General features: G+C 35.7%; 1 pseudogene across 1 annotated transcript; it reads left to right on the top strand.

The window, feature by feature from the left end:
• The first annotated feature begins 12989 nt into the window (after positions 1-12989).
• On the top strand, positions 12990-62668 carry LOC309837350 (eukaryotic translation initiation factor 4 gamma 2-like; annotated as a pseudogene). Its single transcript has 2 exons — positions 12990-13028; positions 59880-62668. The product of its transcript is annotated as a eukaryotic translation initiation factor 4 gamma 2-like (transcript).
• Positions 62669-72089: the final 9421 nt, after the last annotated feature.

Raw genomic sequence — 72089 nt, 5'->3', positions numbered from 1 at the left:
AGGATAAGGTCATGGGAACCTTGCAGTAGTCCAGGCATAAGCAATGATAGGGGCCTACCTCTTGTTTCTTCTATGCACTAGTTCTAGTGCACCCAATTAAGTTATACACTGTCCCTTCTGTAGTTTTTAGATATTAGAAAATCACCTGCTTCCTAGGTTTTTTCTAGGGTACCAATCCTCAGTTCTACCAACTGTTTCTCATATGATGTCTGTGTGTGCACATTCACTGTTCTGATCACTGTTATTTTGAAATGGTCCAGATTGTCAATATCACCCCTCCTGTTTGATACCTAGAGTGTTTCCCAGTGTTCTAAATTATGTTGCTTCCATGCATAATGTGAGTCTCCTCTAGTTGTAATATAGAACATGGGTTCTACATTTAGTCTTCCTTGGGTAATTTGTAAAGCATGAGTAAGTGTGAAATGGCCTGCAGTTCTCTCTTGAATATCACTCAAGGGACTTCCAAGAGAGGTATTCCTCTCAGAAGGGGATTGTCCTGTCCTGTCCAGTTTTAATCTCACAGAGAATGCTTTTGGTCTCATGGAAACATGTGGCAGATGTTCAAGAGATGCATATTATATCAATCTTGTTGCACTTATACAATAGATTTGACACTGTATGTACTAGTCAGGGTTTTCTATCTGTTTCAAGTGTCAGAGGTGTAACTCACATTAGCATAACAATGTATATTGGAAATTTCTAGAAGAGCTCACATTTCCACTCTGAATATACTTTTTTTCCTATCAACTTGCCTCAGAGTTTCTTGCATTATGAAGTGTAGTTCCACATTTTATACCACAGTGTCACCAAGCCTCCTTGGTGTTCTGTAAGCTAAAAATGTTATTTAAAGACTGCTTTCAACTTTCTGGATACAAAGTAAAACCTGGACATAATAGGATATCAAGGACTGGAGCTGAGGATTCTGACCCATCTCCATCCATTTCTTTTTCTCCCTTTGTTTATGCTTCTGTTGAGATCATTTTCTTCTGCTGCATAAAGGACCCCTCCATGTGGTTGAGAGGAGGTCTGCCACATCCGTATGTCTATAAGCTTTGGGCTTGCAATCCAAAAGACAACAGTTCTACCTCACTGGAGAAAAAAATAATTTAACTGACCTATGCTGTGTTCTGTACTCTATCCAGTTGTTGGGTGGAGATTACTAAGAGGACCCTGTGAAGAAGAAGAGCTCCTCAAATAATAGGTGGTGCAGTTATAAAACATGGTAATGGGAAATTGTATTCTGTGGAGAAAGAATAAAGGGAGGAAGAAAGAAGGGAAGAAGGCAGAGAAGGAGGAAGGAAGAACAGTTGCCATCACTCACAACCATGTTGGAAGAATTTGGCATGATCTAGTAATACTGAAGAAGTTACGATGATGAGTCATAGGTGACCTGTCACTCCTAAGCATGTCCCTTTGAGAAACCTTTGCACATGTACAACAGGATACATGTACAGGAATACTTTACTGTAAAAGCCAAAATCCAGGACAAAGGTTCATCAGCTGTAGAATGTATGGATAAATTTTTGTATATTCATATAAAATTTTCTATGTTCATATAACACTGGAAGTGACTAAATCTAGCTACCTCTAACAAAAGAATAATCTCATTTACTTTAGATTGGCAAGAGGAAAGAAAGTATATAAAATAAATGTATTAAGATTCCACTTACATTAAGTTCAAAATAGGAAAAGATATACTATATTGTTTAGATCAATATATATTATATTGTTTATAGATAATATAGATCCAAATTATGTTGTTTACTGGTTAAAGAAAAAAATTAAATGGTTATCACGAAAGTCATTACAGGGTTTACTTTTTCAGGAAAGTGATGAGGCTCCTATCAGTTAAGAGTATATAAGGGGTTCCTGTTATGGTAACAATAACTGATTTCTTAACTTAAATGATAGTTACATGGAATTTCTTACTATAATTATTTGTTAAAATGCAGGTATTTTAATTAATTTTTGGTACTTTTTTATTGAAGTATAATTGACATACATTATATTAGTTTCAGGTATATCCATTATGAAATGGTCACCACAATAAGTGTAGTTAACCATTATAATATAGAGTTACAAGGTTATTTTTGTGATGAGAAATTTTAAGAATTAATTCTTAGCAACTTTCAAATTTATATTACAATAGTATTGATTATTATCACCGTGTTTTACAATGCATCACTATGACTGACCTATTTTATAACCGCGGGTTTTTACTTCTTGATCCCGTTCACTCATTTTGTCCACCCCCAACCTCCCTTCCCTCTGGCAACCAGTAATCTGTTTTCTGTATCTATGAGTTTTGTTTTTTTTGTTTTCTTTTGCTTTTTAGATTTCACATATAAGTTAAATCTTATGGTATTTGTCTTTCTCTGTCTGACTTATTTTACTTAGCGTAATACCCTCAAAGTCCATCCATGTTGTCACAAATGGCAAGATTTCATTCTTTTTTAAGGATGAGTAGTCTTCTATTGTATATCTTCCTTATCCACTTATCCATTGTTGGTATCTTTTACATTAAAAATGAAAAAAATAGTTTTTACTCTACCCCCTTCTGACTATGTGTTTGTAAGTGAGAAATGTTCATAATTCTTGTTCCGTGGCATGCTAACTAGGTGACATCGGGCAAATTCTTTCACCTCTTTGCCTGTCATTTTCTTCAGCACATAGTTGAAATACTAAAATAATGATGATTAAAATAGCAATAACAACAATGTTAACATTCACAAAGTTGTGAGATCAAATATGACTGTGCATGTAGAGCCACCTTATAATTTGGTTGGCGTATACTAAATATTAAATGAATATAATTTTTGTACTTTATTTCTGGTAATGATAATAGAAAACTATTCAGTGAGAAGTATATTGTTTCTCTCTGGCTCTCTGCTAGCAATAGGCCCTTATCTTTGAGCTCTTTTAATTAAAATATAAAATTAACCAAACTAATTGTTTATCTGGGCCTGCATAATATTTTAGAAACTGTTTTCATTGCTCGGAGTCAAAAGTAAAAATAAAAAATTCTAGTCTTTAATAAGTCTCCATAGAGACTAGATTGCTCCTTCACTGCCCACATACTTCCAGTGCTAGGATTCATAGGCTATGTATATAATATGATATGATATCTGTGTCAGTATCTTTGTGCAAGATTATCACATGGTCATAGAATTTAGCAAAATTTTCAAAAATGAAAATATTTTGGCCACAACTGATTAAAACCACTTTTCTTTCTATTCTGACTTGCCCTTAACCACACTTTATCTCATGTCAGGTGGCATTAGAGTAGCTGTGGGCTGTGTTGTCATCCAGCTAAGGGGAAATTGAATTGAGAATGTACTTAATTTGTATTTAAATAAAATATAGTTATATGATTTACCTTCATGTCTGAATATCAGTTAGTTAGTTCTGGCCTTCCATTATAGGATGAGTTTCTAAGAATACTACTAAACCAAACTTTGCTGACTCACCTGACATCACAGTGCAAATGTGCAAGGATAGATGTCATATACTAATTTGAATGTATGTTATGAATCCCAGAATGCAAAGTATGTGGACACTGGGGGAGAAAGAAGGTTTGAAATGTGTGGATCCTGAACCTGGTCTGTGAAATATTAAATTATTCAAAACATTATAATACAAAATCGTAAGTTCTGGTCAATACCTGCTTAAATGGAAATTCTCTTTTACGAGAAATATACTAATTATTCTCATATAAAGTAAATATATTGAATGATAGATCGATAGAGAGTAACTGATAGATTGAGTGATTGATTGGTTGATTGAAAATTTGATATAAATTACATGTGGTTCAATTTTTTATTACCCTGAATTTGTAGAGTAAAAACCTCTAGCAGTATTACATACAGCAGAAGCTTTGTGTTTGAAATTTCATGTTTTATGCATCTCAAATATCAATAAATTTTAAAATAGATGAAAACACTAGAGGAGAGAATTGGTGAAGTCTCTAATACTTTAATAAAATAATATTAAAAATATGTTACCTGAATAGATATATACCCAAATAAGATATACAAGTGGCCAATAAGCATATGAAAATATACTCAACATCATTAGTCATCAGGAAATGTAAATCAAAACCACAATGAGGTACAACTACAATGGTTATAATAAAAAAGATGGATACTCACATGTTTCAAGGATGTGAAGAAATCAGAACATTCATACACTGTGGGAATGTAAAATGATACAGCAACTTCGGGAAATAGTGTGGAAGTTTCTTTAAAAAGTTACACACAGAATTATCATATGTCCCTGCAATTCCATTCCAAGAGAAATTAAAACACATATCTACACATAAACTTGTATATGAATATTAATAGCAGTAGCTCAATAAAAAAGTGATACCAGGAAAAAAATCCCAAATATTTGGAAATTTAACAAATAGAGATTTCACTTGGGACATTAGACAAGAAGTCAAATCAAATGAAAATAAATATACATGTTATAAAAATGTAGGAGATAGAGCTTAAGCAGTGTTTATTGGGAAATTTATATCTTAAAAAATTTAAAGATTATAGTAGATAAAAAGAATGATAGGAAGTCAAGGACTTGAGTTCTACATACTTACCATATGTTCCAACATTTCTAGGTATTTGCCCAAGAAAAATGAAAATACATGTCCACACAAGCACATACACATGATTGTTCATAATAGCATTAGTTATAATAGCCCAAACTAGAAACAACCCAAATGTCCATAAGCTGGTTCATGGACAAATGCATACAGACAATGGCTTCTCAGCAATAAAAATAAACCAAACACTGATACATGCAACAACATGGACAAATCTCTTTAAACATTGTTCTGAGCAAAAGAATCTATAAAAGACTACTTCTCTATAGTTCCATTCATATGACAGTCTAAAATGCATACATTCAGGGGCAGAAAACAGATCACAATTACTGAGAGCCAAGACTTCAGGGGGTGGGGGGACTGCCTGCAAAGAGACTAAGAAAACTTTTTGAGTAACTGGAAATGTTGTAAATATTGATTATGGTGTTGTTACATTATGCTTGTATTTGCCAAACTCATTGGACTATGCACTTGGAATGTATGAATTTTATTGCATGAAAATTATACCTCAGTAAAGTTGTTTGAAACCTGTCCTTTGAAAAAAGTAGGGTTTTTGGAGTTCAAATCCTTGAATTCATTTTTATGCAAATACCAGCTATGTGATGTAAGGAGTGTAGCTTACAGTCTATGAAATCAGTACCCTGTTTATAAATTGCAAGTCATCATATTTACCTCCCCATTTTGAGGAAGAAACAATTAAAATCATGTATATGAAAGTGCTCCATGTAAACTGTTCCATCAGTAGTACCATAGCACATTTTCTGCTCTTGAGTTATATGCCTTTTGTAATGTTTGTACCTTTAAAGCCTTTGAAGTAATAATACAGCTACATACCCCATACTGTATTTCCACTCCCCAGTATTTATTTCACATAGACCCAGGACTTGCCTGACATTCCCTCTGTTTTGCCGGCTTTGATATGAATGCCTTCATGAAAGAACTAGTGCAGTTAATTTCAGTTCCCAGAAGTTCACATGCAGGACTGTTTGAACAGTCTTGAATCCACAGTCTCCATTAGCAATGACAGGTGCCACCTCAAGGTGTCTTGGGCAGTTCTTCCGAAAGGTCAGCTATAAACACATTTGTTCTTGTACTTTCTCCTTCCCCCTCCTCCTAGCACCAAGCCCAATTACTTCTGTTTTGTAAGTCAGTATCTTCATCAGTACCACACAGCGGAAGGAACAATATACTTAGGTGACAGTTTTTAGCTGGCGGCAGATCCGATTAATGAGGCAAGGCTGAAATTAACTTTTCCTCATGTCACATACATTTTCCAAGTCATGTAAAATCCCCCATGTTACGCTACCTATTAACATCTTCACTACCAATAACCACATTGAAATATAATCTACTTTTTACTGAAATAAGCATCCATCCATGTCCTATTAACTGTAAATAAAATGTGACATGACTTGATATTAACACAGATAAATTTGTCCACTTAGAGAGCTCTTTAGTCAATACAGTATTTCCTGATTTTATGTCTCATATACATATATACATATAGGCATATTATGTTAAAAATAGTAATAGATACATCTGGATGGCAAAAATGAAATATAGAATAAGGCAGAAATCTTTGACAGGTAATTATTGTGAATGGCAGTCATGCCATATACATTAAAAATAATCAACCATGTAACCAAAGGCAGAATGCCATTCCCATTCAAAATTAATTTTCCAACGGAATGCTGTTCAGCATTCTGAAATTGTTTTCAGAGTTCAATAATAAAAATGGCGAATGCTCCAACTCTTCTCCTTTGTCTGTCTATACTTAAAATCCATTTGGCTCAGACCCACAGAGCTTAACAGCAAATGTTGCATATTATCATTGTAATTAGAAATAAATAAATTAGAAATCTGCTAATAGAAGATGTGTTTATAAATAGTTAGTTGGCCAAAAAATAATTAGAACTTTTTAAAAAGGTTAAAACCATAATTACTAATTTTCTTATTACCAAATGAAACCAATATTATTTTTTAGATAACTAGCTAAAAATTGTCAACATGGATTCAATTTACAACCTGGAATCAATTAGATAAATTTAATGTGGAGGAATCTCTAGATTATTTGATCTGTAGTAATATAGGGACAAAACAGTATCTATTTTATGAGGTTTTATAAATATTGAATGAGCTTTTACACATAAATCACTTAAGATAGTATCTAGTATATTGTTAGTGCTCAATAAGTATTAGCTATTAATTATCACTGTGGTTATTTATGTTCTAGTTCTGTCTTGTGAGGTAATGGTGTCATGCTTTCTAGTCTGTATAACGGAGTGTACAGTTATACAATCTGTTTTTGGTTTTGTCACTGAGTAATGTCTGGCCTTGAGCAAGTTAGCAGGCCTCACTGGATGTATTTTACTTTCCTTTTTTAATAGATAATTTTGGTGTAGATAAAGATCCTTTTCTCTCTTAGAGACTATAATTAAGTCAATGCCTGATGTACATTAAAATGTTCCTGGAACCAAAAACATATTTGTGCTTCCAATAATATCTTTGATGATCTCATACAAAAGGTGAATGATTATTACTTTTATTTCAAATGTTATAAATGGACAATGGCTTTAATATTGGGGGTTCAAGGTGCATTCCCATATCCTCCAAGTCACATCTTGGTGCATCCCTAGTCCAGCAAAGGGACATCTTTCATTATTTGTTCTCTCTGTGTGAAACTACGCCCAATAGATGGTTAGTGAGTGCCAACTGCATGCCAGGCAAATGCTAAGTATTCTATTTGGAAGATGTGTAAACTGAGGCTTATAAAGATTAAGTGAGTTGCCTGAGGACTAACAGTCTAGGAGTACCAGTATCAATAGCCTTTCTCTTTGTAAATGTAATGTTAACTCTCATTAAAAAAAATAAGTGTAAACAAAGTTAAAACCTTCACACCCCTACCTTCTCTCTTTAAATGCTACTCTTCCAGTTTTCCATTTTGTTTAAAAACAATAACAAATGTAGATAGGTGAATAGATAAATTTAGATCTAGATCTATATAGGTTATCTCTATCTACCTATCTGTCTTTGTTGTTATTGTTTTCAAATAAGCATAAAGAGAGAAAGAGGGATACAGCAGGCAAAAGACATCTAAAGAGAAAGAAGGAAAGAAAAGGGAAGCGAAGCAAAGTAGTTTTCTCTTAATTTGTTTGATTTTAGGGTCAGTGCAAAGCGGAGAGACAGAAGGCAGGAAAAGCAAATCAAGATGATGAGTTCTGAAGCAAACTCTAAAGTCTAAAAACGCAGTCCCATCTTTATTCTCTGGCATGGTCTCCAGTCTCTGGGCCCTTCCCTTGCCCTGTCCACAGTGGCTCACACATCAGCTGACCTGGTGACCAACTCAGCCCAATATGACCATTCTCTCCTCTGAGCCCAGCAACACTTCAGAAGAGGATCTGACTCACAGGAAGGGGATCTTAGGGCCCTGCCATGACCATTGGCTCACAGGGTCTGCACAACTAAGGCCTCTACTTTTTATGGGCTGCAGATGCTCTCGTGAAATTCAATCGGTTGAACTTCATGATGGACACAATCTCTTTTAGCCCTGACATACAAAGATTTCAAAAATTGCCAAGTGTCCTACTGGCCTCCCATTTATAGAGCGTATCTCCAAGTATAAATAATGCTATTTTTTATAATCTTGGTCTCGTTTGTGTTCACAACAGTACTCAATAGTGTCTATAAGCTCCATAGGGCAGGTGTAGCCTCATGACTAGCACAGTGCCAACAACAAAGCAAGTCATCAAAGAAGGCTTGTGAAATTATAAGGAGATAGTCCTAATAAAGACTCCCTGTTTGACTCATTTACTGCAGTGGACTAACCCTGAGTAACAAAGTGTTAGACATTATCGAGTTTATCAAAATTTAATTTAATTTATAAAAATGCATCAATTTTAATTTATGATTATATAAGCTATTTAATTTATAATTAAACTTGATTTAATTATAAAATCCACAGTTTTGGTCAAACCAAATTATTAAAGTTCTTTCTTTGACTCCGTTAGCTATAACCCTTGTCTTGACATTGAGACAAAGGCAGACAAAGGCCCTAACTGTAGTCTTTGCCTTGTTATCAGCAAACAGTGTAGCTGGATTCCAATTGGGATCCCAATCCACTGGGATTGACACCCCAATCCATTAAGTGATCAGTTGATTAACCAGTTTTTAAAACAATTGTGGACACTCCCAATAGTATTTTAATTCAACCACTATTTTACCACCCTTTTCTTAAGTCTGTAATGAGAGACACTGCTCAGAGGAAGGTCTATGTCGTATCAATTATGTAAATACAATTTGGCATAATTCAGGTTGACTCCTAGTGATCAAGGGTGTTGCCAGATGGGATGGAACGAAAGGCACAGGCATCGTATCATACAGATCCGAATTTGGCCCCCATAACTTTGACTTTTCAGTCTAGTTCACTTATTCTCTCAGTCTTTCTTACTTTAAGCATAAAAAGGGACAATAGGATTTACCTTTCCTGCTTTCCTTAAGAATTACAGGTATTTGTCAGCCATAAAAAGGAATGAAATTGGGTCATTTATAGAGATGTGGATGGACCTAGAGAGTGTCATACAGAGTGAAGTAAGTCAGACAGAGGAAAGCAAATATTGTATAATAACACATATATGTGGAATCTAGAAAAATGGTGTAGATGATCTTAGTTGCAAAGCAGATGTAGACACACAGATGTAGAGAACAGATGTACGGATACCAAGAGGGAAAGGGGTGGGGTGGGAGGAATTGGGAAGCTGGGATTGACACATATACATTATTGATACTATGTATGAAGTGGACAACTGATGGGAACATGCTGTATAGTACAGGGAACCTCACCTAGTACACTGTGGTAACCTAAATGGGAGGGAAGTCCAAAAGGGAGGGGATATCTGTATGTGTATGGCTGATTCATTTTGTTGTGCAGTGGAGGCTAACACAACATTGTAAAGCAACCATATTCCAATAAAAATTAATTAAAAAAGAAAAAGAATTACAGATATTTGTATTAAAGCACTTGCACACAGTAATATACATAGTAGGTGTTTAATAACTGATAGCTGCTATATTTTATTACTGATATTATTATAGATAAACTTTATTAAATAATACACAGGTTATTATTAGATATTCTATCTGGTATTTAGATTGTAATTGAATTAGGAAGTATGTAGTCTACAGTTTCTTTATTGAGATGTATAGGGGAAAAGTTGGGGGATTGTGAGGTGAAATTACAACTCCTCAGGTACAAATAAAATCCTGATGTAGTTAATGAGTGATCTCACCTGTGATAGTAAGACTCAAACTTCTCTTAGAATTGAGAGAGAAAGACTGGGGGATGGGGGTGGGGGAGAAAGTATTGGGGAAGGAACCAGCAGAGAGAAAGATAAAAATATATCAATTGTAGTTTCTGAATAGTTGCATTCAAAGAATGTAGTGCTGGACTTAATTAAATATTTTGTCTCAAGTTATGAAACCTTCAATCCATTTATTTCTCCTCTTTAAGTCCCCTGCTTTTGTGTTCTTTTAAAATTAATAATTGTCAAAAACACTATCACTGCCACCACCTTCTTCTCAAATTAGTGCTGAGCCAATTGTGATAGTCAGTAAACTATAGTGGATAAACATCCATGTGATCTTAAATATCTTAGAGGTGTGCAAAGCCATGGGCCATGTGGGAGCCATCTGTAAACATGAAAAGAAAAAGGCAGAATGGGGAGAGGTACTAATATCTTTTTAGTACTTTCTTCAGACTTTTCATGTTTTGTTTCATTACATTCTCAAAACTACTCAAAGGGTATTTATTACTTCCACATACTACAATGTATAAATTCTAAGAATCAAAGAGGTAGGGAATGGCAGAGCCGTGACAAATACAAGTCTCTGGGTCTCCAGTTTTTTCTGTTGTCTCCAATCTACCAGAGTTGTTGAGTGAGAACATGGATAATATGATGAATAAAACTGAAGAAAATAATGTCTTCTGTGATAAGTTGGGAAAGACTTCCTGAAAAAGAACACTGTGACCTTGGATTTCAACTTTCTTGAGATGACTACCCTATCTCCAAAGTGAGGCTAAGCATTCTAGTCTCTGCTGATTTTTGTGAAATGAAAATAAACAGATGGAAGTGAATGTGTTTTTAAAACCCTAAAGCATCCTAAAAATATGAGAACATTTTCAGAAAGGAAATAGTTGGGTGAGCTGGAATTGGTGATTGAGTCTCCTATAATACTAATCACCTAGACCAACATTTCCCAAAATTTGTTCCATCATTGATTCCAGGAACCATAGGTGCTTCTGGGGGGGAATGTCCCAAAGTCAGATCACTTTTTGTTGGTAAAGTTTTTAATTTTTTTTTTCCTTTTTATGATATATTTAGTTCATATTGGCATATTAAAAGCTCTGTGATTTCTGCAATAAAATAGAAAACAGTTTCCATTCAATATTTTAAATGAATAATAATTTTTTTCAATAGGAATAAAAATTTATTCAATATGAATAAGAATATTGAATGAAAGTCCTGATTCAGATCTTAGCTCTACCACTTACTAGTTATGACTTTAGACAACTCTTTGAGTTGATATTTGCTCATTAGATAATTGGGTGATCCCATTGCAAAATAGTGTCAGTTCAGGGAAATGTTGTAGGTACAGTGTCTAGTACACAGTAAGCGTTCAATAAATATTAGATGTCCTCTCCTTCCCTCTACAGATCCCATGTTTTTTTGTTTTGTTTTGTTTTGTTTTTCACCAGACAGATAATTGCCTTGGAGCAAAAACACTGTCTATTAGACATATTTGCCTTGCGAGAAAAGAGTTTGTGTCAAATCCTAGTTTTAGGAAGGAAAGGATAACTAAGCACTTTCTGTCATATTGGCAGGCACCCATCCCATTCTTGGAAGCTAATAAGATAAAACACTGCAAGTCAATATCTCCATGTCATTTTCTAAAAATTTCCTTTTCATTAAGAAAAAAAAAATTAAAGAGATACAAAATTGCTTCTGTATTTCATCTCTCACACACCAGGAGAAGAGGAAGTTCTGAAATCGGACTTCCCCATCCCCAGTGGGCCACCCCAGGTATTTCCCTGTCCCTGTACTCTCACATCCTTCCTCTGTCCCTCCATTTATCTGGGGCCTGTATTTGGAACTCATTCATGTTTACTCCATAGCTTGGATTATCTCTTTTACTTATGCTGGAATTCATCAACATGAAAAGGAGTGAGGGATGATCTTTCACTTCTCGTAAACACTTCATTATTTGCCTTTGGTATTTGAAGACAACAAAACAAAACACAGCATATTCTTACAGAGTGTCTCCTCAGTAATTACAGCTGGTGTTGTCAGTTCCAGTCTGCCCTCCTGCCAGCATCTGAAATATCTAGCAGAGAAAGACAAAGAAACAGCCATTTTTACTCTTTCCAAAATGATAGCCTAAAATCAACTCTCTTTTTTTTTTTTACTCTTTCCAAAATGATAGCGTAAAATCAACTCAGCTGTCCTTGCTCTCTGGCAAGCTCCCAGGCCAAATGTGCCTCTCTTGTTTGGGGTGCTAGTCTTCTTGAAAACACATTTGGACAGGGGGCTGCCAAGGAACTAGCAACAGAACTGAGCCAGTCATTTTGCCAAGACAATACCTGACCTTCAAAATGCTGCTTTTCTTTAATCCTGTATACTTTACAGTTGTCCTCATTGCCTTTGCTTGGCATTTCTTGGAAAGCCTTTGTTTTACATTTACTGCCTTTGCCTCTGTTTGCCATGGCACAACTTAATGAACACTTCTAATTACATAGTTTTTTTACCCCCTCAGATAAATGATATTAGGTGAAGAATAGTTTCTTAGAACTTGCTCTTTGTTGTTGTTTATTACTCAGTTTACATGTACAAAGAAAAAGAGGACGTGGAAAAGAAAAAAAATTGCCCTTTAGTAGATAGATCAAGCTTATTACCTCTACTGCCTTTTGCTTATTACTTCATGACCTTGAACAAATAGAATATGTTTTTGTACCTGAGTTTCTGTCACTGTTAATAAGGAAAAGTAATATCCATCTTTATTTTAAGAATAAAAATGGATATTTTTGGAGCTTCCTATTCAGACAGGATGGCATAAACCTGTATCTTTCTGCTCTCTGCTAAACACAATATAAACCCTGGAAATAACACAGGCAACAACAATAGGAGAACTCTGAAAATATGGTAAGAAGGAGCCGAGCTGATTTGGGACCCCAGGACTGGAAGAACAAGCATTTTAATTTTGCCCCACCCCAACAGAAGAAGCCTACTAAGCCCTGAAATTTTCTGACCCCCAGGCAAGCCATAGAAGGTGTCCCCAGTAAGTTCCTCCCTCTCCTGGATCTAGCAGAGTACTTACGACAATATCAGAAGAACTCAACACAAACATGACCAGCAAGGCAGATCTACAAGGAGCTCTGACAACAGTAAGTGTCCAGAGAAAGCACTCTCCTATACTGCAGGGCCTAAGACTCTACTTTCCCACTGAGAAATACTGAGGCAGGAAGATAGAATAGGCTGAAGGGATCTAGTCAGAAAAGGAAATTCCATTTGGGAGTCTCTTTGTCCACACAGTCCTGAGACTGTCTTTTCTCCCCTCAGTTCAGCCCCTCAACATCATCCAGAGACATTGGAGGTGGGACATAAGCAATGGATGACACAACCACAGCAAGTGGCTAGAAATAGAAAACTTCACTCCTCTTCAGAGGTACTGGAGTGCATACGCAAAATCAGCATGAAGGAGCTAGCAGTAGCAAGCTGCCTGTTTTAGAAATGCTTTTTGACTTAGAGGGTCTGAGAGCCCCTGTCCCTTCAGAGGCAACCAGGCAGCTGAGGGAGGGGGAAACTGCTAAGGGCTTCCTACCACATCCCTCCCCCATGAAAAGGTACCCAGCAGCCCAAGATGGGGAAATCCCATTTGTATCTATGGTAGGAGCCCTGCTGATACCTAATAAACTAAGAATAAAACAAAAACAAAAAAACACCCAACCAAACAAGGCTCTGGAAATTAAAGTGCCGTTGGAACCACAGTCCACAAATGCAGGCCAAGACTTGTGTGATAAACCTAAACATGGTGACTACCTGCTAAAATAAAGAGTTAAAGAAAAAAAGAGTTAAATAGGGCAATGAGTTGCTAAATTTAACAGACACAATGTTGAGAATACTATAAAAAATCACCCTTCATACCAAGAACCAAGAAAATCATTTATATGAGAAATGATAGTAAATTAATGCTAATGCCAAAATGAATCCAATATTGGAATTATCCAACAAGGATTTTAAAGCTTCTTTTACAAAAGTGTTATAATAAGCAATTACAAATTTCTTGAAACAAATGAAAAAATAGAAAAAAAATATAGCAAAGAAATAAATGTTATATTAAAAAGATCAAATAAAAGTTACAGAAGTGAAAAATACAATAACAGAAATAACAAAAAAATTAACCAAATGGGCTCAGTAGTAGAGTGGAGATGACATATAAAGGAACCAGCAAACTTGAAAGCAGATCAGTACAATTTACCCAATTTGAAACAAAAGAGAGAAAATATACTGAAAAAATAAATTGAACTGAGTCTCAGGAGCCTATGGAACAAAAACAAAGCAAAACAAAAACAAAAATCCAATATTCATATTACTAGCGTATCAAAAAGAGAGGAGAAAGAGTGGGGCTGAAATAATATTTGAAGAAATAATGGCTGATAACTTCCAAAATGTGTTGAAGGAACCAACGTATAGGTCCAAGAAGCTAAGCAAACCCCAATAAGGTAAGTAAGCACAAAGAAACCTATGCCAACAACAATAAGTAAACTTTTGAAAGCTGAAGACGATGAAAACACCTTGAAGGCAGAAAAAAGAAACAGTATTATCCATAGGAAACCCCATTTCAATGTCTGTGGATTTCTCATTTGAAACCTTGGAGTCCAAAAGAAAGTGGCACAATATTTTTTCAAGTGGCAAAAGAAAAGAACTGTTAACCACAAATTTTATTTCTGATAAAACTACCCTTCAAGAATGAATGAGAGATAAATTCTCAGTTGGAGAAAATGAAAAGAATTTATTGCTAGCAGACCTACCTTTATAGATTGGCTGAGAAAGTTTTTCAAACAGAAAGGAAATAATAAAAGAAAGAATCATGGAACATCAGGTAGGAGGAAAAACCAATGGAAGAACAGAAACATGGGTACATAATGTAGACTGTTCTTTTCCTCATGAGTTTTATAAATCACATTTGATGATTGAAGCAGAAATTATTACATCATCTAATACTCAAGACAAAGATATTTAAAAGTGAGGAAGGTAAAGTGACCTAAGTGAAAGTGAGATTTTTATATTGACTTGAAGAGGTAAAATGTTGATATTCATAGACTGTGATGTTATACATGTATATTGTAACACACAGAGCACCCACTGTGAAAATTACACAGAGAGATGCACTCATGAACACTACAAATAAATCAAGATGGAATCCTATACAATAATCAAGTAACACATGAAAAAGCAAGAAAAAAGAGGGATGAGAACTGGAGGAAACAAAAACTATTAGTAAAATGGCAGATATGATTCTAGCATACCAGTAACTATCTTAAATGTAAATTATCTAAATACAGAAATCAAAAGAGAGAATGATAGAGCAGTTAACAAGATATGACCCAATTTTTGCCTGCTTATAAGAAACTAACTTCAAATTAAATGATATATGTAGGTTAAAAGTAAATGGATGGAACAAAAGTTTAACATGCATATAGTATTTTTCAAATGGGAATTATAATAATAATACATAATAAAGTAGAATTCAGAGCAAAGAAAATTACTACATGCAAAGAGGGGCATTGCATAATGACAAAAGGATTATTCACCAGGAAGACATAGCAATTCTAAATGGGTATCATCAACAATAGACGCTCAAAATACATGAAGTAGTAATGGAAAGAGCGTAAAGCAGAAATAAGCAAATAAACAATTATGGTTGCAGACTTCAATATATCATCTCTATAATAGGAACTGACAGAAATACTAGACAGAACATCAGTAAGAATATTAAATCTCTAAACAATGCAATTAACCAGTAGGATCTAACTGACATGTATAGAACATGCTGCCCATAGACAGAAGGATCATTCTACCCTATATTAACGCCTACTATACATCTGTAGTAATCAAGACAGTATAGAAGTAGTGGAAGGAAAAAATATAGGCCAGTAGAATAGGGAACCCAGAAATAAAATCACACAAACATGCTTGACTGATTTTTGGCAAAAGTGCAAAAAACAATTTAATGGGGAAAGGATAGTCTTTTCAACAAATGGTGCTGGAACATTTGGATGTATAGAGGCAAAATCAATCAATCTATCTATCTGGCCTAAACTTCTCACCATATACAAAAATCAATTCAAAGTGAATTACACACTTAAATGTAAAATGTAAAACAGTAAAAAATTTAGGAAAAAAATAGGAGAATATCTTTAGAATCTTATCTAGACAAAGAGTGCTTAAGCTTGATACCAAAAGCATGATCCATGAAAGAAACAATTGATATATTGGACTTCCTCAAAATTAAAAAAAAAAATTACTTTGTGAAACCCATGTAAATAAGATGAAAAGAGAACCTACAGACTGAGAGAAAATATTTGCAAAGGAGTAGTATCTAAAATATATTTTTTAAAACTCTCAAACCTTAACAGAAATACTTTTTTTTTGAACAGACATTTCACTGAAAAGAATAGACAGATGGCAAATAATGACATGAAAAGATGTTCAACATCCTTAGCCATCAAAACAATACAAATTTACACCATAATGACATATACTACACATCTATGTATAAAATAATAAATAATGACAACACAAAATGCTGGTGTGGTTGTGAAGAAATTGAATCATTTATACATCACTGGTGGGAATGTAAAATGATTCAGCAACTCTGGAACACATTTTGGTGGTTTCTTATGAAACTAAACATTCAACTGCCATACATTCCACCACTCCTTGGTATTTATCCATCCAAAATGAAAGTTTATCTTCACACACACACCAAAAAACCCTGTGCATGAATGGTCATAGCAGCTTTATTTGTGATAGCCAATACTGGAATCAGAGCTAATGCCCTTCAGTAGATGAATGGTTAAATAAACTGTGGTATATACATACCATGGAATACTACTCACCACTAAAAAGCAATGAACTATTGATAAACACCACACTTTAGATGCATCTGTAAGGAATTATGCTGCATGAAAAAGCCAATCGCAAAAGAGATGCTTTCACTTATATAACATATTTGAAAAGACACAGTTTTAAAAATGGAAAACAGATTAGTGGTTGCCAGGAGGTATGGTCAGTAGTATGGGGATATAGTGTGGAATGAGAATGGTTTACAGAGTTTATACTTAGCTGTGCAAAAGAATCAGCATCACTCCATGCTAAATTTGTATCTTTATTTATGATTGTATGTTCATTGAAATCTCTGTCTTCCTCCATTGTTTTTCTTCTTTCAGTAACCATGCATGCATTCATTTATTCATTGAACAAACAAGTTCAGTCAGCATACTTTTATGAGTCCTGCATTTCTTTAGATATGGAATTTAAAGTGAAAGAATCAAAACACTCCTGGGAAAAAAATAAAAATCATAGTAAAATTTCTAATTCTGAAATAAATCTTTAAAGTAGTATTCTGTCCTCATATAACTTTATTACTATGAAAAGTTACTTGTCACTTTCTCATATTGCATTATTCAGATCAGCAGTATGTACCAGAAGTCATATGGAATAGTTATAGGACATTTTACTGTTAGGCTATAGCACTTAAGTCATTATAGGAAACGTACGTTTTACTCACCAATGTAAAAAAGAATCAGGAATTTGTGAAGCAAATCATGTTACACATTTTCTCTACCCAAATTCCAAATAAACTACCCTGTGGAATGTTTACCATGCTCAGACCTATTTTATTTTATTTTTTTTTAGTTTAATACTTTCATTTATATTGGAGTTTTTATTAGTAGTGGCAGTAAATAATGCATTATCCTTTGAAAACGTTGTTAGAATAAGTGTGCCTTATCAGTAATGTACTGTGACAAATCCATTGTTTTGATTTAAATTCTAAATTCATTTATTATTGACCAGTTTTGGAAAACTATCACATTATCTTTTACTTGAATTGTCAAGTGCTTCACATAATATCAATCCTGGATCTCTGGATAGTCAAATGGCATAATAAATGCTGGATCAGCGGTGCTTATAGGTCTAACACACACACACATACACTCACACTCATACACACACACACACACACAGCATTCAAAAATCTTGAATTTCAAGCATTACAACTTCAGTAATTATCTAACTTCATACATTGTTTTCCTACTTTCCATTTTTGGGGCTAACTAAAATGCTAAGTTTGCACTTAAATCTGTGCTGGTGAAACATAGGCAAACTCCCTATATATTCCAGTTTTATCACATTCCAGTGAAATTATATAAAGCCTACTTGTAAGGAAGGCATTGGTTTACTGCTTTGCTTGACTAAAAGTTCATTGAAAGGGAGTACACATTGTCAATTTAAGAGAGTCATTTGGAATAAGAGTTTAGAATTGGCATTGCTTGTAGACTAACAATATTTATCTGTCATTGGTAGTTCAGTTTAATCCGAAAAAGGTAAGAGAGAAAGACAAGTAGCTTAGTGTTTTTTATATCTTGCGATGTGCATGGGGCATTCCATAAATCCATTCATTGCAATAACACCTATACTTCAATATCCAAACATTTCTTTTCTGGAATGAGACTGCTAAGACCAGAACTAGGATCTTCAATTTATTATCTTTGTCTCTTTGTGAAATTAGTTTATTACTCTATGCCTCAGTTTTCTCATCTGTAACATGCAAATGTAATAGGTAATAGTAGTACCCATGAAAAGGGCTTCAGCGGGCTTCCCTGGTGGTGCAGTGGTTGAGAGTCTGCCTGCCGATGCAGGGGACATGGGTTCGTGCCCTGGTCCGGGAAGATCCCACATGCCGCGGAGCGCCTGGGCCCGTGAGCCATGGCCGCTGAGCCTGCGCGTCCGGAGCCTGTGCTTCGCAACGGGAGAGGCCACAACAGTGAGAGGCCCGCGTACCGGAAAAAAAAAAAAAAAGGGCTTCAGCAAGTATTAAATGTAATTATATATACATATAAAGCTATTACTCTGGAGGATGGCCCAGGGTCAGCATTCAGTGTATGTTAGCTAATATTATTATCTTTCCTACAAAGAAGTGAGTGTTAGTCTCAAATTTTCAGAGTATTTTAAAGCTCAGAGAGGCTAAATCACTTGTTGCAGCTCAGACTGCAAATAGCAGAGCCAGGACACAAACATGGATGTGTTGGGCTCCGTAGCTTTATCTCTTTCCACTTTGGCCCTGCCTTCTCCAGGATTTGATCAGGTGGAAAAGAAATCTCACATCACATTCCATGTGTACCAGCTGCTTAGAGTGATGCTGATTCTTTTGCATAGCTAATTGGCATAAACATTGTGCCTTTTACTTAAAGAATTTTGATATGCTTTGTGTACTTTTATCATTGCAAATTCTAGATTGAAGAAGTAGTGGGATAACTTGATAATTTGGAAGGATTGCTTTAGAAGTTAGCTTGGAATAGAATATTTTGTAACCGCTGGACACTGCAGTTATTGATAGAAAATTTTTTCTATATTCCAGGTAAAAAGATAAGAAATGAAGGGGAAAGGGGTAAGATATCGGTAGAGGATTAAGAGGTACAAACTACTGTGTTTAAAATAAATAAGCTAGAACTTCCCTGGTGGCACAGTGGTTAAGAATCCGTATGCCAATGCAGGGGACACGGGTTCGATCCCTGTTCCAGGAAGATCCCACGTGCCGCGGAGCAACTATACCCATGCACCACAACTACTGAGCCTGTGCTCTAGAGCCCGTGAGCCACAACTACTGAGCCCGTGTGCCACGACTACTGAAGCCAGCGTGCCTAGAGCCCATGCTCTGCAACAAGAGAAGCCACCTCAATGAGAAGCCTGCGCACTGCAACGAAGAGTAAACCCCGCTCCCTGCAACTAGAGAAAGCCCACGTGCAGCACCAAAGACCCAACGCAGCCAAAAAATAAATAAATGTTCCTTTTAAAAAATAAATAAATAAATAAGATATAAGCATATATTGTACAGCACAGGGAATATAGCCAATATTCTATAATAAGTACAGATGGAGTATAAACTTTAAAAATTGTACACCTGAAGCTTATATAATATTGTGCATCAACTATAAGGCAATTAAAAAACAGGTGTAAAAAGATAAGAAATGAATTGATTGTTCTTCATAATTACTTTACCCTTCCAATATCACGAGAGTCAATCTGGGCTCAGAGCATATTCTAGTGTTTCTTAAAATGAACCTGTATATGAATCATCTGGATACTTGATGATTTGTGTACTGATTCTCTAGTTTTTTTATTGAAGTATAGTTGATTTACAGTATTATATTAGTTTCAGGTGTACAGCCTAGTTATTCAAAATATTTATAGATTGTACTCCATCTAAAGTTATTATAAAGTATTTTCTATATTCCCTGTGCTGTAGAACATATCCTTGTAGCTTATTTATCTTATACATAATAGTTTGTACCTCTTAATCCCCTACCCCTATCTTGCCCCTCTAGGTTTCGTTACTACTTGTTTGGGTAGAGCTTGGGACTATTCATACTTAGGAGCAATTCCGGGTATCTATATGAGGGTGGTTTGGAAACAAAACGTTGATCTCTAGGTAATGTTTAGTGTAGCAGTGATATGCACATATTTAATACCAGCATCGGGGGTGGTATCCTCAGTCCTTTGGTATTTGTTAACACCTCTCTGGTTTTTGAACCAAGAGTTCGATTTGTTTTTCCCCTAATATTTATTTATTTTATAATAAATTTATTTTATATTATATATAAATATATATAATAAATTATAATTTATTTATAATTTATAATTATACCATATATAATTTATATTCTATAATTATAATTTATAATTACATAATTTATATAAATATATATTATATACTTATATATTATATAAATATAATTATATAAATTATATAATTTATAATTTATAACATAAATTTATAATAAATAAATATTTATTTATTATTTGTTTTTCCCCTAATATTTATTATTTATTTATGTTTTTCCTTTATATTTATTTCATCATTATGATAAAGATTTTACTGGAGAATAATTCCTGTTTTCTTATAAGTAACTAAAATGTTACATCAGATTCTAGCATGTTTCTACTTTTTTTTTTTTTTTTTTGCGATACGTGGACCTCTCACTGTTGTGGCCTCTCCCGTTGCGGAGCACAGGCTCCGGACATGCAGGCTCAGCGGCCATGGCTCACAGGCCCAGCCGCTCCGCGGCACGCAGGATCCTCCCGGACCGGGGCACGAACCGGCGTCCGCTGCATCAGCAGGTGGACTCTCAACCACTGCACCACCAGGGAAGCCCCATGTTTCTACTTTTTATAGAAATATGATTAAAGAATATAATTTTTACACAATCAGTTAATAATTTGTGAAAGGAAATTTAAGCAACATGTCAATTTCTACTTAATTAGAAAATATATATGGATAGCTGTTAATTTAGATTACTCAAATTTCTCTTTTTTTGTTATCTGCTTTATACATATTAGTGTATATATGTCAATCCGAATATCCCAATTCATCCCACCACCACCACTGCCCACCCCACTTTACTGCCTTTGTGTCCATACATTTGTTCTCTACATCTGATTCTGTTTCTGCCTTGTAAACTGGTTCATCTGTACCATTTTTCTACATTCCACATATATGCGTTCATATACGATACTTGTTTTTCTCTTTCTGACTTAGTTCATTCTGTATGACAGTCTCTAGGTCCATCCACGTCTCTACAAATGATCCAATTCTGTTCCTTTTTATGGCGAATATTCCATTGTATATATGTACCACATCTTCTTTACCCATTCATCTATCGATGGGCATTTAGGTTGCTTCCATAACCTGGCTATTTTAAATAGTGCTGCAATGAACATTGGGGTGTGTGTGTCTTTTTGAATTACATTTTTCTCTGGGTATATGCCCAGTAGTGGGATTGCTGGGTCATGTGGTAATTCTAGTTTCAGTTTTTTAAGGAACCTCCATACTGTTCTCCATAGTAGCTGTATCAATTTACCTTCCCACCAACAGTGTACGAGAGTCCCCTTTTCTCCACACCCTCTCCAGCATTTCTTGTTTATAGATTTCTGATGATGCACATTCTGATCGGTGTGAGGTGATACCTCACTGTAGTTTTGATATGCATTTCTCTAATAATTAGTGATGTTGAGCATCTTTTTATGTGGCTCTTGGCCATCTGTATATCTTCTTTGAAGAAGTATCTATTTAGGTCTTCTGCCCATTTTTTGATTTTTTTTTTTAATATTGAGCTGCACGAGCTGTTTATATATTTTAGAGATTGATCCTTTGTCTGCTGATTCGTTGGCAAATATTTACTCCCATTCTGAGAATTGTCTTTCCATCTTATTTATAGTTTCCTTTGCTATGCAAAAACATTTAAGTTCAGTTAGGTCCCATTTGTTTATTTTTGTTTTTATTTTCATTACTCTAGGAGGTGGGTCAAAAAAGATATTGTTGTGATTTATGTCAAGGAGTGTTCTTCCTATGTTCTCCTCTAGCAGTGTTATAGTGTCCAGTCTTACATTTAGGTCTTTAATCCATTTTGAGTTTATTTTTGTGTATGGTGTTAGGGAGTGTTCTAATTTCATTCTTTTACATGCAGCTGTCCAGTTTACCCAGCACCAGTTATAGAAGAGACTGTCTTTTCTCCATTGTATATCCTTTCCTCCTTTGTCATAGATTAGTTGACCATAGGTGCATGGGTTTATCTCTGGGCTTTCTATCCTGTTCCATTGATCTATATTTCTGTTTTTGTGCCAGCACCATATTGTCCTGATTACTATAGCTTGGTAGTATAGTCTGAAGTCAGGGAGTCTGATTCCTCCAGTGCCGGTTTTTTCCTTCAAGATTGCTGTGGCTATTCGGGGTGTTTTGTGTCTCCATAGAAATTTTAAGAATTTTTGTTCTACTTCTGTAAAAAAAATGCCATTGGTAATTTGATAGGGGTTTCATTTAATCTGCGGATTGAATCTGTAACACTTAATAATTACTTCTTGTGTAAAAGTTCATGATATAACTACTGCATACTACTTAGTCAGAATGGGAGTTGTCCCATCAGGAAGCTTGCACATGCCGCTTAGATAGCCTCATCCATCAGAGAGCAGATAGCAGAAGCAAGAAGGACTACAATCCTGCAGCCAGTAGAAAGAAAACCACATTAACATAAAGCCAGACAAAATGAAAAGGAAGAGGACTATGTACCAGATGAAGGAACAAAATAAAACCTCAGAGAAAACAACTAAAGAAAGTGGAGATAGGCAGTCTTCCAGAAAAAGAATAATGATATTGAAGATGATCCAGGACCTCAGAAAAAGAATGGAGGCAAGATGGAGGAGATGCAAGATGTTTAACAAAGACCTAGAAGAATTAAAGAACAAACACCTAGAAGAATTAATGAGCAAACAAACAGAGATGAACAATACAATAACTGAAATGAAAAATACACTAGAAGGAATCAGTAGCAGAATAACTGAGGCAGTAGAACGGATAAGTGACCTGGAAGACAGAATGGTGGAATTCACTGCCATGGAACAGAATAAAGAAAAAAGAATGGAAAGAAATGAAGACAGACTAAGAGACCTCTGGGGCAATATTAAATGCACCAACATTCACATTATAGGAGTCCCAGAAGGAGAAGAGAGAGAGAAACGACCTGAGAAAATATTTGAAAAGATTATCGTTGAAAACTTCCCTAATATGGGAAAGGAAATAGCCACCCAAGTCCAGAAACGCAGAGCATCCCATACAGGATAAACCCAAGGAGAAACACGCTGAGACACATAGTAATCAAATTGACAGGAATTAAGGACAAAGAAAAAGTATTAAAAGCAACAAGGGAAAAACGACAAATAACATACAAGGGAACTCCCCTAAGGTTAACAGCTGATTTCTCAGCGGAAACTCTACAAGCCAGAAGGGAGTGGCACAATATATTCAAAGTGATGAAAGGGAAGAACCTACAACCAAGATTACTCTACCCAGCAAGGATCTCATTCAAATTTGACGGAGAAATCAAAAGCTTTACATACAAGCAAAAGCTAAGAGAATTCAGCACCACCAAACCAGCTGTACAACAAATGCTAAAGGAACTTCTCTACCTAGGAAACACAAGAGAAGGAAATGATCTACAAAAACAAACCCAAAACAATTAAGAAAATTGTAATAGGAACATACATATTGATAATTACCGTAAATGTGAATGGATTAAATGTTCCAACCAAAAGACACCGGCTCACAGAATGGATACTAAAGCAAGGCCCATATATATGCTGTCTACAAGAGACCCACTTCAAACCTAGGGACACATACAGACTGAAAGTGAGGAGATGGAAAAAGATATTCCATGCAAATGGAAATCAAAAAAAAAAATCTGGAGTAGCAGTACTCATACCTGATAAAATAAACTTTAAAATAAAGAATGCTACAGGAAACAAGGAAGGACACTACATAGTGATCAAGAGATCAATCCAAGAAGAAGAAGTAGTAATTATAAATATATATTCACCCAACATAGGAGCATCTCAATACATAAGGCAAATGCTGACAGCTATAAAAGAGGAAATTGAGAGTAACACAGTAATAGTTGGGGACTGTAACACCTCACGTACATCAGTGGACAGATCATCCAGAAAGAAAATTAATGAGGAAACACAAGCTTTAAATGACACAATAGAACAGATAGACTTAATTGATATTTATAGGACTTTCCATCCGAAAAGAGCAGATTACACTTTCATCTCAAGTGCACACGGCACATTCTCCAGGATAGATCACATCTTGGGTCACAAATCAAGCATCAGTTAAGTTAAGAAAATTAAAATCATATCAAGCATCTTTTCCAAACAGAAAGCTATGAGATTAGAAATAAATTACAGGGAAAAAAAACGTTAAAAAAAAAAAGCACATGGAGGCTAAATAATATGCTACTAAATAACCAAGAGATAACGGAAGAATTCAAAGAGGAAATCAAAAAATACCTAGAGGCAAATGACAACAAAAACACGATGATCCAAAACCTGTGGGGTGCAGCAAAAGCAGTTCTAAGAGGGAAGTTTATAGCAATACAGTCCTACCTCAAGAAACAAGAAAAAGCTTAAAGAAACAATCTAACCTTACACCTAAAGGAACTAGGGAAAGAAGATCAAACAAAACCCAAAGTTAGCAGAAGGAAATAAATCATGAAGATCAGAGCAGAAATAAATGAAATAGAAACAAAACAATAGCAAAGATCAATAAAACTAAAAGCTGGTTCTTTGAGAAGATAAACATAATTGATAAACCTGTAGCCAGACTCATCAAGAAAAAGAGGGAGAGGACTCAAATCAATAAAATTAGAAATGAAAAAGAGAAGTTACAGTGTACACCGCAGAAATACAAAGCATATTAAGAAACTTCTACAAGCAGCTCTGGCCAATAAAGTGGACAACCTGGAAGAAATGGACAATTCTTAGAAAGGTATAATCTTCCAAGACTGAACCAGGAAGAAATAGAAAATGTGAACAGACCAGTCATAAGTAATGAAATTGAAACTGTGGTTAACAATCTTCCAACAAACAAAATCCAGGACCAGATGGCCTCCCAGGAAAATTCTATCAAACATTTAGAGAAGAGCTAACACCCATTCTTCTCAAACTCTTCCAAAGAATTGCAGAGGAATGAACACTCCCAAACTCATTCTACGAGGCCACCATCACCCTGATACCAAAACCAGGCAAAGATACTACAAAAAAAGAAAATTACAGACCAATATCACTGTTGAATATAGTTACAGAAATCCTCAACAAAATACTGGCAAACAGAATCCAACAACACATTAAAAAGATCATGCACCACAATCAAGTGGGATTTATCCCAGGGATGCAAGGATTCTTCAATATATGCAAATCAGTCAATGTGATATACCATATTAACAAATTGAAGAATAGAAACTATATGATCATCTCAATAGATGCAGAAAAAGCTTTTGACAAAATTCAACACCCATTTATGACAAATACCCTCCAAAAAGTGGGCATAGAGAGACCCCACCTCAACATAATAAAGACCGTACACCACAAACCCACAGCAAACATCATTCTCAATGGTGAAAAACTGAAAATGTTTCCTCTAAGGTCAGGAAAAAGACAAGGATGTCCACCTTCGCCACTGTTATTCAACATAGTTTTGGAAGTCCTAGCCACGGCAATCAGAGAAGAAAAAGAAATAAAAGGAATCCAGATTGGAAAAGAAGAATTAAAGCTGTCAGTGTTTGCAGATGACATGATACTATATACATAGGTAATCCTAAAGATGCCACCAGAAAACTACTACAGCTCATCAGTGAATTTGGTAAAGTTGCAGGAATCAAAATTAATATACTGAAATCTCTTGCATTCCTATACACCAACAATGAAAGATCAGAAAGAGAAATTAAAGAAACAATCCCATTTACCACTTCAACAAAAATAATAAAATACCTAGGAATAAACCTACCTAAGGAGGTAAAAGACCTGTACTCAGAAAATTATAACACACTGATGAAAGAAATTAAAGATGACACAAACAGATCGAGAGATATACCATGTTCTTGGATTGTAAGAATTAATATTGTGAAAATGACTATACCACCCAAAGCAATCTACAGATTCAATGCAATCCCTATCAAATTACCAGGGGCAGTTCTTACAGAACTAGAACAAAAAATCTTAAAATTTGTATGGAGACACAAGAGACCCCTAGTAGCCAAAGCAATCTTGAGGGAAAAAAATGGAGCTGGATGAATTAGATCCCCGGACTTCAGACTCTAGTACAAAGCTACAGTTATCAAGACAATATTGTACTGGAAGAAAAACAGAAATATAGATCAGCGGAACAGGATAGAAAGCCCAGAGATAAACCCATGCACCTATGGTCAACTAATCTATGGCAAAGGAGGCAAGGATATACAATGGAGAAAAGACTGTCTCTTCAATAAATGGTGCTGGGAAAACTGGTCAGCTACATGTAAAAGAATGAAATTAGAACACTCCCTAACACCATACACACGAATAAACTCAAAATGGGTTAAAGACCTAAATGTAAGACCAGGTACTACCAAACTCTTAGAGGAACACTTAGGAAGGATACTCTTTGACGTAAATCACAGCAAGATCTTTTTTGACCCACCTCCTAGAGTGATGGAAATAAAAACAAAAATAAGCAAATGGGACCTAATGAAACTTTAAAACTTTTGCATAGGAAAGGAAACTGTAAACAAGACGGGAAGACAACCCTCCGAATGGGAGAAAATATTTGCCAACGAATCAACGGACAAAGGATTAATCTCCAAAATATATAAACAGTTCATACAGCTCAATATTAGAAAAACAAACAACCCAATCAAAAAATGGGCAGAAGACCTGAATAGACATTTCTCCAAAGAAGACATACAGATGGCCAAGCTGACATACAGATGAAAAGCTGCTCAACATCACTAATTATTAGAGAAATGCAAATCAAAACTGCAATAAGGTACCACCTCACACCAGTTAGAATGGGCATCATCAGAAAATCTACAAACAACAAATGCTGGACAGGGTGTGGAGAAAAGGGAACCCTCTTGCACTGTTGGTGGGAATGTAAATTGATACACTCACTATGGAGAACAGTATGGAGGTTCCCTAAAAAACTAAAAATAGGGAACACTCTTGCACTGCTGGTGGGAATGTGAATTGGTTCAGCCACTATGGAGAACAGTATGGAGGTTCCTTAAAAAACTACAAATAGAACTACCATATGACCCAGCAATCCCACTACTGGGCATATACCCTGAGAAAACCAAAATTCAAAAAGAGTTATGTACCAAAATGTTCATTGCAGCTCTATTTACAATAGCCCGGAGATGGAAACAACCTAAGTGCCCATCATCAGATGAATGGATAAAGAAGATGCGGCACATATATACAATGGAATATTACTCAGCCATAAAAAGAAACGAAATTGAGCTATTTGTAATGAGGTGGATAGACCTAGAGTCTGTCATACAGAGTGAAATAAGTCAGAAAGAGAAAGACAAATACCGTATGCTAACACATATATATGGAATTTAAGAAAAAAAAATGTGATGAAGAACCTAGGGGTAAGACAGGAATAAAGACACAGACCTACTGGAGAACGGACTTGAGGATATGGGGAGGGGGAAGGGTGAGCTGTGACAGGGCGAGAGAGAGGCATGGACATATATACACTAACAAACTTAAGGTAGATAGCTAGTGGGAAGCAGCCGCATGGCACAGGGATATCGACTCGGTGCTTTGTGTCCACCTGGAGGGGTGGGTTAAGGAGGGTGGGAGGGAGGGAGATGTAAGAGAGAAGAGATATCGGAACATATGTATATGTATAACTGATTCACTTTGTTATAAAGCAGAAACTAACACACCATTGTAAAACAATTATACCCCAATAAAGATGTTAAAAAAAAAACAAAACTAAAAATAAAATTACCATATGATCCAGCAATCCCACTACTAGGCGTATACCCAGAGAAAACCATAATTCAAAAAGACGCATGCACCCCAATGTTCATTGCAGCACTATTTGCAATAGCCAGGTCATGGAAGCCACTTAAATGCCCAACGACAGACGAATGGATAAAGAAGTTGTGGTACTTGTATACAATGGAATATTACTCAGCCATAAAAAGGAATGAAACTGGGTCATTTGTAGAGACGTGGATGGACCTAGAGACTGTCATACAGAGTGAAGTAAGTCAGAAAGAGAAAAACAAATATCGTATATGAATGCATATATGTGGAATCTAGAAAAATGGTACAGATGAACTGGTTTTCATGGCAGAAAAAGAGACACTGATGTAGAGAACAAAATTATGGACACAAAGGGGGGAAAGTTGGGTGCGGGTTAGTGGGATGAATTGGAAGGTTAAGATTGACTTATATACACTAATATATATATAATAGATAACTAATAACAGCCTGCTGTATAAAAAGTATGTAAATAAAATTTTAAAAAATGAATGGTTGTTCGGGATATGTCCATAACTCTTTGAAGTCCTTCATGTGACACATGTTTACATTATATAACCCCAAATCTCTAATCTTTTTTTCTGGACATTAGATTGACTGCATGTCCCTTAGAATGTGTTTCCAGAGCTTGACATAATTGCATCTGTTACCTCAATGAGGATAATGTAGCTGAACTATATATGCACTCCACTGTGTTCTCATAAACTTCAGAAGGCATTTCTTAGTGTTCCTTTCCCAGTTAGTTACCTGAGAGGTTAGTAATGCTCATATTCTCTAAAGATTTTTAAATTTTGTTGTCTACACACCAGAACTTACAATTTTAATGTAATTAGCAGGTTAAGTGAACATAGTGATGTCATGTATCTATTTGACTAACTCAAAACAGTCTGTTGATGTAGTTTGCTGAACATCAGTAATTTGTGGTTCAAGGCAGAGCCTTAATTGGGGGTATTGTTTTAAGCCTGTATAGTTTTTTTTTCTGTTTGTTTGTTTGTTTAATGCATTGCAAACCCAGGCTGGAATAACCTTCTAAAGAATGCTTTCTGTGAGAGCAGCTCTACCTTCATTCTAAATACTAGAATATTAACTGCAATAATTAGGTTCAGCATACCCAGTATCTTAGGTCAGGCCTGGAAGCAGAGCCTGAGACAAGATTTCATGTGAAAGTGATTTTTTTTTTAAAGTTCTCTTAGGAGAAATCTATAAGGAATGAGGGGGAAGAGATAAGGACAGGAAAACAACCCAAGAGCTCAGCTTCAACCTCATATCATAGGAAATTCTGGAGGTAAATTGTTTCACAGATGTCCCACTAAAGGCAAGAAGGCAGGACTGCCATGGCTATGGACTGCCTTGGAGGTATGAGGTCTATAACTTTCTAACATTCCAGACACCTCTGTCAAGTTTGCTCCAGTTAGTCAAGGGTAATGCTCTGGAGAAGATGTGTGCAGGTATTGGCAGTCAACACCAACATTAGCTGGGGGATGGAGGTACTCTCCTAATAAAGTGGATCCAATTAGGGAATCAATAGCATCTGTTTCACTCAGCCATATAGCAATAAGAAATAGGAACTAATGTGGTTCTTTATTAGAAGGCTTTATGAATACAAGAAAAATAATTGAGAAGAGATGACTGAAACTATAAAAGAATCTAAATTCAAACTATACTTTCTTATGGAAAACTTAAAATGTCAATTGCAGAAATTTCTCGATATATCATATTACAATGACTTAATGATCACACATTATGTTTGAAGACTTCATTTGTAGTCTGTGCCATGGTGTCCATGCAGAGCTGAAGTTTTAGAATCTGTCCTTTCTATGTAACAGTATAAATACCAACATTATCATTACGACTTTCACATAAAGACACAGTAAACCTCTCTAGATTTAGTATCTGCCTCTCTGAGCAGTATCCATCATTTTCTTAGCCCTGATACTTGTACTATGACACTGCAGGAATCTTCTAGTTCTCTCTAGTAATGAGGTGAAAAGGCAACATATTCTAGGTTAAGAATAATGTGTTATAGCAGAGAAGTCATTTGATATATAGCCATGCCCTATTCATACACAAAAAATGGCTTTGTGAGCTGTATCAGTATGGAGTTTCATGGTTTAACATTCTTTGAAGACATTCTCCTTGTCAACTATGATCTCAGTTGTGGTAACACTTCTGTTCATCAATATATGGTTTTCATCTACTTCTGAGTCCCTGGGAGGAGTTGAGTTCCCCACTTCTCAAAGTTTTATGCAAAGCCATATGATTTGCTTTTAAGCAATAGTATATAAGTACAAATTATATGCATCAGTCCAGGTAGAAGTACTTAATTGTTGATGCTCGACTCTTCAAACCGTGTTCCCCTGCAACAATGTTTTTGGAAGTATGCATTTAGGTAGGGGCATCTAGGGATGCTGAGATAACATGTAGAGGATAGCTGGAATGGAGAATCACCTGGACCAGACATTTGTTTTAACATGACACTGACACTTTTTGTTTTACCATCTGTTTTAACATGACACTGACACTTTTGAGGTTACTTGTTAACCCAATGTGACCTAGGGTATCCTAATATAGATATTGAATCACTTTACTCTCTTACAGGCATAAATGAATACCAATATTATGCCAATCTGACAAATTAGTAAGCTGAACTGCTAGTACATTACATGATTTCACTAGCAGCAAAGAGAAAATGGGTGAAAAAAAGAAAAGATTTGAAACCGAATCTGTTCTGAGCCTAGGGCAATTTTCTACTACTTGTAGAAAGAAAACAAAGGGTCTTCTTTACTGCCTACTTATAGTGGATTTAACCATGTGATAATTACATATCAGTGTACTGAAGGCTGCCACTGAAGATACACAACCATTTGATTGTCATATTTCCACAAATACCTATGATTGTTTTTTCCCAAGGAAAATTTTAAAACATTTTAGACCATTTAGGAAGTAACACAATGATCAATGCATTTGCAGTTCTATAGAGCTAAATGTTCTGGACTCCAAATACAATTAAAATCTAAATCATAGAATTTAGAATCAGAATAATAACAAAATAATAACAGAACCACAGTTGCATCTTCTTGACTTGCTTCTACTAATTCTAGTATTATTGTCATCAACATGTATCACCATGTATTAATTCTAGTATTATTGTCATCACCATGTATCAGTTTTTTAACTAGTTACATTTTATGTAATTTAATCTTCATTAAAATATAACCCAGATATTACTGCTCACAATTTTACAGCTGAAGAAACTGAAAATTAAAAAATGTAAATCATCTGCCGATGGTCACAGAGTTTCTATGGGAGAGGATTCAAATACAATTTCATCTGAGTAGGACCTCATGAAAGACCTTAGCTTGTATCTTAGCTTAACGACAACTCACTTACTGGATGATCTCAAACAAGTCCTTTTTCATTACTCAGTTTTTTTCATATGAAATTAAGGATAATAATACATCTCAGAGGTTTGTTGTGAGTATGGAATGAAATGACATATGAAAACATCTGTACATTATAAAAACTCACACAAGACAGTATAGTTTTCTTATTATTTTACAAATAATTGCAGGAATACTCTAAGGGTTATTATGAATCTGTGCCCATACTTGGTTCCATTATATTATATACCATTTCTTGTAATGAACAGTGATTTTTAAGAACCTGTCTTACATGTAATTATATAGTGGGCAAGTATAAGTGTTTAGTTAACTGTGTTGGTAGTTCTTTTTTGAAGAATATCCCTAGCAAATAGCTGTATAGCTCATTGGAGCAATCAAAATTAAAAATACATATCTGAGGCTTACATACTCAAAAATAGCTCACATTTAAACATCATACTGCTTAAAATTTTAAAAGATGCAATTATCTTTTTTTTGGCAATCTCTGAATATTCTATGGATTGTTGGTGGATATAAAATGGTTTCAAACAGTACCTTTTACAAGATACTATTAATTTGAAATACAGATGGGTATGCTATTTTCCTCTCTTACTATAATCTCTCCTCCAATTTCCTCCTGGAATATACATACTCCCTGAAAAATTGATTAATTCAGTCAATTTCAAAAGTTTGAAATAGTGGTAGGTGATTAGAAATTCAGTCCTTATAAATGTGTAAAGTAAAATAATTTTACTTCATTCCAAATAGTTTTGGAATACCCATCATACACACATACACCTACACATACGCACACACACACACACACACACACCATTGCATTTAATGTCATACATGCAAAATTCTCTTAGAATTTGAATCTTATAGGGTATGATAACATTATTATGATAGTGTCAAAACAATTCGGAATATAAAATAATTTTTTTACTGAAAAATATTAGAGGAAGAGATGTAAAAATAAAGGTAAATGGCAATGCTATGATAAATATATGGTGTATTATTTGTATGCCTGTTCATTGGACACATATATATTGGACACCCACTATATGCCAGTCATTGTCCTAGGGGTTGGGATATAGCAGTAAACAAAACAGACAAAGCCCATTTTCTTGCAGAGCTCATATTATAGTGAACAAGACAGATAGTAAACAAACAAATATATAGCCATGCTAAAGGATGATCAGTGCCCTGAAGGGAAATAAAGCACAGTAAATGTGTAAGAGTTGTGGGACTGCTATTTTATATAGGATTGCATATTTAAGGTTCTTGCAGGAACAAGATGACACATTTAAATTGGGATAATTGAGGGTAATTTAATAAAGAGACTGTATGGACTAGATGTTGGGAAATTCTAAAGGATGGTTTCATACTTCCAGGGATAGTAACAGCTGTGTACAGTACCAGGTCTAAAGGGGTCCAGAATAGAATCTGGAGTAGAGAGAGAGTTTATGGATAGAGCCACTTTACAAGGAACTGTGACTTCCATAAAAGAGAGCAGAGGAATAAATACCCCAAACTAACATGCCTTCTTCCATCTAGTCTCCAGATGATGCACTTCAATGGACAAGCCCTACCAGAAATAAAAGGACAAGGCAGTTTGTCTATACAGTAGATACTGGACTGCCTGGTAGGACATAGAGCAGGATAGAGAAGGACAGCAGGATAGAGAAGGACAGAGACTAGTTCTAGAGGGGGAAACAGAAGATAGAGCCACAGGTGTTCAAGGCATCCCTCTCTGGAAGGTGATAGTTGAGGAGAGACCTGAACTAGATAAAGGACAGAGACACTAACGGTAATCTGGAGGAAGCTCTTTCAAGATTGAGGGAACAAAAAATTTTAAGGTCTTGAGCAGCTCCCCACTTTCAGGTGGTGCCTGAATATCATGAAGAACTTTATGTAAAACAGGTCCCAGTGTTCTCTTCTTCTGTCAGTATAGGTGATGTCCTATCTTGTCTTTTGGATTTATATCCCTTTTCCAATTCCCACTATTATCACTGTAATTTAAGTCTTCATGATTCTGGCCAGCATTATGTGTGGTGTTGTCCGTTTTTCCACATCTAACTTGTAGGGGCCCAGGCCTGACCAGGTGAATTATCGCTGCTAATAACGTCTAGGTAATTATTTGTAGAGGGTTAATACATGCCATACAAACACCATCAGAGTAAGATAACCAGTCTGAAATAGAGCAAGGGTGTTTCAAGATGCAAAATTGTAAAGTTAACGGGATGCTGACAGTGATGGGGCAAAGCAGTTGTTTGCAGGTAAAACACTGGAGCTATTCCTGAGTTTGTGGGCTGGTACCTTTAGTGACTATTTCTTGCTATGTGTGGCCATTAAAGGCATGGGGAGAAAACAAACATCTCTATTACTTTATACATTCATTCAGGAAATATGATTTGAGTGTCCACCATATTCCAAGTTCAAGTGATGTAAAATAATTGGGGGTTTGGTCTACTTTAAATGGGGTGATCAGAGAAGGGTTTGTGAGATGACATTTTAAACATATACTGTAAATGAGCATGGGGAGAAAAGGGCAAGAGTGCACTGTCATATATAACAGCCTCCTAATCTTTATCTCTTAATTCACCCATTAATAGAGAGTTTGTCTCTAGAGTAAGTGGTGATGATGATGATGATGATTATAGGATTAGGATGAGGAGAATGATATTGAAGATAACAGTGATGCTAAAAGTGATAAGAATTGATATAATAAAATTCCCATGAGGGCAGACACCATGTGTCTGTTGTTTGCTGCTTTATCCTCAGCATCTATCACAGACATAACATTGATATTCAATAAATGTTTGTCGAATGAGCAGAAGCATGAATGAAAGATGATGGTAATGACTAGGAGTGGTTCAACACAATTGAGTTGATGATAGAGTATTATGTACCTCAGAACTAGAGACTGTCAATTTTCATCTGTTTCAATGGCTTTTAAGGAAATGAACCATTCCAGTGATATCGAATCTCAAAGAATTAATTTTCACCTTATTCTGTTGAGCATTATCACCTAGTATTTAGCACATTGTTAATTATCACTTTGTAACCATTTGTAAAGTGTGAAAAACCTGCTGCACATATTCCTTTCACTAATTGTGTTTCTATCCAATCGAGAGCAGTGACAAGCAGAAAATACAGCATTTATAGTAACATATCTAAAATAAACTGATTATAACTTTTCTTCTTAAAAAAGAAAATGCAAGTAATTCCTCTGCATGTACTGATAAAAGATAGAAATATGTTATGTAAAGTATTGAATGTTTCATGGAAAAATCTACAATAAAATCCCAAATCAATTGTGTATATCTATATGTCAACAGAATACTGATATAGAGGAAGGAAAAATAACAGCTCTGGGGTCAATAATACATACATGACTCAAATCTGAACTGTGCAACTGGCTATTGGGAAAATTATATAAATACTCTAATTTTCATTTTCAACGTTTGTTATAATTATGAGGATTAAAATTACACCCAGCATAAAGTAGGTACTCATTGGATACTAGTTGCTGACATCTTTCTACATTCAACACACTGTCTTATCAGAGCAATTGTCAAGCTATGGATGGAACTAAAACTTACAGTTTTAACTGCTCAAGTAAGCTTTATTATCTTTGACACCTACTGTGTGTACGGTTTAGTGACATACATTTCGGAAGATCTATTAATGCATAAATATGGTCCTTGCCATTAGCTTACAGTGTATGAATGGAAATGGTTTTATGCATCAATAATTCTGAATCAGTGTTTATTAAAAAGTAAGTACAAATAAATTCTGAAGAAAGCATTATTTTTATTCTAATGCTGTGTAATCATTTAATACAATTATGAAACTATGCTTAAATAACTTATGTTTATATGATTAAAGCTACTATATAATTGTGTATAGATACAATTTTGTTATATTTCCTAGAGAGTCATCTCTTGCCCCAATGCCTCCTAAAGCCTTTCTCCCTTACCAGTACTAGAAACATGTCATCCACAACTTAATATAGAATTGTTGCTACAGAGAACAGATACAAGCCAAACCTTGTTCCTTGATCTGTGAATATCAAGACATTGTAAGGGCCAGAGATTCTGAGCTTAAAGAACATGAAATATAAAAAAGTTCAAGGATAATCTGAAGTCTACATACATATTATATGATTCCAAATATGTGATCTTCTGGAAAAGGCAAAACTATGGAGACCGTAAAAATCAGTGGTTGCCAGGGGTTAGGGATGACAAAGGGGAAGGATGAATATGCAGAGCACAGAGGATTTTTAGGACATGAAATACTTTATATGATACCATAAAGATGGATACATGTCATTATATATTTGTCCAAACTGATAGAATATACAACACCAAGAGTAAATCATAATGTAAACCATGGACTTTTGGTGACTATGATGTGTCAATGTAGGATCGTCAGTGTTACAAATGTACCACTCTAATGAGGGATGTTGATAATGAGGGAGGCTATACACGTGTGGAGGCAGGGGATACACGGGGGATCTCTGTAGCTTCCTTGCAATTTTGTTGTGAACCTAAAACTGCTCTAAAAAATAAAATCTTAATAATAAAAAAGTCCAGGCATAATGGCTGTCATAAACTGTAAATTTTCAGAAGTACATGAACACTCAGAGTTGATTTCTGTTCCCACAGAGCAGTCAGTATTTCTAACAGTTGGATAGGGAGGGCATCAGAGTGAGGAGATGGGAGACTAGGTGTTAGAATGGCCTTGACAAGAGGCTGTTTCTAGAGCTGGATATGGGAGGGAGAAGAATTTATAGAATCATTAATAGGTTTGGTGATTTGAGGAAGAAGACCTTAAGTTGCTTCCAGTTTGTGCCTTATTGATCTCCTTGTCAATCCTAGTGCATTAGAAATAGGAGAGTAAAAATTGTTATGTAGGATAGCTTCTTTAGACACATCAGAGAATTGAGTTCACAGAGCAAACTGCCACCCCAAAATCTGGGGAGGCAGGTGAATCCAGAGAGTCACAGTTGAAATCTGTTTACTTGGAGTAGAAGTTGCTGAAGTGATAAACTGGTAGAAAGACTTAAATGATAATTTTGATAAATTGCTGGAGGCTGAGTGGGGAGTAGCATAAGAATGAGAAACTCCTGGGTTTTGAGCTGTCTTAGAGTGACTTCCACACTTTTGGGGGTTTTACCTCCAGGAACCACACCAGGTTCTTAAGGTAAAGATCTGAGAAAGATCCCTTCTTGACTCTGATAGGTAGATGGGAAGAATAATTCTGAAATACTCCCAGAGCAGCCTTTACAGCAAAGGCTTACTCTCCAGGAGAAACATCTTTATCAGAACTTTATCTAATGTGGGGGGAAAAGAAAATACACCACTCCAGCCCACTCTAGTCTTCCTGTATCACCAAAGGGAAACAAAAAGCTGAGAAACACTTGTGAATGTCATAGCCCACAGAGGGCTACTAAAAGATTAGGAGTTAATAAGAAGTATATAGAATGCTTCCCCTCCTCCATGCCTTACTACTGTGCTAATAGAGCTCCAGTATAATAGGAGAGATTACAACTGAAGAAGGTGCAAGACACGAACTCTTTCTGAGGAGAGTTATGTAGGAAAGACCACGATCAAGAGAGGAAACAAAAGGAAAGATGCTAGAGGAATTTGAAGCCGCTGGGAACTACAGCTATGACAAATATTTAAAAAGCCCACTTCTAACCAGATTAAAATAGCTTCTCACACCAAGGACCTACGTACCTTATTTACCATGCTAATACATGTCCATCTTTCAACAAAAAAAATTATGAGGCATGACAAAAGCAAGAAAAAAATAAAAGAAAAACAGTCTGAGTAGACAAAGTAAACCTTAGCTCCAAACTCAGAAATGGCACAGATGTTGGAATTATCAAATAGGGAATTTTAAATATCTGTGATGAATATGTTAAGGGCTGTAATGGAAAAGTAGACAGCATGCAAGAACAGATGGTTAATGAAAGCCAAGGGATGAAAACTCTAAAAAATAATCAGAAGGAAATGCTAGAAATCAAAGACACTTGTAACAGAAATGAAGAATTCCTTTAATGGACTCCTCAGTACACTGGACATGGCCAAGAAAAGAATCAGTGAGTTTGAAGATAGGTCAGTGGAAATTTCCCAACTGAAATACAAAGAGAAAAAAAAAAAAAATTAAAACAAACAGAACACCTAAGAAGTCTGGGACAATTTTAAAATGTGTAAATATATGTGTATCTGCAATATCAGAATATGAAGAAAAAGAGAATGGAGCAAAAAATGTATATGACTCAGAACTTTAAAAATTAATGACACACACTAAATCACATATTCAGGAACCCCAGAAAACACCAAGTAGGATAAATACAAACAAAGCAAAAACAAAGAAATAAACAAACCAAAAAACTACACATATGCCTATCATAGTCAAACAGCAGAAAACCAAAAAAGAAAAAAAATCTTGGTGAAGCCAGAGAGGAGGAAAAACTAACTTACCTATTCATGAACAAGGATAAAAATTACAGTGAACTTCTCAGCAGAAACCAAATAAGAAAAAAGAAAATGGAGTGAAATACATTGATTGAAAAAAAAAAAAATCTAAAAGTTGAGAATTATGTTTTATATGGAGCATTACTGAAGACTATAGCCAGGAAGCAGCCTCTCAAATAACTCTGAGGAACTGTTCCAAAGAGATAAGGGTGGAGCCAGATACACAGGAGTTTTTTGCTGGGAAAAAAATACATGTAGTCAAACATCAAAAGATTACAGCTAATCACAAAAAAAAAAAAAAAAAAAAAAAAGACATCTCAAATTAATGATGTTAGTGCTTTTCTGTATAGGGGAAGATGCAAGAGTTAGGGCTTGTTGAAATTATTCCTTTGATATGCATCTTAACTGTGTAGGGCCAGTATCCTGTTTTTCTCTATCCTGAATTTCCCCTCAGGGTGCATCTTTGCTGGCTGCAGTGGCCGATGGATTGTTGGCAGGCAACATCCTTTGTTTACTGATATGGCAGGCAACATTCTTTGTCCACAAATATTTAAAGTATTGAAAAAACTTACCAAACTAAAATTATAATCCAGTGAATTGTCCTCCAAAAATAAAGGAGCAATTAAACCTTTCTCAGACAAATAAGAACTGAGGGAATTCATGAAAGCATATATGACCTGAAGTTAAATGTTAGAAGTAGTTCTTCAGGGAGAAGGAAAATGATATAGGTCAGAAACTTGAATGTATGTAAAGGAAGGGAAAGCATCAGAGAAGGAATAAGTGAACGTAAGTTTTTTCATATTCTTAACTTAGCTAAAACATACCTCTTATAACATTACTGAAAAAATGAAATGATTATAAATCAAACAAAATATGTGCAGGATGTATAGTATGTGGAAAACAACACTCAAAAAAATATCAACGATATAAATAAATGGAGAAATAGCCATGTTCATCAATTAGAAGAGTCAATATTGTTAAGATGTCAGTTCCTTTGAACATGATCATTAGATTCAATGTAATCCCAAGCAAACTTCCAGCAAATTATTTTGTACATATCAAAAAAACTTAATCCAAAGTTTATATTGAAAGACAAATGACCTTGAGTAGCCAACATGATGCTTTATGAACAAATTGGAGAACTGGCATTACCTGACTTCAAAACTTAGTATAAAGCTACAATAATCAAGAGAGTATAAACACATAAATCAATGGAATAGAAAAGGAAGCCCAGAGGTGGAGCCACAGAAACATAGTCAGCTGATGTTTGACAAAGGAAAAAAGGCAATTCAATGAAGAAATGATATTTTTTCAATAAATGGTGCTGGGGCAATTGGATGTGCATCTGAAAAAGAATGAATATAAACCAGACAAGTACATTTTTTACAAAACTGCCTCAAAATGGGTTATAGATTTTAAATTTAAAACACGCAACAGTAAAATTTCTAGAGGAAAACATGAGATCTAGATGACCTTGGGTTTACCCATGGGTTTTTAGATACAACACCAAAAGCATTATCCATGAAAAAAAGATTTATACTTTATTATACTTAGAAACTTCTGCTCTGTGAAAGACATTGTTCATAGACTATAAAAACAAGTCATAAGTTGGAAGTTTAGTATTTGCAAAACACTATCTGGTAACTTTTGTTTGTTTTATATTTTAATCTCAAACATTCAAAGAACTCTTAACACTCAAGTATAAGAAAACAACCCAATTAAAAAATGAGGAAAAGGTCTAAACAGCCATGTTTACAAAGAAGTTGTACAAATGGCAAATACATTTGAAAAGACAAGTAACATGATTTAACATTATAGGACTTCAAAATAAGACAACAGTGAGATACCACTGCCCACATATAGAGTAGCTAAAATGTAAAAAACATAACAAAACAAACAGTACTGTTTGCTGGTGAGTATTGAAAGCAAGAAAAACTGTTAATCACTGCTGGAGGTGATGCCAACTGATAGAGTCACTTTGGAGGACAGGTTGGTAGTTTCTTACAAGTTAGAAACAGTGTTACCGTTCAGTCTAGCAGTTGTGCTCCTAGGTATTTACCCAACTGATTTGAAAACTATGCCTGTACAAAACGGGCAAGTGAATGTTTGTAACAGCTTTAACTGTAAATGCCCCAAACCAGGAGCAACCAAGAAGGTTTCCAACAGGCGAATTGTTAATCTGTGGTACATCTATACAATGGAATATTATTCAGCAATAAAAGGAAATGAACTATCACTCCATGAAAAGATACAGATTAAGTTCATAAGCAAATGCTGAGTAAAAGAATTAAGTTTGAAAAGGTACATCCCATTTGCTTCAAAATATATGACATTTTGAGAAAGGCAAAACTATAGAGGTGTTAAAAATATCAGATGTTGCCAGAGAGGAGAGAGACAAAGAGGGCTAAATAAGTGAAGCTAAAAATTCCCTAATTTTTTAGGGTAATGAAACTATTCTATATTGTAATGATAAGTACATGGCACTGTGCATTAGTCAAAAACCATAGAACTTTATAGCATAAAAATTGAAACTTGGTATATACAAATTTAAAATATGCATAAATCATAGTGTCCCAGGACAAAATGTAGAATGGGACAAAGCAGTCTAACTGTATTATATATGTAAGAAACAATTTCACTGAATGAGATGGGAGAAAATACTTTTGCTTTAAATAATTTTGGAGATGACCGGAGTCTAAGACTAAAGGCAAAAGAAACTGTACACAGACACTGTAGTCGAGTTGTTAAAGTTATTTCCTTCAGGCGTAATGGTTAACAATTCTGATACTGTTATATATGTATACCAGAACTGCACAATTAAGCAAATGGACGGCTGATGGTGAAAGCCAGGTTTCTTGCTGCTAGAGTGAAAATTTATAGAAAAACTAAAGTAAGGAGGTAATCTATGTGGTAATGGATTACAGTTAGATTCATCAGTATAAATTCGTGTTTAGCTTAATATAGGTAGAATTGGTTACATATAGAAATATTTGTAGATATGTATATACATATAGGTTAATATAAACACATATTTCTTGTTCTTTCAGCTTGAAGGGTCTTGAAACATTAACACCTCAGTAGCTACAAGCACACCTAGTATTTAGATCTTGGCTTCTAATATGATTCTTACAATAAGAGGAACCAGGCCTTCTTGGAGATTTGGCTGAATCTAGGACTAGGGTAGGATATACAGAAAAGAGGCCTTGAGTATCTTGCAGTGCAGAAAATGAAATAGTACTTAAAACAAATAAGCACACACAATAATGGGAATATGTCAAAGGGACGCAGGAACCAATTGGAAAAGCTCTCAGTGACCACAGCTGGAACAATTTGAGCAACAAAATAAATAAAATTTTATTGGATTATAACCCAAAGTATAAAATAAGTATCCATGAATTCATTCTGATGTTAATAAGTCATTGAATAAACAAATAGAGAATAGAAAAATCTATCATCCATAATTTCAGATAATTTATTCAGATGCTTTGCCATCAGGGAGATGGGCTGTGCCTCAAGGATTGATTTCTTTCCAAAGACTACAATGTGAAAGGGTTCAACAAGAGTAACTTCACAGTGGAGAAAACTGGTAAATGCTACCTCCGCCAGGTGTCAAGGTTAACATCAGTAGTGATAAGTCATGTCAGTAGTAAGTACCCTTGATATGATGTGAAGAATAGGGCACTTTATTTCTGGTCTTCCTCACAAAATCACATAATCCCACTATAACCTTGAAAAATAAAAGACAAATCCCAACTGAGGTACAGTTTACAAAATGTCTGACCATTATTTCTTAAAACTGTCAAGGTCATCATAAACAAGGAAAGTCTGTAAAACTCCCACAGTTAAGGGAATCTAAAGATACATGACTAGTAAATGTAATATGGCAATCTGGATGTAATCCTGGGACAGGAAAAAAAAATAGGTAAAGATTAAAGAAATCTGAATAATACCCCAAATTTAGTTGATGATAATGTATCAGTATTGGTTTATTAATTGTAAAAATGTGCCATGTGAATCATTAATTATAGGGGAAACTGGATGTGAGTCATATGGAAACTCCCTAAACAATCGTCACAGATTTTCTCCAAATCTAAAACTACTCTAAATTAAAAGTTTATAAAAAACATAATCAATAAAATTGTGATATCTATAACTTAATATGCTTGATGATGTACTTTTGCTAAAACTGACCATTTTGTTTAATACTAAAAAAGTTTGTGTAATTTAGTTTTATATTTCACCTGTATTTGTATTTTTCCTCAACAAAACTACTACAGAGATTATTCTTTATTTTCATTAATATGTTATAAAATGGTATTGATGATTTTAATGATTTATTTGCATGGTAGAGAAATCAACCATTATGCTAACTCAAAACAGTACCAGGAAGCAGTCCATTGTATTAGATTTACCTGTTAACTTTCTAAACTTGTTTCCTTGAAGATAATTTTAACGATAAGGTACAACTGAAGTTAGATGGTTATTTAATTAATAAAAATCATCATTTAGTGTGATTTTCCTACTGCATCTAATGCTAAGTATCTTTTCACTGGTATAAAATGAGCAATGTATCTACTTACCACATATGTGTATACACACAGTATATGAACAAATTCATTACTTTAATGCAGATACACACATGATTAAGGGTGAAAATAGAGTTATAATACAACATAAAGTATTTAACCACAGCAATAAGTATGTATGCATGTTTCTGTATGTATAAATAAATAAATATATATATATATACACATATAGAGAGAGAATATATGTGTGTGTGTATGTGTGTGTGTAAATGCACATAGTATAGGAATAAATTCATTAATATGTTGTTAAGCTGTGGTATTAAGTGAACGTGGGAACATCATTTACAGATTTTGGGGAAAAATCTCAATTAATACTTGTATTGTCAAGGTACAGCCCTGAGTTAAAGAAGCCCTCCATATGTTGCCATTGGATTGTGTGTAAACTAACACTATCCATTTCAAGTCAGTAAGAATAAGAGCTACTATTTTAGAGCATCCAAAATAGCATGAGCTATTGACTATCACTGTATAGTTACTCAGAGATTTGTTTTTATGAAGTGCCAGTATGGTCCAGTTTTACCCACCCCTGATCCCATGCCCAAGTTCCTCTAGAAGAAATGTTTTTCATTTGTATTTTCTCCCAAGGAAAACAAACAAACAAATATTTTCATTTGTCTACCCAGTGTGACGATCAGAAAATTTTGAGCATTGGGAGATTAATACAGCACACATCTCAAAGACAACTCAAATTATCAGTGTGTGCTCTTTAATTTTTTTTTTCAGTACAGCCCTTGTATCTGGAAAACATGTAACAGGCACTCGTATTTTAAATAGTAACTTTCTTGTATTTTTTAGTGATAAAAGTCTGGGTCAACATACATTGAAAAGGATTACCAGTTACCAAGTTACCAAGCACCTTTCACTTCTGCCATCTTTCATATCTGCTTTGCATGAGTTCTTACACTTATGTCAGGAAAATACTTTTTGAATCTTATAGCAAATCATACTTCATATGTGAAATATATGATCCCTAGACAGAGAAAAAGAGAGCAAGAGAGAGAGGGAGAGAGAGAAAGCAGAGGTAGTTAAGGGGAAGCTACTATGTCTACTATATGTTGGTTATTTTTATCCATGTCTTTTAATTTCTTCTACACAATTTTTCATGAAGAGGTTAGGTTAGGTAATTATTTTTCTATTTAAACCAGGTTTGTGTCACCAAAGAGATATGCCAATTCTAGTTTATATATTCCTGTATCAGTGAATTACCATGTTAAAAGAAAGCTAGTTTTGACATTTTTCAAGGGTCCTTCCCCAATAATACTCTCCAGTTAGAAAGCATGTTTGAGTTTGAATATTACTTTAAATTTGTAATTATTGTAGTAAGATTACAGAATTAAAGAAAACATAGAGGCAATTGTGTCCAACCTTTTATTCTTCAGCTATGGAGAATTTCCCTTACAGAGATCACATTTCAAACATTACATATCTACTGGCTATCAAAATTGAAACTCTAACCCTGGTCTTCCAGCTGCAAAGTACATTGCCCTGACCACTACAAATATTAATAATGCTTGTGTACCTACTGAGGGCAAGGTGGCATGCAGAATATGAGGGGCAGCCTTAGGCTATGACTAATGAGTCTCTTCACACTAATGGTGCAACTTGAGATCAAGATCTTGGCCCTCAGTTTTGCAAACTGAGAACCACTAATTATTCACATAGAGGCAATGCATCCCTAGACCAACTCTGAAAAACAATCTAACAAACTATGATGTTTCTGTATTAATTTATAATGGGATATAAACTCTGGCAGAATCATCAGCTCTTTTCTTCTGTTTATTTAACTGCATGAATATTGACTACTTTCAGTGTTCAACATGTAAAGTTGGACATTATGGGTAACAAACTTGAAGACCACTCAGTCAAATCACAGTATAGATTTTAGAGCTACGGGGCAAAATAGGAGAAATAGCTCAAAAGATAGATCAGTCAATGTTGGGGAGTCCTTAAATAGCAGAATGATAAATTACAACTTAATTTCTTTGGCAATTAGAAGATGTTGAAAGTTGTGGAGTAGGCAAATTATATGATTAGAGATGTATGTCAGGAAAATTGATTTTGCAAATATGTTATCGTTCCAAATATTGTTCTTTTCCTGCCTAAGATTGTTTTTCTCATATTCTCAGGGAATTGCCCCATTTTTCTTTAGGAAGCCACCCTGTCCCTAGTGATAAAAGTATTTTTACTGGATTAAAGAGAAAAAGAGGTAGTAGTAGCTAGGGTTGTTTTGATATTATTAATATTGTTAAGACAAGGGGGAACAAAATCTGTATGAGGGAGACATTGATGGTTTTGATTCTTAGTAAATTAGTCAAGTGAAGAGCTAGAGGGAAAGAGGGAAATGGAGGATTAAAGTATGTCTCATTTTGATCTTGGAAAATGAGAAAATAGTGATGGTTTTGACATATGTAATGGTGTCTGATGGAAAAGTTCATTTAGAAAACCAGGAGAATAAGATCCTTGCCCCTCCAAGTAGTTATGTGACCTTAAACAAGCCCTCTACCTTCCATATTCTTCGGATGTTTCATGGTAAAATGATGGAGTTGAACAAAGTGATCTCTAATCCAGATCTAAGATCCATATTATAACTGAAATGACCATTTTTATTTTATCATGGAGAATTCAATTCCTTGGGATGATTACTCATTATTTGAGATCCTTATGTGAGCATAAAGTTCATTTCATACACTAATACAGAACCAGATTCTAATTAAACATTAGAACTCAGAAACATTTCATTAAGTTCAGTTTATGACAGCAACAACTCAGAATGACTGTTTTATAATTGAGTAATAAATATACTACTGCATTGTTAGTATCTTATGATCTCTTACCCTTGATTTCTCTTCCTGATGGGGCCCCCAGGCCCTTAGTATAGACTAGTGAGGCCTCAATCCTGTGACTCTAGTCTGGGCAAGACCACTGTTTTAAAACTCTGAGGGCTCACTATATAGTAAACAGTCCTGATAATCTGGCCCTAATTGTAGAAACTTATTATCTCTGTTATATTTGAGACAAAGTCTAGCCCGATGAGTGTAGAGATAGGATCTCAGTCAAGTTCTCTGCACATAAATCTGTTTGATTCACCATCATATACACAGCACCAAGCGACGTTCCTAGGACAAGTTAGAAGCTCACAGTTTCATTTATCAGATGAATTAATGCTGTGTCTTTGTGTTGATTACTTGTCCAGGGGGCAGACAATGTTTTAAATGTGACTTCTTTGCTCTAATGGTATTGCTGCTGTTTTAATATTCTCCATTGAATTCTTTAATTTTCACGGGCTCACTTTGTAGTACACTCCACAATGAGTGCTCTCAGCTCCTGTGGCCATGGATATTAATAGCCATATATGCTTCTATCTTGGTTTCTCTCCTTTAACATATTCTGCCCTAACTTATTTGTGGTTTTTGAGGGTTTTTTTGTTGCTGTTTTAATTGTATGTTTTTGTTTGTTTGTTTTGTTTACTTTCTTCCCAGACACCCTTCAAGGCAAAACTCAAATTAATTTGACCTATGCAATTCTTCTCTTTGTTCTGCTTTTTTTTTTTTTTTTTTTTTGTCCAATGTGCCAAGTCCTGGGAATGGAAACTGGATAAGTCCCAGTTCTTACAGAACTAGAAATTCTCAATGCATTCACCTCTCACTCAGGTTGTAAATGAACTCATCAACAGTCTAGTCGAGTATGGTGAAATTGAAGGAGTTCAGAAAAAGAGCCAGTTGACTAGCTTTTGATAACTTTTGAAAGTTTTACTTTTGTTGTGTTTGTTTTTTCCCCAGTTGTGAAATTAGAGACTTGCTTAGATCTCTCTGGATTCCTTTTCACTTCTAATTTAGATACCTAAAATATATTTCTTGTTAAATTTTAAATTTTCAAAGTAATGTTGGAGATACATTTTTACTTTGTTTCATTTTTATTGAGAGGCTAAAAAAATCAGAGGGAAAAGTGCTCTTTCAGCCATTGACTGGGTAGCTATGATGCATATTTATGCCCTTCTATCACAGATCAGTCCATGACATTTTAATAAGATGGAATTTTAAACTGTGTATAAAAACAACCAACTTACAGGCAAGCAGGACTTGCTTCAAGTCTTTGCTCCTATGTATACTGTATGACCTTGGACCCATGCCTCTACCTTTCTAAGCTTTAGTTTATAAACACATTAATTCACAGTATTACCTAATTCATCATTTATAGTGAGGTTAAATTAGGTGTTAAGTTTAACCCACTGTCAGGCACGTGAAAATGCTTATTAAATCTAAATATAGTTAATTGTATAATTAGTAGACATATTCTTTCTAGTGTGCTTGCAAATTTATTCTGTAAGCGTGAGGATACTCATGACCATCACTGGTGCTTTAATACTGAGACTCCTGTAAAAATCTATAGGCCCATTAATTAAGCCTTAGTAAATAGTAGTTTGTTCTTGGAAGACAGGATGTTTTCTCAAATTTATGTCTCTCACTAACCCTAGCACAGGCTCCAGTGCATTATATGTGTCTTGTTTAATATCTGTTTATGATATCATCTTGTCACTCTGCTACGACTAAAGGAATACATCATTTTTCTTTTAAACTCGATTTCCAGTGGCAAGCTTCAACAAGTTCCACAACCCTTTACTTTAAAGTCTGGCGAGAGTAGTATAAATCACTATCCCAGGATGGAGTGTATGTGGCATGCCTGTATCTTGGCCGACTTATTAATAACAGCATTTTTTCCTATAGAGTCTCCACATAGCCTTAAAAGTTTTCAACAGAATGTTCCAGAAGGCCGTTACCAATGCATGAGAGGGATTGAAACCTCTTTCACAATCTTGATCTAATTTTCTTCATTATATTTATGTTGAAAGTGAAACCCAAGGAATTTAAGTGACTTTCCCATGAAAATCAAGATTTCTGGTTCCCTAGGTTTAGAATTATAAAATTGTGAAATTGTGGAGGGTGAGATATTAAAAGAAAGAGAAGTGGTATTTATTGATTACTTATGTTTTGTCAAGTCATGATATGTGTTATGTGAACTCACCTTCACATCACTCTAATTATAAAAGTTTTCTTTTTTATGATGGGGATACATGTAGGAAGCAGTAGTGCTGAGATCTGAGCCTCAAATCGTCAAAACTGTTTTTCCTTTATAATTTTTCTCCTTCAATCATGTAATTAAAACCCCTCAATTGACAAATAAGTGCTTCATTCCCAGAGCCCTAGGTTAAATGGTTTGTTCAAGTTTATAAATGCATCACGTCAGTGGCAGTGCTGGGTGCATTTCTGAGTAAGATAGTGTTCATTTGCCAAACACAGTTGAAGTCTTCATCCTGATGTGTTTTTTTTTTTTAAAACGGGAGACATAATACTTGGCCTCCACTGAAAATATTTACTTAAAATTAGAGGCGGGTTAAGTCAAGTAAGTTCCTGATAGATTGTCAAAAGAGTTTAGACTTGAAATCTCTTTATAGTAAGTTTACAGAGAATACTTCCAGTCACTTAATGCCTTTGGTGCTTCTTTTGATACCTCTGGAAATATGCTACATTAACTATGATATTTTATTCATTTTGTTCATATTCTTGGCTCAATTTGTCCAAAGCAGAATCTTTATTACAGTACATCTTAAAGAGGACAAGTCTTAGCAGACAGACTCCCTTATTAGGCAAACCAAGAGCGCCACACAAAATGTACACACCTGTGCACACACGCAGGCACACACACACACACACACACTCCCCAGATAGGTCTGTGTTTCCTTTTGGAAAATGTTGTTTCAGTATAAAATGTATACTTTAAACACAGCTTCCCGTATTTAATTCATCTACCACCAAAGGGACACACTTTAAAGATAATGAATATCAATAGAGACTTCTGCAAAATGTTTACCTAGTGAATGGTAAATCACTCTGAGCTCTGGTAATTCCTCCAGTACACTTCCTATAGGAATCCCAGCACAATTAAGGGCAGATGAGGACTACAGCAGATCAGTTAATGTATTTCTTTGTCATTCTTACAATAATATTGAGTACTAAATGATAATAAGATATATCTAGTAAACCTTTCTGAAACTTTTACCCCTGTCATTTGATATTTTGGTGGGTGATCTCTAGCCAATCCCCCAAACCAGGAGATTTCAAGTTCAACAATGGCATTAGGAGGCAGTTACACCTGGTGGCAAATCATAGAAATTCTGGAGTCTGTCTTTTAACACCAAATTCTACTCTTTCTACTTGTCAGGTTGTCATATAAGGTAAATAAGTGTACCCATCTAGCCTTTATTTCTTCATTCTTGAAGTTGGGATAATAATAATGTTTAAGGAATGTTGCATTTTCCAAATGAACTAAGATAATCTTTTAAAGCATGTGACATAATGCCTTTCAACAATAAAGGTTCAATAAATGATTCCTAATTGTACCACAGGGCACTATCTCTAATGCTCAAAACAACTCCACAAGAGAAATCATTGTCCCCACTTTACAGATTTAAAAAACTGGGCCTCAAGGTGGTACTGTAATTGACAAACTATTAAGTGGTTAAATCAGTTCAGACTCTAAACTCTAGTCTATTCAGTTCCAAAGCTTATGTGTTTTCCACCCCACTAAGCATGACATTACTATAACATTCAAGAAGTGGTCATAGGAGGTAAATGAACCTGTTAGCAAGGCATCATTAGAAAGAACAGCTCAATTTCAACCCTGCCAAAACTCTGACCATTGTGTTTGGCAGACACGCTTCAGCTTCCAGATGGATAATTTTGAGCCAAACCACTAATCAGGTCAGTAGGTCAACCCAGAGGAAGTGTTTGCAGCTAATGTATCCTGGCAGGTCTATCAAAATGTGGTCATGCTCAAAATCTCGTGCTCTACAGGGCATTTCAAGGGCCTTTCAGAGCAGAGGCAAATGATAGAAAATGCCTGTCTTCAAAACCTCCCATACTAAGCCCACTTTCTTCATGCTTTGTGGAACAGAACTGCAGGCATCAACCATATATTTGCACAGACCTTGAAGAGATAAGGCCCTGCCTCCTAAAGAACATTTTGGAGGATAGGTGTTCTTGCCATTTTGAGGCAAAGTGCACATCGGGATTTTACTCTGTAGAATAATATAAGGCATGCCCGTTATAGAGAGATAGTACAGAGGGAGAAAATAGCATGTATTTAGGACAGGGGCCAATATGGTGCTATTCCTGGCTCTTGTCACTTGTGACCTTGGGCCAGTTGCTTAACTCTCCTGAATTTCATATCATATGTAGCAATGATGGAACAATGCATACAGCATGGAGTTGCTGTGAGTAATCTAGAGAAAAAAAAAAGTTTAAAGCAATCGACACAGTTGGCATCACACAACTTCAGTTCATCTGCTTTCTCTTCACCATCTTGCAATTAAACTGCTGTACTCTGACATCTTAAAGATCTTCATATGATCATATATTGTACACAGTGTACTGCAGCTGATTTACTGAAACTGTACTGGCAGGGTCTATAGGAGTCAGGAACACAGCAATGTATTGATTTGACTGTAAATTAATGGTTACCAAAACCAAATGGATCCTCAACAATCTAGCAACATTGCCTTGTTTATCTTCCCCTTATCTTACTGCTTTCTCATTCTCCATAACTATATTAAAACTTTTCCACTATCCTCAAAGGTCTAGTGTCTCCTTCTCCATCCCACTCTCCCTTCACCTTAAACATATGACCCAAAAGATGCCCTGAAAAATGTCTCTTAGTATCTGCACTTTTTTGGCAGCAAATATAAATATACTAAGAATTATTTACTGAACACAGTTTTTCTAAAAACAAATTTCAAGGGCGTACCACAGCTTCTGCAATGGAGTAGATGTTCAAGACATATATGCTAAGTGAATGAACAATGGTACATATATACAATGGAATATTACTCAGCCATAAAAAGGAATGAAATGGGGTCATTTATAGAGATGTGGATGGACCTAGAGTCTGTCATACAAAGTGAAGCAAGCCAGAAAGAGGAAAACAAATATCATATATTAACGCATATATGTGGAATCTAGAGAAATGGTATAGATGAACCTAATTGTAGGACAGGAATAGAGATGTAGACGTAGAAAACAGACATGTGGACACAGGAGGGGAAGGGGAGGTGGGACAAATAGGGAGATTAAGTTTTATATAAATGCACTACCATGTGTAAAATAAATAGCTAGTGGGAACCTGCTGTATAGCACAGGGAGCTCAGCTCGGTGCTCGGTGATGACCTATATGGGGGGAGAGAGGGGGAGGGAGGTCGAAGAGGGAGGGGATATATAAGTATACATATAGCTGATTCACTTCATTGTACAGCAGAAACTAACACAAAATTGTAAAGCAATTTTACTCCAATTAAAAACAAAAATTTCCGGAGATTGCCTCAAGATGGCAGAGTAGAAGGACGTGCACTCACTCCCTGTTGTGAGAGCACCGGAATCACAGCTAACTGCTGAACAGTATTCAACAGGAAGACACTGGAACTCACCAAAAAATATACCCCACATCCAAAGACAAAGGAGAAGCTTCAATGAGACGGTAACAGGATGCAATCACAATAAAATCAAATCCCACATCTGCTGGGTGGGTGACTCACAAACTGGAGAACACTTATACCACAGAAGTCCACCCACTGGAGTGAAGGTTCTGAGCCCCACATCAGGCTTCCCAACCTGGGGTTCCAGCAACGGGAGGAGGAATTCCTACAGAATCAGACTTTGAAGGCTAGTGGGATTTGATTGCAGGAATTCAACAGTACTGGGGAAAACAGAAACTCTCCTACTGAAGTGCACACAGAAAGTAGTGTGCACATCAGGACGCAGGGGGAAGAAGCAGTGAGCCCATAGGAGACTGAACCAGACGTACCTGCTAGTGTTGGAGGGTCTCCTTCAGAGGTGGGGGGTGGCTGGAGTCCCCCCATTAGCCCCACCAAAGAGCCTGTAGGTGCCAGTGCTGGGTCACCTCAAGCCAAACAACCAACAGGGAGGGAACTCAGCCCCACCCATCACCAGACAAGTGGATTAAACTTTTACTGAGCTCTGCCCACCAGAGCAACACCCAGCACTACCCACCACCAGACCCGCCCATCAGGTACCTGGCACAAGCATCTTAGATAGCCTCATCCACCAGAGGGCAGACAGCAGAAGCAAGAAGAACTACAATCCCACAGCCTGTGGAATGAAAACCACATTCACAGAAAGATAGACAAAATGAAAAGGCAGAGGGCTATGTACCAGATGAAGGAACAAGATAAAACCCCAGAAAAACAACTAAATGAAGTGGAGATAGGCAACCTTCCAGAAAAAGAATAATGATAGTGAAGATGATTCAGGACCAAGGAAAAAGAATGGAGGCAAAGATCAAGAAGATTCAAGAAATGTTTAACAAAGACCTAGAAGAATTAAAGAACAAAGACCTAGAAGAATTAAAGAACAAACAAATAGAGAAGAACAATAAAATAACTGAAATGAAAACTACAATAGAAGGAATCAATAGGAGAATAACTGAAGCAGAAGAACACATAAGTGACCTGGAAGACAGAATGATGGAATTCACTGCCACAGAACAGAATGAAGAAAAAAGAATGAAAAGAAATGAAGACAGACTAAGAGACCTCTGGGACAACATTAAATGCACCAACATTCGCATTATAGGAGTCCCAGAAGGAGAAGAGAGAGAGAAAGGACCCAAGAAAATATTTGGAAAGATTATAGTTTAAAACTTCCCTAACACGGGAAAAGAAATAGCCACCCATGTCCAGGAAGCTCAGAGAGTCCCAGGCAAGATGAACCCAAGGAGAAACACACTGAGACACATAGTAATCAAACTGACAAAAATTAAGGACAAAGAAAATTTATTAAAAGCAACAAGGGAAAAACAACAAATAACATACAAGGGAACTCCCATAAGGTTAACAGCTGACTTCTCAGCAGAAACTCTACAAGCCAGAAGGAAGTGGCACAATATATTTAAAGTGATGAAAGGGAAGAACCTACAACCAAGATTACTCTACCCGGCAAGGATCTCATTCAGATTCAATGGAGAAATCAAAAGCTTTATGTACAAGCAAAAGCTAAGAGAATTCAGCAGCACCAAATCTGCTCTACAGCAAATGCTAAAGGAACTTCTCTATGTGGGAAACACAAGAGAAGAAAAGGATCTACAAAAACAAACCGAAAGCAATTAAGAAAATGGTAGTAGGAACATACATGTTGATCATTACCTTAAATGTGAATGGGTTAAATGCTCCAACCAAAAGACATAGTCTCACTGAATGGATACAAAATCAAGACCCATATATATATGCTGTCTACAAGAGACCCACTTCAGACCTAGGGACACATACAGACTTAAAGTGAGGGGATGGAAAACGATATTCCATGCAAATGCAAATCAAAAAGAAAGCTGGAGTAGCAATACTCATATCAGATAAAATAGCTTTAAAATAAAGAATGTTACAAGAGACAAGGAAGGACACTACATAATGATCAAGGGATCAATCCAAGAAGAAGAAATAAAAATTATAAATATATATGCACCCAAAATAGGAGCACCTCAATACATAAGGCAAATGCTAACAGCTATAAAAGAGGAAATTGACAATAACACAATAATATTGGGGGACTTAACACTTCACACACACCAGTGGACAGATCATACAGACAGAAAATTAATGAGGAAACACAAGCTTTAAATGACACAATAGACCAGATAGATTTAATTGATATTTATAGGACATTCCATCCGAAAATAGCACATTACACTTTCTTCTCAAGTGCACACGGCACATTCTTCAGGATAGATCACATCTTGGGTCACAAATCAAGCCTCGGTAAATTTAAGAAAATGGAAATCATACCAAGCATCTCTTCCAACCACATGCTATGAGATTAGAAATAAATTACAGGGAAGAAAATGTAAAAAACAAAAACACATGAAGGCTAAAAAAATACATTACTAAGTAACCAAGAGATAACTGAAGAAATCAAAGAGGAAATCAAAAAATACCTAAAGACAAATGACAACAAAAACACGATGATCCAAAACCTATGGGATGCAGCAAAAGCGGTTCTGAGAAGGAATTTTATAGCAATACAGTCTACCTCAAGAAACAAGAAATATCTCAAATAAACAATCTAACCTTACACCTAAAGGAACTAGAGAAAGAAGAACAAACAAAACCCAAAGTTAGTAGAAGGAAAGAAATCATAAAGATCAGAGCAGAAATAAATGAAATAGAAACAGAAAAGCAATAGCAAAGATCAATAAAACTAAAAGATGGTTCTTTGAGAAGATAAACAAAATTGATAAACTTTAGCCAGACTCGCAAGAAAGAGAGGGAGAGCACTCAAATAAATAAAATTAGAAGTGAAAAAATAGAAGTTACAACAGACACCACAGAAATACAAAGCATCCTAAGAGACTACTACAAGCAACTCTAGCCAATAAAGTGGACAACCTGGAAGAAATGGACAGTGCTTAGAAAGGTATAACCTTCCAAGACTGAACCAGGAAGAAATAGAAAATATGAACAGACCAATCACAAGTAATGAAATTGAAACTGTGGTTAAAAATCTTCCAACAATCAAAAGTCCAGGACCAGATGGCTTCACAGGGAATTCTATGAAACATTTAGAGAAGAGCTAACACCCATCCTTCTCAAACTCTTCCAAAAAATTGTAGGGGAAGGAACAGTCTCAAACTCATTCTACAAGGCCACTAGCACCCTGATACCAAAACCAGGCAAACATACTACAGAAAAAGAAAATTACAGACCAATATCACTGATGACTATAGATGCAAGAATCCTCAACAACATACTAGCAAACAGAATCCAGCAACACATTAAAAGGATCATACACCATGGTTAAGTGGGATTTATCCCAGGGATGCAAGGATTCTTCAATATATGCAAACTAATCAATGTGATACAACATATTAACAAATTGAAGGATAAAAACCATATGATAATCTCAATAGATTCAGAAAAAGCTTTTGAGAAAATTCAGCACCCATTTATGATAAAAACTCTCCAGAAAGTGGGCCTAGAGGAAACCTACCACAACCTAATAAAGACTATATACGACAAACCCACAGCAAGCATCATTCTCAACAGTGACAAACTGAAAGTGTTTCCTCTAAGATTAGGAACAAGACAAGGATGTCCACGGCAGTCAGAGAAGAAAAAGAAATAAAGGGAATACAAGTTGTAAAAGAAGAAGTAAAACCGTCACTGTTTGCGGATGACATGATACTATACATAGATAATCCTAAAGATGCCACCAGAAAACTACTAGAGCTTATCAATGAATTTGGTAAAGTTGCAGGATACAAAATTAATATACAGAAATCTCTTGCATTCCTATATACTAATGATGAATAATCTGAAAGAGAAATTAAGGAAACACTCCCATTCACCATTGCAACAAAAAGAGTAAAATATCTAGGAATAAACCTACCTAAGGAGATAAAAGACATATACTCAGAAAACTATAAGACATTGATGAAAGAAATCAAAGATGACACAAACAGATCGAGAGATATACCATGTTCTTGGATTGGATGAATTAATATTGTGAAAATGGCTATACCACCCAAAGCAATCTACAGATTCAATGCAATCCCTATGAAATTATCAGGGGCAGTTCTTACAGAACTAGAACAAAAAATCTTAAAGTTTATATGGAGACACAAGAGACCCCTAGTAGCAAAGCAATCTTGAGGGAAAAAAATGGAGCTGGATGAATTAGATCCCTGGACTTCAGACTCTAGTACAAAGCTACAGTAATCAAGACAATATTGTACTGGAAGAAAAACAGAAATCTAGATCAGTGGAACAGGATAGAAAGCCCAGAGATAAACCCATGTACCTATGGTCAACTAATCTATGGCAAAGGAGGCAAGGATATACAATGGAGAAAAGACTGTCTCTTCAGTAAGTGGTGCTGGGGAAACTGGTCAGCTACATGTAAAAGAATGAAATTAGAACACTCCCTTACACCATACATAAAAATAAACTCAAAATGTATTGAAGACCTAAATGTAAGACCAGACACTACCAAACTCTTCGAGGAAAACATAGAAAGAACACTCTTTGACATAAATCACAGCAATATCTTTTTTATCCACCTCCTAGAGTAATGGAAATAACAACAAAAATAAACAAATGGGATCTAATGAAACTCTAAACCTTTTGCACAGCAAAGGAGACTATAAACAAAGCAAAAAAGACAACCCTCAGAATGGGAGAAAATATTTGCAAACGAATCAACGGACAAAGGATTAATCTCCAAAATATATAAACAGCAAATGCAGCTCAATATTAAAAAAACAAACAAACCAATCAAAAAATGGGCAGAAGACCTAGATAGGCATTTCTCCAAAGAAGACATACAGATGGCCAAGAGGCACATGAAAAGATGCTCAACAACACTAATTATTAGAGAAATGCAAATGAACACTACAATGAGGTATCACCTCACCCCGGTTAGAATGGGCATCATCAGAAAATCTACAAACCACAAATGCTGGAGAGGGTGTGGAGAAAAGGTAACCCTCCTACACTGTTGGTGGGAATATAAATTGATACAGCTACTCTGGAGAACATTATGGAGGGTTTTTAAAAAACTAAAAATAGAATTGTCATATGACCCAGCAATCCCACGACTGGGCATATACACAGAGAAAACCATAATTCAAAAAGACACATGCACCCCAATGTTCATTGCAGCACTATTTTCAATAACCAGGTCATGGAAGCAACCTAAATGCCCATCAAAAGACAAATGGATAAAGAAGATGTGCTACATATATAAAATGAAATATTACTCAGCCATAAAAGGGACGAAATTGGTCATCTGCAGAGACGTGGATGTACCTAGAGACTGTCCTACAGAGTGAACTAAGTCAGAAAGAGAAAAACACATATCGTATATTAATGCATATATGTGGAATCTAGAAAAATGGTACAGATGATCCAGTTTTCAAGGCAGAAATAGAGACACTGATGTAGAGAACAAAAGTATGGACAGAAATGGGGGAAAGTGGGGTGCGGCTTGGTGGTGGTGGGATGAATGGGGAGATTGGAATTGGCATACATACATTATAATATGTATAAAATAGATAACTAATAAGAGCGTGCTTTATAAAAATATTAATTAAAAAAGTAATTCATGAGCTCCATATTTAAAAAAATAAATATAATAAAATTAGTATTTAAAAGAAGTTTCACATATAATAAGCTAGATGGATTGAAACAACAGGAAGTTTTAAATTTGTTTTGAGAATAACACCTCCTTATAATCTGTCTGTTCTTTACACAATATGGGGTATTTTAGTTCTATGATAATTCCTAAGTATTCTGTGATGTAGGCAGGTCAGAGATTTTGATCTCAGGTAAATGACAGTTCAGAGACCATAGATAACTTTTCAGAGAGAATTAATCAGCTGGGATTAAGGTCTTCCTTTCCCAATTAATTTTTTTTTCTGTATACTACATGGTATTACATATGCCTATCTTGAAGAACAATGCCTATACTCAGAAAGCCCAGAGCTGTCCAATACTGAATGCTTATGTAATATTTATAGATAGCAAAGGTCTGATCCATGTATACTGTGTTCTGGGTTTGTTCAGTCTAACAGGTATGCCAGTAGTGCTCACCTTTCATTGTTCAAGGTTCAGTGATTTGGAAATGACTTCTCTTAAAGCAAGTATCATCATACTGTCCTGGATACTCTATCATTTGGGTATACTGCTGTTAGGCCCACAACTAGTAGACTTTAAATGTCTGGGACTGAAGGCCTATTCACGTAGACTTTGGATAATATTTCCTAGATAGTAACTGTTATCTCATTCTCTTCTGTATGGTACTTTCTTTGTTTATAGTTATGGGCTTTCCTAAATTGGAAAGATTCCGTAAAAAGAGTGCTTAGTTTGTTTTCAGTGGTTTTAATGTCAACCACATTCCTCTCTAGTACTTGTGTTTTCGTAACATCAGGGGAAATTAAAATGTGATCTTTTTACACAAGAAAATATTGTTGCATTTGGCAGCAGCAATATTATATGAAAAGGTGAGATTTAGAGAGCCTGCAACTTTTTGCTCTGTGGCCTTAAGATGAGTCTTATGATCTCTGTCTGTGAAGTATGACTAGTAATTACCTATCTCACCTGATTATTGTGGGTGTGTAAGAAGGCAGTGTATATGAAAGTGATGAACATAGTTATGTTATGCTCATTACTATCTTAAAGTTACTAATTCCTGCTGAGTATATTTCTCTATTCTTCTATCTCCAGCTAGTTATTTGTATGCAAAAATGAATGTTTTATTCCTAAGAATAAAAAGATCTTAAAAGTACCTGAAAGTCTAGAAAATTGAGCCAGAAATAATTTAAGAAATGGAGACTTTTTAATCAATACCTTCAACTTTTACAAGACACACACACACACACAACTCACCATTGCAATTTTGTCACATTCTTCTCTTTAATTTGGTTTGTATTCCTAAGTGTGCAGTGTGAAATCTGAAGAAGGTTTGATCATGCTAACTACAGAATTGTACAAAGACAGTGCCATTCAGATGAAAGAAAGAGGGGGGCAGAAAAGAGAAATAGCATTATTTAGATCTGTTCTGTGCCATTTAGTAATTCAAAGAAAGCCAAAAGAAATCTGTACCGTAGGCATTTCCCTGTTACTTTAGAAGTAGAGACTGTGGAAGCTTATCAAGCTTAAGTAAGCAGACAAAGAGCACGCAGCTATTAAATTGTGGTTTCAGAATTCAAAGTAACTCACATCAGACTGAATTCCAACCTTTTTATTTGCATGATGCATGGTAAATCCTACTAACATTTTCTAATTTATTTAGCTTTTACCCACAGGCAGAGGCATTATCGAGTGTTAAATATGAAATGTGCACAGTAATCCTTCTCCAGCTACTCCCCTTTGTTTTATGTCCTCCACAGGTCTCCAATTTCTTGCTTCCCTTTCTTTGAAAGCCCACTTATCTTGGCTTTCTTGATTAAAAGCCATTAACTTTTCTCTTGGTGATAATCTGAGCTGCAATTTGGTGGTACCTCCACTCCTGCCTGTGACCCATAGGATCTCCATATCCCTGCTGGCCATTCTGGCCACTTACTGACCATTGGGCCTCAGTAAGGAAAATCAGCCTAATTTCACCATGTAGTCATCTTTTGATTGTAGAAATCAGTGAACATATCAGACTTTTGTCCAGAACAAAGGGTTATTGTGGCAAAAGTCCTTTATACTGAGTTGTAGATGGCTCCCTCTTGAGGGTTAACATCTGCTTTTTAAAAAAGGCTTTTTAAACAAGGTTCTACTGTATAGCACAGGGAACCATATTTAATATCCTGTAATAAGCCATAATGGAAAAGAATATGAAAAAGAAAATATATATGAATATGTATGTGTGTGTATATATATATGAATCATATATGTATGTGTGTGTGTTTATGTATATCTGAATCACTTTTCCATATACCAGAAACTAACACAACATTGTAAATCAACTCTACTTAAAGCGTTTTAAATCCTTGCCTGGGACATTGGGTTATCTTTACAACCATTTTATACTATTAGATTTCTATTTTAATGTTGGATGGACTGGATAGTCACTACGGATTCTTATCATTTGCAAGCTAGAGAGGCCTTATAGGTGTAACCCATTATTTCCCAGTCCACATTAGCCTGCAGGAGGCTCGACTGACTTTATTACAACTACACTTCAGATGGAAGGAGTAAAGACAATGAAAGGAAAAGGAAAGTACAATAAGCTGATTAACAGTGTATGTCTCTGCAGAGGGGGCTAAAGAAGAATCAGTTATGGGGACAGATTTTCATGACTGGCCCAAATTTAGGAAATAATCACCAGTCCTACCTCTCATTAGACAAATAAAACTACAGAAACTCAAATGCCTTCTTAAATCACATAACATTGCTGGAAGGGGCGACTCCTTCCTCCCCCTTCCCTCCGCCTTTTTTCTTTTCCGTTCCCCTCCCCCTCTCTTCCCCGTCCCCGATGACCAGATCCTGAGGAGGCAGCTGCAGTGGCAAATGCTGAGTTCTCGGTGAAGGTTTTTCATTTCTCCCATCCCCTTCCCTTCCCACCCCATCCATTAATATTATTCTTTCGAAGATTCTTCATTGTCATGCTGCCAAAGTGAAGAGTGAGATTGCAGAAGGCAGTACTTCTCATTTCAGTGCTTCTTCTGGCGGAGGAGGAAGCCGGGGTGCACCTCAGCACTATCTCAAGACTGCTGGCAACAGTGAGTTCCTGGGGAAATCCCCAGGGCAAAAACGCGCAGAAATGGATTCCTGCAGGAAACACTAGGCGAGGTGACAACTCCTTAGCAAACAACTATGCAAATGAAAGAGAACTACATGATGCAATCTTCAGGAAAGTAAGAGGCATACTAAGTAAGCTTACTCCTGAGAAGTTTGACAAGCTTTGCCTTGAGCTCCTCATTGTGGGTGTAGAGTCTAAACTCATCCTTAAAGGGATCATACTGCTGATTGTGGACAAAGCCCGAAGTATAGCTCACTGTGTGCTCAGCTATGTCTGCGATTGGCAGAAGATGAACCAAACTTCGATGGCCCAGCAGCAGAGGGTCAACCAGGACAGAAGCAAAGCACAACATTCAGACGCCTCTGAATTTCCAAATTACAAGATGAATTTGAAAACCGAACCAGAAATGTTGATATCTATGATACGCGTGAAAATCCCCTCCTCCCCGAGGAGGAGGAACAGAGAGCCATTACTAAGATCAAGATGTTGGGGAACATCAGATTCGTTGGAGAACTTGGAAAGCTTGATCTTATTTATGAATCTATCCTTCCAAAACACTTTTGGAAAAAAAGAAGAGACTCCAACTCAAAGATATGGAAGAGGATTTGGAGTGCCTCTGTCAGATAATGAGGACAGTGGGACCTAGATTAGACAAAGAAAGAGCCAAGTCCTTAATGGATCAGTACTTTGCCCAAATGTGCTCCTTGATGTTAAGTAAGGAATTGCTGGTGAGGATTCGTTTCCTGCTGCAGCATACCATAGAGTTGAAAGAACACCATTGGATTCCTCGCAAGGCTTTTCTTGACAATGGACCAAAGATGATCAGTCAAATCCATCAAGATGCGGTAAAAGATCTAGGAGTGTTTATTCCTGCTCCTATGGCTCAAGGGATGAGAAGTGACTTCTTTCTGGAGGAACCGTTCATGCCACCCAGGATGACAATGGATAGGGACCCACTTGGAGGACTTGCTGATATGTTTGGACAAATGCCAGGTAGCAGAATTGGTACTGGTCCAGGAGTTATCCAGGATAGATTTTCACCCACTATGGGGCGTCATTGTTCAAATCAACTCTTCAGTGGCCATGGGGGACACATCATACCTCCCACACAATCACAGTTTGGGGAGATGGGAGGCAAGTTTATGAAAAGCCAGGGGCTAAGCCAGCTCTACCATAACCAGAGTCAGAGAGTTTTATCCCAGCTGCAAGGACAGTTGAAGGATATGCCACCTCAGTTTTCTAAGAAAGGACAGCTTAATGCAGATGAGATTAGCCTGAGGCCTGCTCAGTCTTTCCTAATGAATAAAAATCAAGTGCCAAAGCTTCAGCCCCAGATAACTATGATTCCTTCTAGTGCACAACCACCACACACTCAAACACCACCTCTGGGACAGACACCTCAGCTGGTCTCAAAACTAATCCACCACTTATTCAGGAAAAGCCTGCCAAGACCAGTAAAAAGCCACCACCACCAAAGGAAGAACTGCTTAAACTAACCAAAACTGTTGTAACCAAGTATCTGAATAGTGGAAATGCAAACGAAGCTGTCAATCGTGTAAGAGAGATGAGGGCTTCTAAACACTTTCTCCCTGAGATATTAAGCAAAGTAATCATCCTGTCACTAGATAGAAGCGATGAAGATAAAGAAAAAGCAAGTTCTTTGATCAGTTTACTCAAACAGGAAGGGATGGCCACAAGTGACAACTTCATGCAGTCTTTCCTGAGTGCATTGGACCAGTGCCCCAAACTGGAGATTGATATCCCCTTGGTGAAATCATATTTAGCACAGTTTGAAGCCCATGCTATCATTTGGGAGCTGGTGAGCATTTCAGAACTAGCTCAACCACTGGAAAGTGGCACCCATTTTCCTCTCTTCTTAGTTTGTCTTCAGCAATTAGCTAAATTATAAGATTGAGAGTGGTTAACAGAGCTTTTCCAACAAAGCAAGGTTAATATGCAGAAAATTCTCCCAGAAATTGATCAGAATAAGGACCACATGTTGGAGATCTTGGGAGGAAACGGACTGAGTTTCTTATTCCCACTCCTCAAATTGGAGAAGGCACTGTTAAAGCAAATAAAGTTGGATCATCTCCTCAAACCATATATAAGTGGATTAAAGATAACATCTCTCCCAAACTTCATGTAGGTAAAGGATTTGTGAACACCTTAGTGACTAGCTTCTTACAGTACCTTTCTAGTGAAGTAAACCCACCAGTGATGAAAGAGATTCTTCCTCTGCTCCTTCCAAAGAACAGAGCAGGAAAAACAACTGCTTCTTTCCTTCAAGCCAGTAATGCAGAAATTCCTTCATGATCACATTGATCTACAAGTCAGTGCCCTCTGTGCTCTTCAGGTGCACTGCTACAATAGCAACTTCCCAAAAGGCATGTTACTTTGCTTTTTTGTTCACTTCTATGACATGGAAATTATTGAAGAAGGTTTCTTGGCTTGGAAAGAAGATATAACCCAAGAGTTCCCAGGGAAAGGCAAGGCTTTGTTCCAGGTGAATCAGTGACTAACCTGGCTAGAAACTGCTGAAGAAGAAGAATCAGAGGAAGAAGCTGACTAAAAGAATCAACCAAAGCCTTAAATTGTGCAAAACATACCATTACTATGACGTAACTGCATTTGACCTAACCACTGCGAAAGTTCATTCTGCTGTAATGTTTGCACAATATTTAAAGCAGAAGCGTGTCAGTTAGGATTTCCTTCTGCATAAGTTTTTTTGCAGTGTAATGTCTTAATCATAGTCTACCATCAAATATTTTAGGAGTATCTTTAATGTTTAGATAGTATATTAGCAGCATGCAATAATTACATCATAAGTTCTCAAGCAGAGGCAGTCTATTGCAGGGACCTTCTTTGCTGCCAGTTATCATAGATTGTTTTAAGTTAGAAAACTGAATAGCAACACTGAATACTGTAGAAATGCACTTTGCTTAGTAATACTTGGGTTGTTGCAATATTTACTTATCCATTTGGTTGTTACAGAAAAATTCTTAACTGTAATTGATGATTGCTGCCGTAATAGTATATTGCCAGTATTTCTACCTCTAGTAATGGGTTTTATGTGCTAGATTTTAATATCCTTGAGCCTGAGCAAGTGCACAAGTCTTTTTAAAAGAAACATGGTTTACTTGCACAAAACTGATACATTTTGAGAGATTGTAAGTGCCCTTGAAGTGGTCTTTGTGAGTGTGAAACTAATGGTGAGAATTTGAATTGGTCCCTTGTATTATAGTATTGAAATTAAGTCTACTTAATTTATCAAGTCATGTTCATGCCCTGATTTTATATACTTGTATCTATCAATAAACATTGTGATACTTGAAAAAAAAAAACATTGATGGAAAGGGAAATACTAAACTCTAGAAGTTATGGTTTACAGATGAGCAATATTACCACCTAGACACATTCACCAAGCAGTCTCATGTGGGCCTTAATTAAAGCTTAATTCTGCATTTCTTCTAGTAATTATATGTGCAGCCTGCTGTTAAATGAAGAATACTCTTTATTTTCCTGGACCTCTTAAGAATATTGCAATCCAAGGTTGGGACTACAAATTAATACTAAGAGGTTTAATTACTAGAGCATATGCTATGACATTTATATGAAATAATAGACTGAGCATAACAAAATTTTTAAAAGTAGCACTATCATATGCCAGACGCCCTCCTCAATCTGTCTGCCTTAATCCTCACAAAATTAGATTTAGTCGTACTGCTATGACTGTTACCAAAAGCCAGACCCTATATAGAACTTATGATGTATTAGCCATTGTTCTAAGTACACACACACACACACACACACACACACACACACACACAAACATGCATGAATGTATGAAGTTGTTTAATTCTTATAGTCACTCTATGAGATAGGCGTTTTTATCCCTGTTATATAGATGAGGAAATAAAGGATCAGAGGCACTAAATAATGATTATTCAATAGGTATTAATTAAATGTCTCCTCTTGTTGGATATTATGTAAGCACAGGGGATATAAGGATTAATATGAAAGAAGTGTTCCTGGAGCCTTTAGTCTAGTGAGGAATACAGATTTTAAACTGATAGCACCAAGAGTTATTACTCATTAGCATAGAATTTCTATAATGAAGAATTTTATAAGAGAGTATATGATATAGAGGTAAAATCTGATCTCCAGAAAGGGAAGCTTTTCTCTAAGCCATAATAGCAGATTAGAACAGCTTCCCAGGGAAAGGCAGAGGGAGGAGAGTGAAGACAGCAAGGGTTTGAACTGCACTGTCCAATGAAGGACATGAAAAACGGCTAGTGTAAATTTAGGTGTGCTGTAAGTCCAGTATACACAAAAACTTCTACATGTTATTATAAAAATAAAAGAAAATAAAATACCTTGTTCATACCTCCATTTTTATATAGACTATTTCTCAAATGTTAATGTTTTATATATATTGGGTTAAATAAAAAATTACTATCAAAATTAACTTCACCTGTCTAATTTACATTTTTAGTGTGGCTACTAGAAAATTTGTAATTACACATTAGACTTGCTTTGTGGTTCATACTATGTATCTATTGGGCAGGATGACATAGGGTTTCAGACCAAAACAAATGCCAGAAGCTTGGAGGACTCATTGGTGAGAAGCAGACCTGTGAGGCTGCAGTAGGTTAACTATGATGTGGCAAAAGCTGAGGCTGGAGATAGAGGCAGGTTAAGGGCACACACCTAGGACTTTGGTGTCAGACACTAGGGTATTCTTGCTTCTTCATTCAACCAACAGCCAGGATTCTCGTCACTCTGAAAGCTCTGGGATACACAGATCCATGTTCCTGGAGTTTACATTCTTCAAATGAGCTGCTCAGAAAGAATGTACCAAAAACTGAAAATGAGAAAAATGATTCATCTCTGCCAATTCCCTGAATGAGCAAGATTTTTGGCCCAGGATGTGGCACTGGGAAAATAATATAGTTTGCTTTCTTACTGGTTACCCTACCCTCTCTCTTCTTTTTACTACCCTTCCTCTGTGGTTAACCATGTTCTCTTTTTTCCTGTTTTTCTTTTTTTTTTTTTTCCTAGTGGCAATCTCCCATTAAGAAGATCCCTGGGCGTCCACTCTCATACCTCTTGTGCTAAACCCTACCACTTTCTGAAGGAGCTAATCGTATCTCAGTGCAATGTATATATTGTTCTAGGGCTTATTACATTCTTCTTTGAGTTTTAGTTGTATTCCCCCCACCCCCGGGATAAAGCAAGGTAATTTACTGAAGCAGAAGTGATACTAAATGACTGTTACAGTTACTGCCATAACTAACTGAATAAATAAAAAGAGAAAAGGAAACACCAAAGAAATACAATCAAAATTTTTTGTAACATGTATAATATTGGTCATCTTGTATTTATAAGCACCAAAATCTATTTTAAAAGAGAGTGTGTGCACATGGCGTGTGCATGCATGTGTGTGTGTCTGTATGAGACTCTCATCATGTGTGTGTCTGTCTGTGTAAGACCATCATCTAGGCCAGAGTTGAGATGTCAGTGTGGACAGCTGTACTTTTCTCTCTCATTCACAGTAACTAAAGTGTGTTTGTTGTATTTTAAAGAAAATTTCTGTTGGAACCCCCCTCTCTGAGTACATGGTAGCTAAAGTGACCTGTGTCATTTTTATTGATATGTGTCTACTATTTTAATGGAAGCCTAGTTAAAGATTAACTAGCTAATCTTTATGATGATAGAATTTATTTGCTTTGAATTTTCATAAGATTTATTGCGGGGCTTCCTATTGCTCTCCTACAAGAGATTTGGATGGTCCTTTCACCCACCCTCTCTCTCCTGTTCTCAGTTTTTTGCTTATTAAAAGAATATTTAATGGCTGTAATTCTACCACATACCCTGAACATGGCCCTGAGACTGTAAAATTCAATCTACCCAGGAAGAAAGTATGTAAACGTAAGCTGTAGCTGCCATAGCTATGTTGAAGAAGCATGGATGTGGTTTACAGGTGATAAAAAGCATAATCCATGAAAGAGGTATTGTTTCAGATGATTCTTGACAAAAACTTGCCTTTAAAATGATGGAAAGAAATCCCAGATAGAAAAATCGGAACAGCAAAATTTTAGGATAGTGACAAAAAGTCACATTCCAGAAAGCACAAGTAGTTTGGGGTAGCTGGAATGTAGGCTATAAGGACATTAGCATATTGGAAATTAAGTTGGAGAAATAGGCAGAGGTTCAGTTACTGTCATGTTAAATAATTTAGGCTTTATCCTGTAGACAGACACTAAAGACATTTTTCAACAAAATGGTATGTAAGTAGCTTTGTGTCTGAGAAAGAACATCCTTGCAGTAATATAGAGGTTACTTCCTATGTGTGCTACCTTGTTCATTTATATTTAAAAATTCTGAAAGAATGAGACCTCCTGTTTCAGTTTCTTTCTTCCCAAGGAACTCAGTGTAGTCCTCAGCAAATAATAGGAACTTATGCATCTTTATTGAAAAGAAGTGAATATTATTGGAGCATGTTTCTTTAAGTAGAACATAAGCTTTGGCACAACACAAACCTAAGTTAACAGCCTAATTCTACTTCTTACTAGTTGTGTATCATTATTGAGCCTCAGTTTCTTCATCTGTCAGAATGGGAATGAAAATATCAAGTACAAAGATTACTGAGAAATTTGCTTGGTGCATAGACATTCCTCAGTCAGATTTTGTGTTTATACCTTGGTATATACAACGACTGTCGTGTATTCTTAAATTATTCCTCTCCCAGAGTGTATCTTCAAAACAAACTGAATGAAATGATGTTAGATTAGATCGCCATAAAAACAAAACAGCCAACTACTACTGAAAAGAATTTATTTTAAACTTTATTAGTACAATATGTCAGCTACAGAAAAGAAAGAGAAGATTTTAGTGAAACCACTTTAAATTCTAAACAACACATATCAAAAGTTTAGAGCAAGAATCAAAGCCTAGCTACACGTTGGGTCTTAAGCACATTCTAACTGACCCTGAACAAAAATCCAAATTCTATTCTGCACAGATGGCAGAAAGCAATATTCCTGTGCTGCCAAAAATATGTGTGGGCTGAGAGAAGCACTAGATGACTTATTAAAATTGTTCTTGGACTTCCCTGGTGGCGCAGTGGTTGAGAGTCCGCCTGCCAATGCAGGGGACACGGGTTCGTGCCCCGGTCCGGGAAGATCCCACGTGCCACGGATCAGCTGGGCCCGTGAGCCATGGCCGCTGACCCTGCGCGTCCGGAGCCTGTGCTCCGCAACGGGAGAGGCCACAACAGTGAGAGGCCCGCGTACCGCAAAAAAAAAAAAAAAAAAAAAAAAAAAATTGTTCTTTTAGCATCACCTTTGATGAGGGCTTCAAGACATTTCAAACTAAATGAAAAACTCAATGACCTATAGAATGCAAAATGAATATAGGATGCTGTTGCTTTGACGGGATGTATTCCCAATGTGGAATAAGATTTCAAATTGGAGTACTATGTAGAGACAAAAACACCAACTGAAACTGCTAACAAAGTTTATAATCTGAGCTGGGGAGATAAAAGGGTGGAAAGTCTTCCAAATAGTTGCATTTAGCATTGGGCGCAGCCCAGTTTTCATTCCAAGTTCTTCCTTGGGAATGTACAGTTACTCCTGGGGAAGTCTCCATCAAAATTTTCTCAACACACATTTAGCTCTGGCTAAATCCAGATTTACTGCCCTCTGGGACCTAGTTCCTCTGGTTTGCCAATCCAAGTGATGCTTTTTCAACCCTTGTATTGGCTGAATTATTTTAAAAGGTTTAAATGATAGTTTGAAGTTCCTTTTTTTGTTTTTTTTTTTAAATTAGCTCACTGTGCCTGTGGACCAGATGGCAGTGAATGCTGCTGCTGTTAATTTAAATAAATAAAAATAAGAGGTCAGGCAGATTTTCAAATGTTCTGTGTGAAGCAAAGAACAACATGCATCCCCCAACTTCTTTTCTTTCTTGTCTTTTTCTTTAAAATGTTCAACTTCAATGGAAAATTCAATCAGCATATCTCTGATTCCTTTATACTTAACACATCAGAATGTTTTTTAAATGCTAGTTGATATCAAAGATACATTATGAAGATTTGTGTAGGTAGTTTCCAGCCTTTGGTTTTAGAAAGAGAAAAGTTGCATTTATGTTAAATGAATCTAAAAAGGTTGATTTTGGTGCTACGCTTGAACTCCACAAATGATAACTCCACAAATGATAACCTCCAATCTCAGGAAAATATATTTCTCCATAGACATTGTTATAATATGCAGTTTTATGAGGCATAATATCCTCATGCACACTCTCCTTTGTCATAAAAGTAAAAGGGTAACAAGTGGGTGTTTGAAAAGGGTAAAATTATTGAAACAGTGAAAATGACTCTGGGCATAAAAATAATTGTTGAAAAAATAAGTGTTTAAGTTGGATGGTTTTAGCATTTGTGGCAATTAATGCTTATGTATATCCATGAATTAAGAATCTATACACATTAAGGATTGGGATGGACAGGAACAGATAGAGACCAGAAAGTTTTGTTTGAAATGCCATTATTAAGGTCAGTTAATCTCCCTGTAACAGTAATATATGTTTAGGTATGCCCAAGTAACAAACAACCCCTCAAATCTCAGTTATTAGCTTTAGTTGTGGGGATTAAAATAAGGGTCTTATTCATTGTGGCAATTCAGGGATCCAGGCTGAAAGACATTTTATCTAAGTGTACTTCTACATTAACCACAGCGGTACAAAGGCAATCTGATGAATTGTGGCCTCCCTCTTTAAATTTTCATCCAGGAGTGACATATCACTTCATCTCTCATTTCTTAGAAAAAAAAAACAAGTCACATTCCCACACCCAATTTCAAAGAGAATAGGAAAATTCAATCCAACATTTGCCTAGACTGCTAAGAGCCTGAAGTATTTGGTCAGTTCCACTTAGGTCTACTGCTCTAACCAAAGAAGCCAGGAATGCAAGACCCAGAGAGTGTGTCACCAACGTTCTTAGAAGCCACCTCAAATCAAAATTTAGGAAGCTATTTCACATCAGAAAGAACAGGGTTGAAGCCATTAAAGTGAGAGTAAAATATGAAACAGTTGAAACAAAATGGAAGGAGATTGGTGAATTTTGGTGACTGTCTTACATAGAGAGGGATCTTCTTTAACTCTAAAATAGTCCTAACTCATTGTATTAAGATTAGTCTGTGTATCTTAAAAGTACAAGGTCAAAGCTGGTAACAAATCTGAGAGACTGTGAATCACCAACAAACTCTTCTCTCTTAGTATTTGATAGTTGTATTTGTGCCATTCAATGGATTGAATTTAATTCACTATATGACTGTGCTTTAACAACTTTAAAAACAACAACAAAACCTTTTCCTTTCTAACCTATATGGTGTGCAGTTGCTAAAACTTGACTACAGAGATGATGAAGTCAAGTCTTTTTCTCCTTGGATTGAGGTATTCCCATAAGAACCTTTGTTTTCCAGATGTATTTTCCCATTTTGAAGATTCTTCTATATCTAAAACCTTCATTCTTCTTTTGGCACATTTGAAGCCCATTTGTGCTCTTCAATAAGCCACAGTGGAAAGATTCTAGGGTTCAGGGTCAAACAACAGGAATTTGAGTGCCAACTATGCAGTTTTAACTATGAGTCACCCTAGCATTGCCTTAGTTTTATCATCTGCACAATGAGGATAATGTTACTTATTTTGCATTGTTTTATAAACATAAAATACTATTTTAAAAAACATGGCTTAAAATTCAAAAGGTAATAGACATGGATTAAATATTTATTTCCTGGACAAACTTTAATGGCAATATTATTTTAAGGGAGGCTGTATACCATAGTATTTAAAAGTAGAAATAAACTACCTTTGTTTAAAATTTGTATGGAAAAACAAAAGACCCTGAATAGCCAAGACAATCTTGAGAAAGAAGAACAGAGCTGGAGGAATAACAGTCCCTGGCTTCAGACTATACTATAAAGCTACAGTAATCAAAACAGTTTGGTACTGGCACAAAAACAGACACATAATTCAGTGGAACAGAATAGAGAGCCCAGAAATATACCCACACACTTATGGTCAATTAATCTATGGACAGATGAGGGAAGAATATACAATAGAGAAAAGACAGTCTCTTCAATAAATGATGCTGGGAAAATGGGATGGCTACATGTAAAAGACTGAAATTAGAACATCCTCTAACACCATATACAAAAATAAACTCAAAATGGATTTAAGATAAAGTAAAGTATAAATGGATTTAAGATAAAGTAAAGATATATTTAAGATAAAGTAAAGTAAGTAAAGATATAAAGTAAAGATAAAGTAAAGATATACAAAAATAAACTCAAAATGGATTTAAGATAAAGTAAAGATATAAAGTAAAGTAATGTAAGACCAGATACCATAAAAATCCTAGAGGAAAGCAGGTGGAACACTCTATGACATATTGACATTGCTAAATCATAGCAGTATTTTTTTGGATCCATTTCCTAAAACAAAGGAAATAAAAGCAAAAATAAACAAATGGGACCTAATTAAACGTAAAAACTTTTGCACAGCAAAGGAAACCATTGACAAAATGAAAAGAAAACCTACTAAATTGGAGAAAATACTTGCAAATGATATGACTGATTAGGGGTTAATATCCAACATATATAAACAGATCACACAACTCAAAATCAAAAAACAACAAACAACCCAATTAAAAAATGGGCAGAACTGAATAGACATTTTTCCAAAAAGGAAATGCAGATGGCTAACAGGCATATGAAGAGATGTTCAACATCATCAGGGAAATGCAAATCAGAACCACAATGAGATATCACCTCACACCTGTCATGATGGCTAGCATCAAAAAGAACACAAATAACAAATGTTGGCGAGAATGTGGAGAAAAGGGAATCCTCATACACTGTTGATTAGACTGTAAATTGGTGCAGCCACTGTTAAAAACAGTATGGAGGGTTCTCAAAGAACTAAAAATAGAACTCTTTGATATATATATATGAAAAAAACAGCAATTCCACTCCTTGGTATATATCTGAAAAAAACAAGAACACTAATTTGAAAAGTTCCATGCACCCTGGTGTTCATAGCAACATTATTTACAATTCCCAAGATATGGAAGCAACCTAAGTGTCCATCAACAGATGAATAGATAAAGAAGATGTGATTGAGATACATACATATATATATATATATATATATATATATATATATATATATATATATATCTCACAATGGAATACCACTCAACTTAAAAAAGATAGAAATTTTGCCATTAGCACCACATGAATGGACTTGCAGGGCATTATGCTAAGTGAAACAAGTCAGAGAAAGACAAATACTGTATGATATCACTGATATGTGGAATCTTAATAAAATACAACAAACTAGTGAATATAACAGAACAAGGAAACTCACCAATACAGAGAACAAAGTAGTGGTTACCAGTGGGGAGAGGGAAGAGTGAGGGGCAATATGGGGTAGGGTAGAAAGATATAAACTATTAGGTATATAATAAGCTTAAGGGATATACTGCACAACACAGGGAATATAGAAAATATTGTATAATATCTATAAATGGAGTATAACCTTTAAAAATTGTGACTCACTATATTGTACACATGTAACATATAATATTGTATATCAACTTGTATATTTAAATTAAAAAATTAAAATAAAAACCAAACCTACATCAACCACTGTGTAACCTTTGGCAAGTCATCTTTGAGATGACTTGAGATACATCTTTCCCATCAGTTAAATTGGAATGATGATAAGAATGCCAACTTTATGGTATTGATGTAAAATTAAAGGCAGTAATCTCCCAAAAATTAGCTTTATGCCTGGCAGACAGTGAGTACTCAAAACACGTTAGGTATTATTACGGAGTTCAACATGTGAAAATGCTTTGTAAGCTATCATATGATGCAAATGTTAGTTAGAACATCATTATTCTTATTAGTGTCATATTTCATTTTCTTGAAAGGAATCATAATAACACTATCATGCTCCATAGATTACTGATAGTTACTCAAATTAATGTGCCCAAATGAT

The sequence above is a fragment of the Grampus griseus genome (genome assembly GCF_964374135.1).
Source record: "Grampus griseus genome assembly, chromosome: 19".
Lineage (NCBI taxonomy): Eukaryota > Metazoa > Chordata > Mammalia > Artiodactyla > Delphinidae > Grampus > Grampus griseus.
The sequence above is the reverse complement of the archived record's forward strand: the minus strand, read 5'-3'. Positions and strand labels throughout refer to the sequence as shown.